Source organism: Panthera uncia, chromosome E1 (assembly GCF_023721935.1).
Source record: "Panthera uncia isolate 11264 chromosome E1, Puncia_PCG_1.0, whole genome shotgun sequence".
Classification (NCBI taxonomy): Eukaryota; Metazoa; Chordata; class Mammalia; order Carnivora; family Felidae; genus Panthera; species Panthera uncia.
This window is the reverse complement of record NC_064814.1, coordinates 45704342-45765289: the sequence shown is the minus strand read 5'-3', so window position 1 is coordinate 45765289 and position 60948 is coordinate 45704342. Positions and strand designations below refer to the sequence as shown.

The 60948-nt window shown below is 41.1% G+C and overlaps 3 protein-coding genes and 2 long non-coding RNA genes across 5 annotated transcripts; 3 read left to right on the top strand and 2 right to left on the bottom strand.

Annotated features, from left to right (window-relative positions):
- Positions 1 to 391: 391 nt before the first annotated feature.
- LOC125926910 (uncharacterized) lies at positions 392 to 10076 on the bottom strand. Its single transcript, XR_007459194.1, has 3 exons — positions 9974 to 10076; positions 693 to 776; positions 392 to 576 (listed from the first exon to the last, which is right to left on the bottom strand). It is a non-coding gene; the product is annotated as an uncharacterized LOC125926910 (long non-coding RNA).
- On the top strand, positions 2479 to 3600 carry LOC125926909 (olfactory receptor-like protein DTMT). The gene has a single exon (XM_049636812.1). It carries the CDS (start codon positions 2577 to 2579, stop codon positions 3519 to 3521), a length of 945 nt encoding a protein of 314 aa, XP_049492769.1. The 5' UTR covers positions 2479 to 2576; the 3' UTR covers positions 3522 to 3600.
- An 8785-nt stretch (positions 10077 to 18861) lies between the features above and the next one.
- On the top strand, positions 18862 to 19900 carry LOC125927664 (olfactory receptor-like protein DTMT). Its single transcript, XM_049638158.1, is given in 1 exon segment — positions 18862 to 19900. A coding segment is annotated over 1 exon segment (957 nt). The 5' UTR covers positions 18862 to 18867; the 3' UTR covers positions 19825 to 19900.
- A 5208-nt stretch (positions 19901 to 25108) lies between these two features.
- LOC125926907 (olfactory receptor 1L6) lies at positions 25109 to 26186 on the bottom strand. Its single transcript, XM_049636811.1, has one exon. It carries the CDS (start codon positions 26184 to 26186, stop codon positions 25242 to 25244), a length of 945 nt encoding a protein of 314 aa, XP_049492768.1. The 3' UTR covers positions 25109 to 25241.
- A 7288-nt stretch (positions 26187 to 33474) lies between these two features.
- Positions 33475 to 43824, top strand: LOC125926908 (uncharacterized). The gene is made up of 2 exons (XR_007459193.1): positions 33475 to 33694; positions 43255 to 43824. It is a non-coding gene; the product is annotated as an uncharacterized LOC125926908 (long non-coding RNA).
- The last annotated feature ends 17124 nt before the right edge of the window (positions 43825 to 60948 follow it).

The window sequence follows — 60948 nt, the reverse complement described above, 5'->3', positions numbered from 1 at the left end:
ATTATATTTATCTGAGGGCACCCAGTAATGTTCATTTTTAAAAGCATCATAAATATTTGCTATTCAATGTGTAGCCCATGGACCACAGCATAACAGTCACCAGGTGCTAATTAAAAATGTAAAACTGGCCCCCTGAACCAGAATCAGTGTTGTAGCAGAACTCCTGGGTGATTTGCATGAGCATTTAATTTTAGAAGTACTGTGCTAGGTGATTCTCATGTGCAGTCTAGTCTGAGAACTACTGACGATGGGTGAAGATGGTCATTGCATAATCAGTAGTAGCATCTGCAAGTGCTGTCTCTGGGTGGTGACTCCTCATCATACCCTCAACACCAGGGATGGATCCCGCTCATTTACTGGGAAGCAAAATTCTGAGAAAACAGCTGTATGATTTCCCCTAGATGTTTCTTCCCACTGTAATGCCAGTACATAAAATCCATGTGTGAAAGCTATTAAATGTGGTTGGATCAAACAGCACCAGCAGGGTGAAAGTCTTAGCAGGTGGACTCTCCGTTATGTCTTTGATGAAGGAGCTTCCCACATCTCTTGGTGGTTCTCCTCTGCTTTCTTTGTCAGCTTTGAGACACACGGAGGTGTATTAGTCAGGGTTCTCCAGAGAAACAGAACCAATAGGAGATTGTATCTATATCTATTGTTATATATCTATAAACACAGTTGTATATCTCTATTACCTGTATCAGATGTATCAGTGATAAGAGTAGTGTTATCTGAGGTGCTCCAACATTTTCCATGGGTACAGTATTACATTCATAAATCTGTAACAAAGTGACAAATTCAGTGCTAAATGGTGAAGCTAGTGAGTTCTTGTTTTGAGAGCATTTAGTAGGAGTAGATATTCTAACAGGAGTTTTCTGTCTTTAGTTTTCATTATTACTGTTATTTTAGAGAGCGGGGGGAGTGGGAGAGAGGGGCAATGGGAGAGAGAGAGAGAGAGAGAGAATGAGAAAGAGAGAATCTGAAGCAGGCTCCATACTCAGCATGGAGCCCAAAGTGGAGCTCTATCCCACGACCCTGGGATCATGACCTGAATTAAAATCAAGAGTCAAACACTGAACCAACTGAACCACCAGGTGCCCCAGGAGTCTGCTGTCTTTAAAGTTGAAGGAATGCATGTCTCAGCCTGAAGCACAGCCAATGAATATTTATGAAACACTGGCTACATCCAGGCACCGTGCCAGGTGCTGGCACTTCTGCAGTCATGAAGGCAGACATGACCTTTCCTGCATGAAGTTTACAGTCCACTGGGGAGGACAGCTATACACAATCCCCTGGGCATTTAGTGCTTTAGGGACAAGCACAGGATGCTGTGGAAACATAGCAGCAGGTTCTCACTTGGTCTGGAGGGGACAGGAGAGGTATAGCTGAGTAAGTGACATGTAATATGCCTGAAGGATAAGTAGGGCAAACCAGATGAAGAGGGAGCAGGGGGAGGAAGATGCTAGGCAGGGGGGACAGCAAGTGCAAAAGTCTGGAGGCAAGAAATTGTGACTTTCAAGTGCAGCATTTTTGGAGAGGTGAGTGTGAGTGCCACACTGGGGCCAGGTGAAGCTGGTGGAAGTAGGCCAGGGTCAGGTCATGAAGCACCTTTCGTGCCTTTGAAAGGAATTTTGCCTTTATCTTAAGAGCAATGAGAATCTATGAAGACTTTAGGGAGAATGATGATCAGATTTTCATCTTATAATGCCACAGTGCAAACAAAGGATATTAAAGGAGATTATTCAAGCATGGATGCAGGGAGATGAGTGAAGAGGCTGTTCCAATATTGCAGACATGATGTTAGCCCAGCCAGGGTAGTGATGGTGGAGATAAGGAGTGGATGAATGAGAAAGAGATTTACATGGCAGCATCTTAAGGATGTGTTGACAGATTGGATACTGATAATGAGAGAAAGGAGGGAATGAAAGAGAACTCAGGTGTACGACTGGTATACCTGGATTCCTTTTTGGTGAGCTATGGGGACCTACAGGGGGAGGGAATTGGGACTGGGAGATGGCCAGGGTAACATCATATGTTTCTTTTGGGATCTGCTGAGCTTTAAATGCATGTGATAAGTCTCAGGGAAGATAATCATTAAGTAACTAGGTTACAAAGTCACCTACACCTGAGGATTAAATGGTTATCAAATCCATTAGAGTAGATGAGTTTTTCTTGGTGGTATATGTAGCATTGTAAGAGAATAGTGTTTAGGAGAAAGCCCTGGAACATCAACATGAAGAGATTGACAAAACAGAAATCAATCAGAGTTACGGAGGATGCCTGGTCAGGTAGATATGAGGAAAACGAATATATGTGTCTCAGAAGGTAATGGATAAGATTGTTTTATAAAAGTTGAGATATTGTTACATGTTAAAGAGAAGTGAAGAAAAGTCATTTCCAATCATAGACATTCTGACTGTAGAGATTTGGAGTATAGGAATGGTAATTATTGTGATGAGAGTGATGTAAAGTATCTTTGCAGAGCACCCAGCAGGCCATGTATCATAGAAATATGTTCATTTTTAAATTCAGGTTTTAATGGACACTATAATTTCTTCCTAAAATGCTGAAGACAGAGCATGACAGGAAAGAATCAAACTGTTGTCTTAGAATTCCTCCTCCTGGGCCTGCCCATCAAGTCAGAGCTGCGAGACCAGTTCTATGCCCTGTTCCTGCTCATGTATGTTACCACCATCCTGGGGAACCTACTCATCATCGTCCTCATTCGCCTGGACTCCCGCCTCCACACGCCCATGTATTTGTTTCTCAGTAACTTGTCCTTCTCTGACCTCTGCTTCTCCTCTGTCACAATGCCCAATCTGCTGCAGAACATGCAGAGCCAGGTCCCGTCCATCCCCTATGCCGGCTGCCTGACCCAGATGTACTTCTTCCTATTTTTTGGAGACCTGGAGAGCTTCCTCCTGGTGGCCATGGCCTATGACCGCTATATGGCCATCTGTTTCCCCCTGCACTACACCACCATCATGAGCCCCAAGCTCTGTCTCTCCTTGGTGGTGCTGTCCTGGGTGCTGACTGCTGCCCATGCCATGTTGCACACCCTGCTCATGGCCAAGTTGTCCTTCTGTGCCGACAACATAATCCCCCACTTTTTCTGTGACATGTCTGCTCTGCTGAAGCTGGCCTGCTCTGACACTCGAGTCAATGAGTTGGTGATATTTATCATGGGAGGGCTCATTCTCATCATCCCATTCCTACTCATTGTCATGTCTTATGCACGGATTGTGTCCTCCATCCTCAGGGTCCCTTCTGCCAGGGGCATCCGCAAGGCCTTCTCCACCTGTGGCTCCCACCTCTCTGTGCTGTCTCTTTTCTATGGGACAGTTATCGGCCTCTACTTGTGCCCTTCAGCTAATAATTCTGCTGTTAAGGAGACTGTGATGGCCGTGATGTACACTGTGGTCACCCCTATGCTGAATCCCTTCATCTACAGCCTGAGGAACAGAGACATGAAGGGAGCCCTGGGAAGAGTCTTTTGTGGAAAGAAAATTCCCTTCTCTGTATGATGGTAACATTTGGTATTTTTACATATTTCTATCTAGTAGATATAATAATATTGGAATATTATCCCAGATTTTTTTCCCTTACCATGGAAACTTTCTGCTAAAATCACATACTAAATTCAATATGTAAAAGAGATGAAGTGGAGGTGTATAGTTGAAGGAGGGAAGAGAGGTCTTGGTGACCTGCTGGCTAAGCCTTCTCTTTGTGTTTCCTCAGTGATCCTGAAAAAGTGTACTTTAAAAACTCCTGTTTTAAATGATCTTCATGCCTTATAGTCTTTAACTAATTTATCATAGGAGACTATGTTTTTTTTAAGCCCGAACTCTGCTTTGATTATGGTATAATTTAAAAATAATTCTCTATATTCTTAGGTCAAGACTAAATAAGCTCCACCATATCCACCTCCCAGCTTCCCTCTAAACATCTACTACTTACCTCTCTCTGCACAAGATTCACATCACTTTATCTCTCAACCTTTTCCCCCTCTTACTTATTTTCATGTCTACTCTGTTTTCTGATCTGGTCTGACCTGAAATGGAGTTTTCTAGCCCTTTGCTACAGGAGTGTATTTTGTCTTTACCTGGGAATAACTAATACCCAGGGGACCTAAAACTGATTTCCCCAGGAATGGCGAAAGAAGCTGGAAGCTAGTAGACAAATTCAGAGTTTAAGGATACCTCTTTTCTGTTTGATATTTTGGACCTTATAAAAGAACTTTATATCTGTATGTTTACACTACCATCACCCTCATGACAATTCCAAGGATTGGGGTAGATATTATTACTGTTTCACAGACTGAAAAATATAGCATTCAATTACTTGCCAAGTCACACAGTATGTCAACTGTTGAATCTATGGAAGATCCCAGACTAAGTAATTCTATAATTTCTTCTCATATTCTTTCACTTTAGAAAGAAGGGGAGCATCCATTAAAAACAAGACAAAACAAACCTCTCTTAGCTTCATTTATGGTATGGACTAGTTTTCCAACCTTGGTCCATATGTATCTTCAGCTGTCCCCTTAAGTTATGGCATCCAAACCCACCACTTTGATCCTCAGGTATGTTCTGGTGACTTCCACATCTCTATCTGAAGCCAAGACTCTTCTCAAGAGTTCCAGACCATTATTCTCATCTATCCATTGGATGTCTCTACTTGAGGGTTTATGAACACTTCAAGCTCAACATGCACATTATTAAACTCTTTATGTTCCCTCAGGTCTGCTCTTTGTCCTTTATTCTACATCTTGATTTCTGATGTCACCTTCTACCCAGTTACCTTAACAGCCACCTATGTATATGTATATATGTTCATAAAAGTCGATTATCATTTATATAATCTTGCATTATACATTTTCATTTAATATTTCATTTCTTGAAATATTATATTTATGAGGTAGCTAGCTAAGGTAACACTAGTTGCTATACTGGATAAATTCTGAAATCTCATTGCCATCATACAACAAATATATAGTGGCAAGAAAAAGATTAAATTAATGCACTTCCATCTGTAACAAAAATTCCATTAAAAAAGACAATGAAAAATAGATCCTGTTCTCAATAGCAATGGGAATTATGTGCAAGAACATAAGAAGAAAACTTTAAAACTTTACTGAAAGATATAAAAGAATACCACAATAAGTGGACATTTACAGTGACCCAGGATGCCTCATTTTAAACAGCTTTTGAGGAGTAAATTTTATACACTAAAATCAATCCATTTAAAATTGTGCATTTTGATGAGTTTTGAAATGTCAATATTTTAACAATATCAGTTCTCCTCATATACATTCAATACAATCTAAATCAAATTCTCAAAGGAATTATTTTAGTGGAAACTGACAAGTTTATGTTGATGTGTGTTTGACATATTTGACCACATAAAAATAAGAAACTTATCTAGGAGAAAAGATAACACAAACAAACTTGAAAGAGACGTGACAGTTACATGTCTAACAGACACAATATTAAAATTCAGAATATACAAAGAACACCTACAAGTAATATAAGAATAAAATAAACCGAATACCTCAAATAACCAAAGCAATCTTGAAAAAGGAAAATAAAACTGGAGGCATCACAATTCTAGATTTCGAGTTATATTACAAAGCTGTAGTGATCAAAACAGTATAGTATTAGCACAAAAATAGATAGTCAAGTCAATGGAATAGAACAGAAAACCTATAAATAAACCCACAATTATATAGTCAATTAATCTTCAATAAAAGAGGAAATAATATACAGTGGGAAAAATACATACAGTCTTTTCCCACAAATGGTATTGGGAAAACTGGATGGCAACATGCAAAAGAATGAAACTGGACCACTTTCATACATCATGCCCAAAAATAAATCCAACATCAATTAAAGACCTAAATGTGAGACCTGAATCCATAAAAATCCTAGAAGAGAGCGTGGGCAGTAATTTCTCTGACATCTGCCATAGCAACGTTTTTCTGCAGTATGCCTCCTGAGGCTAGGATAATAAAATAAAAAATAAGCTATTGGGACTACTTTAAAATAAAACGCTTCTGCACAGTGAAGGAAACAATCAACAAAACTAAATGGGGGAAGATATTTGCAAGTGACATACCTGATAGAGGGTTAGTATCCAAAATATATAAAGAATTGATACAACTCAACACCCAAGAAACAGATGATCCAAAAAATCCCCAAAACACAAAAATGCAAATAATCCAGTTAAAAAATGGGCAGAAGACGTGAACAGACATTTCTCCAAAGAAGACGTACAGGTGGCTAACAGACACATGCAAAGATGCTCAACATCACTCATCATGAGGGAAATGCAAATTGAAACTACAATGAGATATCACCTCACACCTGTAAGAATGGCTAAAATCAGAAACACAAGAAACAAGAGTTGGTGAGGGTGTGGAGAAAGAGGCACATTTGTGCACTGTTTTGTGTGTTTTTTAAAAAATTTTTTAATGTTTATTTATTTTTGACAGAGAGAGCATGACCTGGGGAGGGAAGAGAGAGAGGGAGACACAGAATCTGAAGCAGGCCCCAGGCTCTGAGCTGTCAGCACAGAGCCTGACATGGGGCTCAAACCCACAAACTGTGAGATCATGACCTGAGCTGAAAGTCGGACACTTAACCGACTGAGCCACCCAGTGCCCCCACGTTTGTGCACTGTTAGTGGGAATGCAAACTGGTACAGCCACTCTGGAAAACAAAATCAGTGTTCCTCAAAAAGATAAAAATAGAAGTATTCTATGATCCAGTAATTGCAGTACTGGGTATTTCCCCCCAAAATACAAAACACTAATTCAAAGGGATACACATGTACCTTTGTTTAAAGCAGCATTATTTACAACAGCCAAGATATGGAGGCAACCCAAGTGTCCATTGATAGATGAATGGTTAAAGAAGATGTGGTGTATAAACACAATGGAATATTATTCAGTCTCTTAACTATAGAGAATAAACTGATGGTGAACAGAGGGATGGGGGAAATAGGTGATGGGGATTAAGGAGTGTACTTGTCATGATGTGCACTGGGTGATGTATGAAATTGTTGAATCATTATATTATATACCTGAAACTAATATGACACTGTATGTTAACTCTACCTACTGGAATTAAAAGAAAAACTTAATAAATAAAAAATATTAACAGAAAATTCATAAAGAACAAACAGTATGAGTATGAAAATATTCAATTATATTGAAAATTATAAAGGATAATACAGTGACCAACTCTGTGCCAACATTATACATTTTCAAATATTTGTCAAGTTTGTTTCAGATCTTGATTTTTCTTTAAAAAGCAAACAAACAAACATACAGGGGAGCCTGGGTGGCTTGGTTGGTTGAGTGGCTGACTCATGGTTTCAGCTCAGGTCATGATCTCACAGTTCATGAGCCCTTGGTCGGGCTCTGCGCTGATGGCCTGGAGACTGCTTGGAATTCTCTTTCGTCCTCTCTCTCTCTGCCCCTCCCCTGCTGTGTGTGCTTTCTCTCTCTCAAAAATAAATGAATAAACATTGAAAAACACACATATATAGTTAGTCTACCATATATACTTGTTCCAAGTCTCAACCTCATCTTGTGTCCTAAAGCATGGTAAAAACACATGTTGTGTTATAATTTTACTAAATAACTGCTGATGCATAATAAAAAGAATAAACATAATTGATAAATTTATAAATGACTGAATTTCTATTTTATTTTTTAAAATTTCTATTTTTATAACAAGATGCAGGGATAGAGATTTTAAAGATGAAATCCTATGTCATTACACCTGTGACATTTAAAACAAAAGCTCCAGGGGCGCCTGGGTGGCGCAGTCAGTTAAGCATCCGACTTCAGCCAGGTCACGATCTCGCGGTCCGTGAGTTCGAGCCCCGCGTCAGGCTCTGGGCTGATGGCTTGGAGCCTGGAGCCTGTTTCCGATTCTGTGTCTCCCTCTCTCTCTGACCCTCCCCTGTTCATGCTCTGTCTCTCTCTGTCCCAAAAATAAATAAAAAACGTTGAAAAAAAAATTTAAAACAAAAGCTCCAGGCTTAATTTCAAATTAGTTTGTTTTTCTTATACTCCATCCATTGCTCAAATCTGTTCATATTTCATTTGTTCATATTTACATCCAATATCAAACTCTCTTTTCCTCACTCCCTCCCCCCCTCTCCCTCTCTTTTTTCTTTTCTGTTGGAAAACAAGAAGCCAGGGGCACCGTAAGAATGTCCTGAAGGAAAAGGACAGAGCAGCAAGGAACTGAAAGCAGTTTCATTCCCAGGTGGAAAGCCACAGGGACTGCTCATCCCCTCCAGGAGGACATCATATGGGCACCAAGCCAGGGATAAGAATGTTTTGTCTGGTGCCAGACATACTCCTGACCCAGTATGGAATACACTGCAGGTGCATGACCTGTCCAGATGCCAAATGCCATGTTGTATGTGCTCACTGTTATCAGACAAATTGCAAAAATATGCTCGAGCCAGGGGACCGGTGCTTCGGCTCCTGGGGAGTCTTAGCCCCCTGCTTTGTAATTCTCTCGTCACTGCACCTTTAGGCCCTGTCTCTCTTCCCTTTTCCTTTCCTTCCTTCTTTTTAAAATGACTGATCTGTGTTGAATCACTATGTTGTGCACCTGAAGCTACTATAACACTGTATGTTAACTAACTGGAATTAAAATAAAAACTTAAAAAATAAATAAAATGACTGATATATTTGAGATAATTTTCAGACATCAAAGCACATAGCCACTATATTCTGCATTCAGGATCTCCTAGAAACAAGAACATTTTCATACATAGTTACATTATCGCACTTAAGAAATTTAACATTAATATACATATATTTAATACAATCTACATACAAATTTCCCAATGAAAAAGACTTGGTTTTTATTAGAGATTTGTTAACATACAATTCACATACTATACCATTCACCCATTTAAAATATACAATTAACTATTTTTTATGTATTCACAGAATTGTGCAACCATCATCATAATTAATTTTAGAACGTTTTCATCACCCGCCCCCCCAAATCCCATTAACAATCACTACCCATTTTTCCCTAGAAATCACCAATCCATTTATGTCTCTATAGATTTGCCTAGTCTTGATATTTCATATAAATAGAATCATATAATATGTGGCTTTTGTGATTGGCTTCTTTTAATTGGCATAATGTTTTCAAGGTTTATCCATATTGTGTATGTATCAGTACTTTATTGCTGAATACTATTCCATTGTATGGATATATCACATTCTCTTTATCCAGTCATCAGATGATGGCAGTTTCCACATTGGGTCTATTGTGAATAGTGCTGCTATGAACATTCATATACAAGTATTTTTTTTTTATAACTTCTGTTTATTTGTTTGTTTTTGGTAAACACGAGGGGTGGAATTGCTGGATCATATGGCAGTTGTACGCTTAACTTTTTTGAGGAATCACCAGACTGTACCACTCGCCTTCCTCCTTCCCAATGACCCCCATCGTCTACCCTCCTCCCAGAGCATGCACTATACCTCAGCCACACTGAACTTCCTTTATTTTTAAAAAGCTCCAGGCTCTCTCACATGAGTTTTTCCATATACTATTTCCTCTCTAGATACTTTTATTTTCTTTTTCTGGAAAACTCCTCAGATTCGCTTGAATTTCCTTAAAATACAAAACAAAACAAAATAAAACATGTCTCCTCTGACCTAACAGATAAAGGTGTCCTTGATATGTGCTCTTATCACATCTTTTATTGCCCCTGTGAGGACATTTGTAATGCTTGGTAGGAGCTTGTTTAGTTGCATGTCTGCCGGCTAGACTATAAGCACTTTGAGGGCAGGCAAAGAGAAATACGTGGCTCAGAGCGTTGCACATGGTAGTTACCCAGTAAATATCTTTAGAAGGAATGCATTAATGATGTAATAGATTAAGTATTTCCTGGGTGGGTCAACACAATGCTTGCTATCATGGAGTTTAAAGCCCACCTGAGAAGAGAAGGTTGGTATAAATGGAAGCGGTCATTGGACAACATCTAATAGCGGTGGCCAGCTGCCACAGTATTTGACTCTGATAACTATTGTAGAAGGCCAGATCCTGCAAAAGATAGAGAAGGGAGATATTAGTGTGGGCTTTAATGGTTGGGGAAAACTTTCCTGAGAAGATCAGACTTAGAGTGAACCCAGAGTTCTGTCTCAGGGTTTAGAAAAATGCAGACGCAAGGGTGGGGGCAAGCACTGGGTTTGATACTAATAAGTTTCTTTGGGACCCAGGGATCCCAGGAGTCAGGCCATTATAGAAGAGAGTCAGGAGACAATGGCAGAGACTCCAGCCTAACATGTATGATGGAGAAGTAACAAACAGGAAGCAGGTTCTGGAGCCACACTCAGAGAAGCTGGGTAAGCTGGGAGGGAGTTCAGAAGAGGTAGTTACTTTAAAATCCCGTGCAACAGATGTTAAGATTCCATAATTCTGTAGTGCAGTTCTTGCAGGATGATTTAGAAGTCGTCAGCTTCATTGTTTTCCTCTCTCAACAGTGATTCCCGTCTCCAAATGTAACTGGGAATCACCAGAGCTGTTGTTAGTGGGAAAAAATAAATTGTATGTTTGTGGAGTCCTTTATCCTTTGCAAGTGCCAGTCATTCCAAACCCACAGTTCTGTAAGGTGTGTAAGATTCACTGATGATGGAGTGTAAGGTTGCAAAAGTTCAGCAGTTTGCCAAGGTTACTAGCCTGTAATGATGGAGTCTGACTTCTGTTGGTTCCTAAATATCTTGCTTGGGACTGAGGTAAACAGGGTATAAGAGACCATTTGGGGAACGCCTCTCCATGAAGCTGGCTTTCCTTACTCTCCACAGAGTTATCCTAATATTAATATCTTTAGCTAGGGATAGATTCAACTCATAACTTGAGAGGAAATCCTCACTATTGGGTTCCAAATATTTGTCCCTTCTGGGCCAGTAGCTTCTTCTATCCCACAGTGCTCCTTTACCTTTTCTCTACCTGTACCAACATGCTGGGCTCATGGGTGAAAGGGAGATGAGGGCAGGGGTACTTGGGAAAACACTGCATCCTCATCACAGAACTTGATGATGACAGTGGTCTTACTAATACCACACTTCGTCTCAACTTACCTTGGCATGATAAATTAGGTACTGCTGTGTTTCTATTAAGCTGATTAGGGAATTCAGACTAAGGGAGATTAAGCTTCTTGGCCAAGGTCACAAAGCAGGTATGGGGGTAGTAAGGTGACCCCATGCTGCCTGGCTCCAGGGCCCACCACTTAAATACTGTAAACACACACTGGGGTCCTCCCAGCCTCAGCCACGTCAGCTGCTGTCCCCAGAATGTCCATTTCGTTCTTACTCTCTTCTAACTCTTGCTTCCCTGACTAATGTCTCCTGAGTCAATCAAGTCTTAAAAGGGAAAAGAGACAAGCTTTTCACGTGGGTTGGGGTAGCCATTTTTCCAGTAGTTCCAGTGTTAGGAACTACAGTGTTGGGGTCTAGCGCCTGCAGATGATGAGAGAACATCTATTGACTTCTAATCTGAAGCAACTCAGACCTTCGTGTCATTCTGCAGTTTGGGCAGACCCCTGGTTCTAAACAGCCCCCAGGCTGAGACGGGTATGCAACACAGGCTCAGATCAGTCTGGGCTCATCATTTCTTTCCCTACACCCACTGAGGTGGGTGGCTGAGAGGGTGTGTAAGCCGGGTAGGCGGACAAACAAATGGGTTTTCCTTTGGAGTAGGAGTGCTGGGTGCAGACCAGCGAGAAGGATGCGGCTGCTGACGGGTAGGTGGGGGTAGAGCCGCCACTTGGTTTTGTACACGCCTTCTTCCAAGTAAAGCTCGTGGAGGGGAAGCTCAGGAGAACAGCTGAGTGCTCAGGGTTCTGGTGGCCCTTTGATCTGTTTACGTCTCAACTGCTCCCTGGCTACAATCTTCTTCAGCCTCAATGGTGGACTCACAAGGGGCACAGACCCCATGAAGGTGAAGGAGAAAGCATTGTGGGGAGGCTCAGATTAGGGGACTTCACTGCTGTGCTTGCTGTGGTGACCAGACCTTTGCTAGAGTTTTATCTCCCCCTGTGTCTGGCCCCATTGGCTTCATTAGGAGACTGCCTCAGCAAAGTCTCCCAGTTACTTAATAGGCCAGCATGCCTGGGATGATGTCTAGGTTTGGGTTGTGATCAAGTGTTTCATGTCTTTTTTTAATTTTTTTTAAATGTTTATTTATTTTGAGAGAGAGAGAGAGAGAGAGAGAGAGAGAATGAGTGAGAATGAGTGGGGGAGGGGCAGAAAGAGAGGGAGACACAGAATCCGAAGCAGGCTCCAGGCTCTGAGCTGTCAGCACAGAGCCCGACACGGGGCTCGAACTCGAGAACTGTGAGATCATGACCTGAGCTGAAGTCAGATGCTTAACTGACTGAGCCACCCAGGCACCCCTAAGTGCTTCATATCTTAATATCCGGGACCCATCTGTGTTCCTCAGAATTTGTTGTTTACACTCCCTTCCACCCTCCCAATGTCCATGTGATCTAATTTTTTCTTCTACGAATTTGAGAGTTTTCTAGTGCTTCTGGGAGAAATGGACCATTTATTTTCTAGGCGGGTCTCTCCATAGCTTGTGTTACATGAGAGTCAGTTACTCTGATGAACTTTTCCTCAGTCTGATTCCCACTGATTCATATGATCCAGTTCTCAAAACTTCTGGCATGCCAAGGCACCATTTTCCAGCACTCCTACTCACTTTTTTTTTGTTTTGTTTTGTTTTGTTTTTTACATTTTGTTGTAATTGGCTACAGAGTATGCCATAGAGAAGCTATACTTTAGATCTGTATTGTTCAATCTGGTAACCACTAGCCACATGTTGCTATTGAGCAGTTAAGTGTGGCTAGTTCCAATTGAGATGTGCTGTATGTACAAAATCCACACTGGATTTCGAAGAAAATAGATGTGTGAGTTTTTAGCGTACAGGTATTGATTATGTGTTGAAATGATGGTATCTTGGATATCTTGACGTTAATAAAATATGTAACAAAGATTAACTTCACCTGTTTCTTTTTGCCTTTTTATTTTCTTTTATTTTTTTACATATAATTTTTTAAATGTTTTATTTAGCTTTGAGAGACAGAGAGAGGCAGAGCATGAGCAGGGGTGGGACAGAGAGAGAGGGAGACACAGAATCTGAAGCAGGCTCCAGGCTCTGAATTGTCAGCACAGAGTCCGAGTCAGGGCCCGAACCCATGAATCATGAGATCATGACTCGAGCTGAAGTCAGACGCTTAACCAACTGAGCCACCCAGGCACCCTGCTTTTTGCCTTTTAAATTGTGTTTATTGAGGGGCGCCAGGGTGGCTCAGTCAGTTGAGTGTCCAACTTTGGCTCAGGTCATGATCTCACGGTTTGTGGGTTCGAACCCCACATCAAGCTCTGCACTGACAGCTCAGAGCCAGAGCTTCAGGTTCTGTGTCTCCCTCTCTGCCCCTCCTCTGCTCCCATTCTCTCTCTCTCTCTCAAAAATAAATAAATGTTAAAAAAATTAAAAATAAATAAAAATAAAACGTGTTTATTGAAAATTTAAAATTGCCATTTTATTTTTATTTTTTTAAATTTATTTTTAATTTACATCCAAGTTAGTTAGCATATAGTGCAACAATGATTTCAGGAGTAGATTCCTTAATGCCCCTTACCCATTTAGCCCATCCCACCTCCCACAACCCCTCCAGCAACCCTCTGTTTGTTCTCTTTATTTAAGAGTCTCTTATGTTTTGTTCCCCTCCCCATTTTTATATTATTTTTGCTTCCCTTCCCTTATGTTGATCTGTTCTGTGTCTTAAAGTCCTCAAATGATAGAAGTCATATGATATTTGTCTTTCTCTAATTTCGCTTAGCATAATACCTTCTAGTTCCGTCCACATAGTTGCAAATGGCAAGATTTCATTCTTTTTTTTTAATGTTTACTTATTTTTGAGAGAGAGAGAGAGAGAGAGAGAGAGAGAGAGAAACAGAGCATGACCAGGGGAGGGGCAGAGAGAAAGAGGGAGACACAGAATCTGAAGCAGGCCCCAAGCTCCGAGCTGTCAGCACAGAGCCCCATATGAGGCTTGAACCCACAAACCATGAGATCATGACCTGAGCGGAAGTCGGAGGCTCAACTGACTGAGCCACCCAGGCTCCCCTTGATTTCATTCTTTTTGATTGCCGAGTAATACTCCATTATCTTCTTTATCCATTCATCCGTTGATGGACATTTGGGCTCTTTCCATACTTCGGCTATTGTTGATAGCACTGCTATAAATTGGGGTGCATGTGCCCCTTCGAAATAGCATACCTGTATTTCTTGGATAGATACCTCTTAGTGCAATTGCTGGGTCATAGGGTAGTTCTGTTTTTAATTAAAATTGCCACTTTAAATGTGTTTATTGAAAAGTTAAATGTGTTTATTGAAAATTTAAAATTATATTGAAAATATAAAATTTAAAATGCTCACATTTGTGGCATATATTTTATTGCCAGTGGACAGTGCTGCTTTAGATTAACCACCATGCTTCATTCTGATTGCCTCCAGAGTCTTGAGGATTTAAAATTTCTACCATTATGTATGATGTTGACTCTCGATAAGTTAGATCTTTTTATTATGTATTTTTGGGAATTCTCAGAAAAATGCCCTATGTGTGTCCTGAGACACCCTACTTAATGGTTGTGTTTCTTCTTAAATTAGTCAAAACTGACCAACTATTTTTTCTTAAGCAAGGGCACTGGTGTCTTTAAGTGTCCTACAAAAAAAAAAAACAGGCTTCATATTTGCAATGAAGTAGGAGAATATGCAGAGATTGTAAATCTGTTCAGAGTCCCTTTGGTTTAAAAATAATACAGTACTTGCTTCCTATATTGTCCCATCAGTGTCTGGAACAGGGCAAGATGAGAGTGTGTTTGATGTCCTCATGGTCTGCTCCGAGTAAAGCTGTTGAAGGTATGAGAACAGTCTGTGCCGATGCCAGCAGTCACCCAGTGTTGCTAGCAGAACTTGATGGTAAACGTAGGGCAAGCAACCCACTGTTGAGTTCCGAGGCCCTGAAAGTATTTGAACAGTTGAAGAAGCCTTGCTGGGAGCAGTGTGGTTGAGACCTGGCATTACAGTTAATGGGGAATTAAAGGAGAACAAAATCTTTTGATAGGATTAAATCTCTTGATGGAGTCCTATGATTTCCATTTCACTGTGATCTAGAGAATGAAAGTATGCTCACATCTGGAGAGGGGACACAATCCAATTTTGGCAGATCCTAGCACATTATATTAAGGAAGTAATCTCTTATTTTATTCTGAGCTTTGATCAGGAATTGGTATTGATATTTTTCAATTGCCTTTTGGCTGTGGTTCATTAATACTAATTTTTTTAATTAAACATTAGCTTTTTTTCAAATATGAAAATTTGGAATTATTAGTGTTTTAGGCTTTTCATATCCATTTCTATAGGTGGAATTGTTCTATAATTCTATTTTCATGTCTTTCCCCCCCCTCTGTTTCAGTAAATTATGTAGCTTTCTATTTAATTTTAGGCTCTGGAATGCTTTATGTAGAGCCTGGGGATTATCGTTCCTTGAGAGTTTGAAAAATCCAAAAAGCTTCCTGGCCCAATGATTTTTTTTAATTGCAATATAATTTACATGTAGTGCACAAATCTCTGTGTACAGCTCGCTGAATTTTACACCCATGTAACCACTGCACTGATCTAGATACAGAACATTTCTATTATCCCAGAAGTTTTCCTATGCCCTCTCCTAGTTAGTACCCATGCATGTCCAGAGGTAACCACTATTCTTATTTCTATCATCATAGATTAGATTTGCTAGCTCATGAACTTCGTATGAATGGAATCAACCCACGTTTTTTTGAGTCTGGATTTTTTAATTCAACGTAATGTTTTTGATATTTATCCATTCTGTTGTTTGAATCATTATAGTTCATTCTTTTTCATTGCTATATAGTACACCATTAAAATGAATATGCTACAGTTTTTTTTATCTATTCTCCTGGACACTGGGTTTCTCAGTTTTAGCTCTTATGACTTGAGCTTCTTTGGAAAATTCTATTAAACATGCTTTTGAGGACATTTGTTTTCATTTATTTGGGATATTTCAGGAATGAATTTTCTGGACTATAGGGTGAGTGAATGTTAACCTTTAAGAACTGCAAACAGTTTGCTAAGTGGTTTTACTATTTTATATCCTTATCTGGGATATATGAGAATATTAATCACTAAAATTTGATATTGTCAATTTTTTCATTTTAGCCATTCTAGTGGGTGTACAGTACTATCTTATGATCTTAATTTGAATAATAATGTTGGGCATCTTTTTATATGCTTATTGTTGGCTTAAAGTAATTTATTATAGATACTTATTTTTTTCAGTTTGTTTCGTATTTGTTGGTCTTTGATTTTTTCGACTTCTTGACTGTTTATTTTAATGGTCTCTTCAGATATCATGTATATTTATTATTGAGCCAATTTTTCAATTTGTTTTTGTTTAGCAAATGTCTCATCCAGATTTTCACATTTATTTCAGACATTTTAGGAAAACTTAAAAATTTGTCTCTGTAACTGTATCCTTTTTTTTATTCCTAATCTTCTATACTTATTTTTTAATTGGCCAGTTTTGTCTATTGTGTTGACCTTTTGAAAACAAAGCTCTCAAATTATTTTATCATTTTACTGCTTTTATGTTTTCCATTTTGCTAATATACACTTTTAAGTTTATAAATTTCTTAATCCTTTTTATTTGAATTTTTGCCATTCTTTTTTCTATCCTTTTCAGTTTAATACTTTATTTTTTCCTAGCTTATTAGTAAAAATGAGGCATAGATTTTTCTTTTTCCACGATGATTCTGTGTGTAGTATGTTCCTTCTCAATAGAGCAGTGTTACTTTGTTCTTTGATGTAAAAATCATTTAGTAGAGGCTTAATATCCAAGTATATCACATGTTTGTTATTAATTTGTCATTTTACTGCACTACCTTCAAATAATGTGGTCTCTACAACTTCTCTTTTTGGACCATAAGTTCTACAAGAATTTGTGGTACTTTATTGTCCTTCATGCAGTTGCTAGAATCAACAAATGTGGTGATACCATCAACTACCATCAAATCTACAAGTAGAAAACTTGATCTCACAGTGATCAAGGTAGACACAGTCCTGGCCCTCACGGTGGGTCGGCTCTGGAGGCTACATCCTGTTAAGCAGCCCTGGTGATATTTGAGCTCATAACTCCTTATTTAGAAGACCGGGGCTCTAATTGCCTGGCTAGGGGGGGAAAAATGAATGCCAGCCCATTGGCTTTGAGGGATCCACAGAGACAAGAGGGGAAGCCCGCATTGGTCATCTCTCATTTCTTGGGTAAATATTGGTCATATACTTGTTTTTTCCTCTCCGAAGTTAATTATTATTTAAAACTTTTTAATGTTTATTTATTTTTGAGAGAGAGAGAGACAGCAGAGTGAGGTAGGGGGTGGGGGCAGAGAGAGAGGGAGATGCAGAATCCAAGCTGTCAGCACAGAGCTTGAACTCGCGAACTTGAACGCGGGGCTTGAACTCGTGAACTGCGAGATCATGACCTGAGCCAAAGTCAGATGTCCAACGAGCTGGGCCACCCAGGTATCCCTGAAGTTAACCATTTCATTTAAATCATCAGATCTATTGGCAAAAAATTACATACGGTACTTTTTTAAAGTTCTCTCTCCTCTGAATCAGTGATTACATCTGACCTTCCTGCCTTCCTGGTGGCATTGCCAGGTCTGCCATCTCTGTTCTTGTGACCCACTGATCATTCTCCCACCCTTCCTCTGCCTGCACCCCCCACCCCCAGCTCAAGGAGATCTCTTTCTGGTTTGCTGGGAGGAAGCTTCACTTCACCTCCCAATTCTAGTCCAGACATTTTTTTTTCTTTACCGGTAAATTCTGGCTTCACTCTGGAGCTCAGGCTTTTGGAAATAAAAGCCAGGAAAACTTGTGAACCATTTCTGCTTTCCTGCCACGTCTGTATCCTGAGGCAAGGAGCATAGAGCTAACTATCTATTGAATGGGAAGAAGTGAAAGTGAAGAGCGAGGAAACAAAACCTTCTAAGAGTAATATGTCAAAAATTATTCTATCCATGTTTTTTGAGGTATTCACAAATTGAGAGAGTTCAAGGACCCTTTAATTTCCCACTCCTTGAACTGGTTGATTTGCACCACAAGTTTTGTGGTTCCCGGTGCTTTTGTGCACCTCTACCACAGAGAGGACCTGACCCTCTTGCTGTGTCCTCTGACCAAGAGAAAATGGTTGTATTTATGGATATTCTGAAGCTGACTGTAGGCATCTCTCTTTAATTATCAGATGTGTGAATAAAAAACATTTCCTCCCCCATAATGCTTTACTCTCAGAACTCATTCTGTCTGTGCTGCCGTCTGTAGGACTTTGTCTCAGTAATACCTGCTAACCTGCAAAGTGTAACCAGTTCTGGAAGCACTCCCCACTAAAAGTCAAGCTCCAAAGTTAGACTGTTGGCTGCAGTCCCAGATCTGTTGCTCAACAGGTGTGGGACCTTGGACAAGTTACCTACTGAGTATAAATATCAACTTTTTAAATGTAAAAACTGAAGAAAATAGTACCTATCTCATAGGGTTGCTGTGAAGAATGAATGAGTTAATACATATTATACTTTCATCCTAGTGGAAGAAGTACTGAACTTAACCCTTATGACTTGTGGGTATTTAATTAAAAAAATTAAGATTTCTTTTTGAAAATTCTGAAGTGTGTATATATGTGTGTATATACACATACGTATTCACGCTGTCATGCAAATTATTTTTAATTTTACAAAGGTAGGACAAAATCAACATGAAAATGGGAAACTAAAGTGTCATCTCAGAGTTCCTCCTCCTGGGTCTGCCTATTGAGCCAGGGCTGCGGGACCAGTTCTATGCCCTGTTCCTGCTCATGTATGTTACCACCGTCGTGGGGAACCTGCTCATCATCATCCTCATTCTCCTGGACTCCCGCCTCCACACACCCATGTATTTGTTTCTCAGTAACTTGTCCTTCTCTGACCTCTGCTTCTCCTCTGTCACAATGCCCAAACTGCTGCAGAACATGCAGAGCCAGGTCCCGTCCGTCCCCTATGCCAGCTGCCTGGCCCAGATGTACTTCTTCTTGCTTTTTGCAGACTTGGAGAGCTTCCTCCTGGTGGCCATGGCCTATGACCGCTATGTGGCCCTTTGCTTTCCCCTGCACTACACCACCATCATGAGCCCCAAGCTCTGTCTCTCCCTGGTGGTGCTGTCCTGGGTGCTAACCACTTTTATCTCTTTATTGCACACGCTACTCATGGCTCGGCTGTCCTTCTGTGCTGATAATGTGATTCCTCACTTTTTCTGTGACATGTCAGCTCTGCTAAAGTTGGCCTGCTCTGACATTCAAATAAATGAAATGGTGATATTTATTTTGGGAGGGCTTGTCATTATTGTTCCATTCCTGTTGATCTTTTTATCCTATGCACGGATTGTGTCCTCCATCCTCAGGGTCCCTTCTGCCGGGGGCATCCGCAAGGCCTTCTCCACCTGTGGCTCCCACCTCTCCGTGGTGTCTCTCTTCTACGGGACAATCATTGGCCTCTACTTGTGCCCTTCAGACAACAATTCTACTGTTAAGGAGACTGTCATGGCCGTGATGTACACTGTGGTCACCCCTATGCTGAATCCCTTCATCTACAGCCTGAGGAATCGGGACATAAAGGGAGCCTTAGGAAGAGTATTTTCCAAATGGACGATTCAGCTTTCTCTGGGACAGGGACTCTAAAGACTAATGTATGTTTTCAAACAGTAGGCATAATATTGACAATGAGTAGTATTCCGTAAAGTCTAGTAAGCACCAAGCTAATGCAGCCCAGGGGGTTTTCTCATTGTCACTAGGGGTGGGTCCATCTCACATCCTGGGTTTACCACAGAATCTGGGGGGTGATGTAGCACAAGGACTGACATGTAGTGGACACTTGGCAATTATTATTCAAATTTGAATAAATATCACTCTAACGCTAGTGTTTACTGCACTCAGAGAAAGTACAGTAGTTTCTAATTCTCTAATAAATAAATCCAAATTTCTCAGCCCCTTCAGTGCTTTGCTTCTGCCAAACATGTTTATTTCATGAAGAATGTCTTCCAGTTTATTATGTACTGCTTTTGTAATTTTTTACTCTCCAAGGATCATCATTTATTCCATTGCTTACCTATTTATTTAGTTTTTAATCTTCATTTCAGGTGTTGGTTGATTCACCACTTTAATGATCATACCCGAAATTGTTTTTTCCTTTGATTTATCAATCACTTGTCAGTTAATGACAGACTGCTTCTTTTGATAATATCTATATTTTGGATGAAAATTTCTCTTTTGAATTAAAATCATATTATATGGAATGAGCCATATGATTCTCTTATGAATTGTTTAATTTATAGACAGTAAAATGGTGGCCCATACATAGCCTAAAGTAGCACAAATAGTGACAGAGGGTTAGAATCTATTTATGACCCCCAGGTAGATTTTTTTCCTCTGAAATATTACACTGAAATTATGTGATGCTTTCTTTGTTTACTTCTTTTCAAGTATATTTTCAGTGTCTTGAAGACAGGTGCTCTCTTATCTCTTCAATGACTACTTCAGTGCCTTGTACTTGCTAGATGGACAATAATAACTGATTTGATTTGAATACATTTTCATATGTTTCTTGAAATTAAAGTGTGCCTTAAAAAAAAATCTCACCTTTTAAAAGAAGTCTTCCTAATAATGCCAACTTTGACTTCCTTTCTTCTTCAAAAATTTTTATTGACTACAAAAAGAATACATTCTCACTGGAAAATTATCCAAACAACAAAGAAATAAATAATAAACTGTAATGGAAGGTTCCCCCAAATTCTGCCCTCCCCCATAAAAGCAGTTAGAAGTTGGGGAATATTCTATGTACATAGATAATTTCTGTGTAGACTAACATTACATATAATAGCATTAAATTATACACACCATTTTCTCAGGTTGTTATATAAAATATATTTTGAATTCATCATTTCATATAAAGACATATAATGATCTTAGAATCTATACAGTGCTTGTTGAATGGATGTATTTACTATAATTTATTTAAATAATCTTCTTGGTAAACACTTGGGTTGTTTTCAGTTTTTTATGATTTTGAAAAATACTTCAATTTTATTTCCTCATCCATACGTTTCCTTGTGGACTTATGCTGTATTTCTAAGGACACGTTCTTAGAAATGGGTGTACTAGATCAAAGGATATGAACAGGTTATAAGTGGGTAGAAGTTGTCAAATTGCCTCCCAGGAATTCTGCTAAGGTAAATTCCTTCCAAAAGTGAATGAAAGTGGCTGGTTCTTTACATGTTCCCAACTCTGGATTTTTTGTTCTCAAAATATTCATCAAAATATGATATTTTACTATTTTTAAATTGAATCTTTGTATGTATCAGTGAGCTCAAACATCTCTTTATATTGATTAGTTACTTTTCCTTGTGCATGTCCTTAGCCTTGAGTCGATTTTCTTTTTTCTTATGATCACATGATCTATCTTGTAGGCAACATTTCCCTCAGTCTGTTATTCATCTTTTGAACTTGGTAGTGATGTGTTTTTCCCTTACTAAGATCATAAACTTCAAAGTAGACAAATAAGTTGATTTTTACTTCATGATTTTTTTCTTCCACATGCTTGGAAATGGCTTTTCTATCCCCAAATTATTATTATTATCTCATTCTTTTTTCTAGCTCTTGTACAGTGTTAGTTTCCACATCTCTATGCTTGATCCACCCAAAATTTTGTTTAAGGCCAACTGTCCTTTTTCTTTTTTCCCCTTCCTCAGCAAGTGAGTTGTCTCCACCTTCACAGGTATAAAAAAAACTACCTTTACAATGTCTTAAGTGCTCACATATACTTCCTGGGCTTATATTATTATTATTATTATTATTATTATTATTATTAATTTCTGGACTTATTATATTGAGGCCATACTATGTATAACGGTACATTTTAAGTACCTTGTGTGACAAGCCCTCTTCTATATTCTTCTCTTCCAATACTTTCCTGACACATTTATCCTTTCAGATATACTTTAGATCTATTTTATTAAATTACAATTTAAAAAATCTGTTGGGAAATTAACTTGAGTTGCACTGAATTATTACATTGATTTGTGAATTAGAGTTGGCTATTTGTACAGTTGTCTTACAAACTATAAATAATGAATACCTTTCTATTTATTCCAGGTTTTCATTTCTTAGTTGAATTTTGTAGGTGTCTTAACCTAGTATATTATTACATATTACTTTCTACATTTAGTCCTAGGTATTTTACATTGAAAAAAAAAATGTTGGATGGGGTCACTATTATGTTTTTAGACAAGTAAGTTTTTTGTACATAAAAGAGTTACTGATTGTTTTGTATATCATTTTAAAAATATTACACCTTACTAAATTCTCTTATTGTTTTCTAATAAGGATTTCAGTTACCTGTCTTGGGTACTGAAGATACACAAAGTTAACATCAGGATTGGTAAGTATACATATTTCTTTCAAATACTTAGTTCTGTTATTTCTTTTTTCTAATGTATAAAGAAGATGTGTGTGTGTGTATGTGTGTGTGTGTGTGTGTGTGTGTGTGTATACATGTATGTATGTATATATACCATGGAATACTACTTGGCAATCAAAAAAGAATGAAATCTTGCCATTTGCAACAACATGTATGGAACTAGAGTGTATTATGCTAAGTGAAATAAGTCAGTCAGAGAAAGACAAATATATGATTTTACTCATATGTGGAATTTAAGAAACACAACAGATGAACATAGGGGAAGGGAAGGAAAACTAAGATAAAAACAGAGAGGGAGGCAAACCATAAGAGACTCTTAAATACAGAGAACAAGCTGAGGGTTGCTGGAGGGGAAGTTGGTGGGGGGATGGGCTAAATGGGTGATGGGCATTAAGGAGGGCACTAGTTGGGATGAGCACTGGGTGTTGTACGAAAGTGATGAATCACCGGGTTCTACTCCTGAAACCAATACTACACAGTATGTTAACTAACTTGAATTTAAATAAATAAATTTTAAAAGAAGGGGGAAAAAAAGAATAATGTGAAATAATAGTGATTCTAAGGAGAGCCCAGATATTAGTGTGAGGCCCTGCTCTTTGTCCTTCAATAACCAAATGGGGGTATAGTAAAATCTTCAAATAGTTTTGGATATTGGAGGCCACAGTGAACTTTCCCTCCTTGTCTGGTGGTACTCTGGGAGAAGCCACTTTGCAGAAAAGCCCACCACTACACGGCCATATCATGACAGCTCTGGTCTACGGAAGAGTGTCTGAAATCCCACACAACATGCGCATGCACATAAACATGAATTTTTGCAACCATGTTGGGCCATGAAGATCTGAAAAGTTCTTACGTACCCTGTTGGAGCCCTGCTGGAGTTGAGAGCTAGTGTGTCTCCAGAGGCTATCAGGATAATGAGTAAGGGGACCGTGTAGCGGCAGCTAAAGTCAGAGCCCAGAACCAGATGGAAGACGTTGCTGCGTCTAACAGAATCAGTCAGCGGAAACAGTAAGCCCTAAGAAGGGCATCAACTCCCTTCTCAAAAGAAAAGACATGTATTATCCATGCTGAGTGTAGTCGAGGTCCAGCAACAGTGGACCTTAGCAGAGACACCCCTCCCGAAGTCGAGAGGATACACAAGCCTCAAGAATCTGGAAAAGGTTTAACAAAATCAACACAGAGAAACCAGGAGGAAGGAATTCATCAGTATGAAAGTAAAAGCTTGATGGAGTTGAAAACCAAGAAGCAAAAGAATGATAATAACTAAATGTTGGTTCTTTGGTAATATGAATAATAACAGATAAAATGGCACGTAAAATAAGGCAACAAAATAGAAAAGATACAAATAAGGAACTCTGGGAGTGAAAAAGAAGCAAAATTAACAGTTAAAGAGGCAATCTTAAAATCACAAGAATACTACTGAAATAAAATAAATTGAAAATACAGGCACAGTTATATTTTAGGAACTTATATATTACTAAAATATGCTCAATATTATGAAAAGAGTCAACTACAAATTATTGAAGTAGATAAACTGCTTAGTCTTAACAGCTTTGGGAAGCCCGCTTGGTTTCTCTAGGCCTGTTTCCTCTCTTGTGCAATGAGAATAATATCTTCCTCCTGGAATCTTGTGAGATTTAAGGCAGACATACATGTAGAGTACTTAGGACAGCGTCTGGCACATAAGTCCTCACTAAAAGTTATCTTTTATTATTTTTATGACAAGGATATCATTACATCATTGTGATAGTGAAACATTGGGAAAGTATAACCATCAATAAGAGAATGGTTAAACTCTGGAATATCACAGTATAGGGTTCTATACCATGAAGTTAAAAGTGAAAAAGTTCCATCTATTGTGATAAGAAAAGATCTCCTAGACTATTGTTGCATGACAAGGGAAATTACAGAATAATATGTAGAGAGTGAGAAGATCTATGTGTCAAAAGCAGGGAGAGGAAGGCAAGGGAGGTATTGAACTGGTAACTGGGATGGGGGTGGAGGTTGGATTGAGTGATAGTCAAGGAGAATTGTATCTTCATCTGTATTTTTGAACTCCTGCCATGAAAATGATGGACATATTGTCTAGGGAATAGAACTTAAAAATAATTTTTTGAATACTTAAAATAAAAACTAGGTCTTTCCTGAAGTTTCCAGAAAAGGAGTCTGAAAAGAATGTGGTCTACACTGCAGTGCCCTCTCCCCCCACCCCACCCCCTGCCAAAAAAAACCTCCTTAAAAACTCTTGCATCTGCACTGCTTCTCGGCTTTCCTCTCCATCCACTAGACTGCTGCCATATCACACTCTTCCCCCTTTCTCTACAGAAGCTACAAGGCTCTTTCCTTGGTCCCCTGCTTGTTCCCTTTCATTTTTCCAAAATTTACAAGTAGCTTCTATTTCAAACATTCAGTCAAGGCAGAAATGAATTTAGCTTATTGCTATGTGCCCATCTCTGTAAAATAAACACATTGTCACCTTTGTTTCGGGTCTGATTTTTAATTTAACCAGAAATAAGATGCTACAGGACCAATATTGCTAGTGCTTTGGGAAGCTAGAAAAAGAGGGGCGTGTTCTTTTGTAATCTTTCTTATCATTGAAATGCCAGTGAACCAGGACGTTCCCTCACACCTCTTGGGGTGCAGCCCTCCATCTGAGCCCCCTTTTCAGGGCGCCCTTGACCTCCTTGTTGCGAAGGCTGTAGATGAAAGGGTTCAAGGTCGGTGTGAGCACAGCATAGACCACGCTGGCCAGGCGGTCATAGAGGGCTGAGTAGGCGGAGGACGGCCGGAAATAGACGGAGAGGACAGAGCCGAAGAAAAGCGACACCACCACCAGGTGGGCCCCGCAGGTGGCGAAGGCGCGGCGCCGGCCCCCGGCCGCCCGTACTCCCAGCACCGCGACGAGGATGCGCGTGTAGGACAGCGACACGAGGAGCAGCGGGGTGAGCACCACGGCCAGGCCCTCAGAGAAGATGGCAGCCTCCGCGGTCGCCGTGTCCGAGGTCGCCAAGCTCAGCATCACCGTCATGTCACAGAAGAAGTGGCGCACAGGGGCGGGGCACGGGTAGGAAAGCGCCGAGATGAGCAGCGTGTGCAGCAGCGAGTGCAGGTGGGCCACCGCCCAGGACGTGGTCACCAGCGCCGCGCAGCGCCCGGGCGTCATGACCGCGCAGTAGTGCAGGGGGCGGCAGATGGCCACCGCGCGGTCGTAGGACATGGCTGCCAGCAGGTAGCTCTCGGTGATGCCCAGAGCCACGAAGAAGTACATCTGGGAAAAGCATCCCTGGAAGGACACGGCCTGGCGCGGGTGGAGCAAGCCGGCCAGCAGTCTGGGGACCGTGACAGTGGTAAAGCAGACGTCCACGAGGCTCAGGTGACCCAGGAAATAGTACATGGGGGAGCGGAGGGCCCCATCCGACCTCACCACCACCACCATGGCCAGGTTGCCCAGGGCATTGAGCAGGTAGACGCCGAGGAAGAGCAGGAAGAGCAGCGGGTGGATGTCTGTTCCATCCACCAGGCCGAGGAGGAGGAATTCTGGGGCCGTCGTGAGGTTGGCCAGGGCCATGGAGCGGCCAGAGAGGCGGGGGCGCTGAGGGGGCAGATGAGGAGCAGGCCTAAGTTCTGGCACCTTTCGGTAGGCTTCTGCATGTGCGGGTTCCGTATCCTGTTTTTAAATTTACGCTTGCTAAAAAGGCTTGGAAACCACACTGCCCACCCAGTAATCCTCATTTCATGAAGAAACTCAGTATCTGAATCTCAGTAGGGTGTCCTAAGGTAGCGGGTAGTTTCAAGCTTGGAGTAGAACAGACCTGAGTTTGAGATCTGGCTCTACCACTCAGGTGCTATGACCGCTCTAAACCTCCATTTCTTCTTCTTTCATTGAAGAAAATACTAATAGCTACCCATGGAGTTGTTGTGAAGATAAAGTGGGTAATAAGTGTAAAATACTTAGCGCAGCACCCAGCACCCAAAACTCTTGCCTATCTACCCACCTCCCTGCCACCCGTCTATTTATCTACCATCATTTGCATAGTCAAACAAGCAGTTGAGGCAGAATTGGGACCCAGGCCATCCGAACACCAGTTGAAGTTTCTTCATAAAACCCCTTATGGCATTTGCCATTTGTTTATTCACCACGTATTATGTGCTAACTCAGGAATCATTAAACTTTTCTGTCAAGGATCATAGAGTATTTTAGGCCTGTGGACCATAGGGTCTCTTACAAGTATTCAGCTCTGCCATTGAAGTGTGAAAACAGCCATTGATAGTATGTAAATGAACGGCCTTGGCTTTGTTCCAATAAAACTTTATTATAAACAGGCAGAAGGGCAGATTTGGCCCGTAAGACATAGTTGGCTGACTCCTGTGCTGGGGCCTGTGGGGAACAGGGTGAAGCTTAGCTTTTGCCCACAGTTTGACCTAGAGCAGCTTGCAGTGTTTCCTCCTTTACTAATTTTATGAACCACGTGGGAGTAAATTATTCTACTGGAGGAGTTTGGCAAGAATATAAAGAAGAGATGGGATTTGAACTGGGTCTTAGAGAATGAATACAGTTTTATCCAGCAGACGTGTTATGGTGTCGGAGGGGGAGGCATCCAGACAGGGGGAAGAGATTGTGTGGGATTGTTGGCAGAGGGCGCATGGAATGAAGAAGGTAACATCCACTATGATACTGGGGCAAGTCTTGTCTTTGCTCTGACCTCAGCTGACTGAAAACTTCAAAGTTTCTCAGTAAACCAAGTGATTTCAATTATCTCTGAAACAAAGCACTCATTTTGTCACCCACTCAATCTCTTCCTTAAAACACATTTTTTCCCACTGATGCAAAGTTTCTGTAAATGTTCTATTCCTAGCCTAGCCTATCCCTGCTTTGTCAGGAAAGAGGGCCAGGCTTTGGTGAGATCCCAGAGAGTGGACTGAGTCAGTTCTTAGCTCAGATGCCCCTTGCAAGAAGGAGCTGTGCTTATTCCCTGTCTTGCCAAGTGATCTATACACAAAACTCACTCAATCGGTATTTGTTGAATGAAGCTTTTTAAAGAGCAATGAGAGAAAAAAGAGGCAAGGGAAGGTGGAAGAGAGGAGATGATGTGCAAACTGCAGTGTCTGCTCTTGTCGCGTTTCAGGAGAAGTCCCAGATGTAGCCTATTTTTTCATTTTTCTGCTTTTCTTTCACTGTCACTCATTGGCTATCGCAGGGAGTCATCTGCTTATGCCAACTCCACCCCTATCCCCAGAATAGAGCTGAAGTGTTGAACAGCCAGGACCTTGATACCTCTCTGATTTGTCCTCTTTTGAGGTACAGGATTCTCCCCTGCAGAGCCCCTGACCTTCCCCCCCCCACCCACCTCCAGGTGGGCAGTGCATGATATAGAGGAAAAGCCACTGGCTTTGCAGTCAGAGCCACCTGGGTTTTAATTCTGACTGACTTTGTAAACATAGACCCATATTCGTTCCATCTCTACTCTTCTCATCTATAGAATGGAAATACTGATGATTCCTCTCTGCGTGGTTGATGCCATGATTAAATGGCTAATGTATATATAAGCACGTAGCAGGGAATGGTTGCTTAGTAGACGTTGGTTCCCTTTCCCTCAGCTTCTGATGCCTTCTCCCTGTTCCCCAAGGCTACTAGAGGCAATCCAGTCCACTGCTGGAAGCCTGTAGTTATTTAAAGATGTTTTTCTTAATCTCAGCTGAAACCTGCTTCCCTGTAACTTCTACAAGTGGTCGAAGTTTTGGCCACTGAAGGTTAAACACCTAATCTCCCTTCTCTGCAGCTTTTCACACAGTGTTAAAAAAAGTCTATGAGGTGTTCTTCTCTCCAATCCAAACACACCTGGTGCCTTAGATTCTTTCCTAGAGGACCTAATTTCCAGGTCCTTTTCCATTACGGTCAACCTCTGTTTTGCCAATGTGTTTTTTAGCTGGAATTGGACTCAGTGGTCTTTCTGGGGTTGGGTTGTGTGGGGTTCTCTGGGAGCAGTGTAACAGCTCAGCTGTCCACTTCACACCTATCTGTTGAGCGCCTGCTTTGGATCAGGCTTTATGTTGGTCTCTAGGATTATAAAGGCAGGTCAGCTACGGTCCATGACCTCCAGCCATGCACAACAATAAGCACTACACTAACTGTATGAACAAAGTAGTAGGAGTAATTTCCTGTGCTTGTCTGATTCGGGGAAGATTCCAAAGAAGAGGTGAAGTTTGAACTGGGGTTGGAAGAATCAGTAGGAGCTCACCAGATAGAGACCTGGAAGTGGGAAGGGCGTTTCAGGCAGGCAGAGAGAATGTGAAGGCAGAGAAAGGTATTTGGGGGGGGGGTGGGGGGAAGAGCTGACACATGGCTTTGTCCTCCCTACTCCTGTGAGGCACAGTGGAGTGGGGTGGGGTGGAAGATAGGACCCAAGGCAGGGAGGCAGCAGAGGAATGTTGGGTTCTCTCACCTGAAGGGCAGCATGCCAGGCCTCAACACTGTCTGCACCGTCTGTGGGCTGGTCTCCCTCCTGGCCAGAGGTCCCCGATCTTGAGGACAGATGCATTCTCATCCATCTTCACCCAGAGACTTCAGCGTGTTTCCTGTGGGCTAGGACAGCAGCCTTAAAGAGAGAGAAAGCCAGGACTAAAAGGGGCCTGGAGATTCTTGAGCCATGCTCTCTCTACTCAGTTTACTGCCCTGCTGGTCTCCCATTGCCCATCGGGTACAGTGCAAATGGCTCAGCCTGGCAGCCAGAACTTCTCAACTTGGTTCTCCGGTGGTCTCAGCTCCAACCGCTTCCACATGCTTCCCTGTCCCCCCACCCTAGCCAGGCTGGCCTCCTCACCATCTCTTGTTCACACGTTTCTCACAGGCTCTTCCTGTACACTGCTCCTTACCTGAAATGCTCTTCCTACCCTTTCCCAATACCCAACTCTGGCTCTACCCCCTCCAGGAAGCCCCACCTTCTTTCCTGACTCCTCCAGCCCTCGCTTGAATGCCTCTCTCCTCTCTGTCTTGTAACCCTCCTTTGGAACTTAGCCCTTATTTGCTGGTGTTGTGACTTCTGCTGTAATGCTCATCTTCTCCACAAGATGATGGACTTTCTGAGGGCAAATATTTACTCATCTGTTCCTATCTGGCCTCAGACCTGGCACAGAGCTTTGTCTTTTTTTTTTTTTTTTAATCTTTTAAAGAGAGAGACACACAGAATGTGAGGATGAAGAGGAACAGAGGGAGGAACACAGAATCGGAAGCAGGCTCCAATCTCTGAGCTGTCAGCACAGAGCCCGACGTGGGGCTCAAACTGACAAGCCATGAGATCATGACCTGAGACAAAGTCGGACACTTAACTGACTGAGCCACCCAGGCGCCCCATCACACAGGGCTTTGTCTTAACTCTCCTGGCAGTCAGGGAAGGCTCCACAGAGGAGGCGGCATTTGAACAGGGCCAGCTTGAAGGACAAGACATTCACTGGACAGACAAGAGCAGAAAGGAGTTCTAGAAAGAGGGAATAGCATGTACAATGGAAATTACAAGAGAAACCTCAGAGATGTTACTTAACCTCTTTGAGGCATATATATTCACTTAGCAAATAGTAGGTACTTTAAAAATGTCAATTTCCTCCCCATCTCCCCCAGCCTCGAAACACTTTTGGTGATGGGAGGTAAACTGACTGAATTTATGTTGGCTCCCCCGGAAATCCAGGCACAGGACCGGTTTCCCCGGATGCTGAGCTGCAGGTTTTGACTCCGAACCCCTTCCTAAGGCCCAGGCATGGCAGGTGTCTCTTTGAAATGGATAGGAGTGGCTTATTTAAGGTCACAAAATGAGGCAGAGAATCTTAGGATCTAGAACCAGAAACCCCGTCCCCCAGGCAGCTTACGGAAAAGGTCACCTTTGCAGCAAACACTCAGATGCCCCAAGACATAGAAGTACACAGGGATACGAGCCTGCACAAAGATGCAGACATATCCTGATAAATCGAGTCACACGGACATGCCAGAGTCACACTCACACCCACCAGGACAGCAATAGACACACATGGGCACACATGGACACCCACTAACAGTCATTTACACAGAGGTGTAGATGCATACACAGATCCATCCAAAGACATACCTGCCATATACACACAAAGACCCAGACCCAGACCCTTACACTCAAAAATGCGAGAGACGTAGAGACCTCCATGGATTCTTCCAGCCACACAGGAGTCAACACACAAATGCCAACAACTTCCTCCTTCCTCTCACTCTTGCTGAAAGTCTCCATGTGCCTTATCAGATGGGGACACGGGCAGTGGGAAAAAGGGGAAACCGTCGCTGGCCCCCCAGCACTCCCAGTCCTGGGAATGTCTATCCAACTCCTTGACTTTGGTCCCTTGCTAGTCAGCTCAGATTCTTCTCCTGAATAGCCTTCTCTTCAACCAGTTTTAGCCAAAGATGAGGCCTTTCTATTCCAAGGGCTTCCTTCTATCCTCTCCTTTCCTCTGCCAACTTCTCATTCATTTCTCTTTAATAATTTATATAGCAATCTTGCCTGTTGTATCTACTCTATGCTGGGCAGGTAGTTGAGCACCAGGCAGGGAGGGCATTCAGAGCTTTATGAACAAGACACGATCAAAGAGTTCATCTTCTTATCTTGGCATCAGCAATTGGCAACGATTTTAACATATCACCTAACCCAACAACCATGACACAAATGGGAAACAAGGCCCAGAGAACACGGTCTGAAGTCATTCAGCAATTTGGGGATAGAGCCGGGAACTGAATCCAGGAGTCTGAACTACGTATGGTTTTGTGCTCTTCCTCATCCTTCTGTCACGCATTGGCAGGTACTTCTCGTTTATCTCTCTCCCTCCCCTTCTCTCTTTCTCCCCCTGATTTAGCCCTTGCCTTTCTGCCATTGTTTATTCTGCTCTGTGCCAGCAAGTCTCCTGCCTGACCACTTACCTGTGAGTACAGATGGGCTCTGCCCTCCACACCACACACCCAGAGGCTGATCTGCTACCAGCAGGGGGAGTTAAGGCAGGCACACCTGGGGAAGAAGATTGACCTCAACAGCCAAAGGTGAGAGGGGTGGCATGTTGGCTGGGAGCACAGAGGGTCACTCACTAATTAATTAACCAGGAAACTTCATAAAGGATGGGCTTTGCACCCCCCGGCCCCACGAGGAGCCCTCAGCCAGCATGACTTCTCTCCTACCCTTCTAGAGAGACTGAGTAGGAGAGGGGGAACAAAGGAGTCTGGGAATCCAGAATTGGGAGAGACACCCCTCTGTGGTGACCACCTGTGCTCAGAGGATGCTATCACTCCTCTGCCTCCTTCTAAGAAAGTGCTAATGGCCTGAGAAGGACGGGGCTTGTTGACAATCATAGAGCAAGGGACCCTGGTCTATTCTATCTGGCTGTACTCACGCTGTGCCACAACTGTCACCCCTCAAAGCTGTGACCTCACTGTGATTCCTCTGTTAGGGAAGAGCCCTTTCTCTGACCTCCCTGTGAGGAAAGCAGTAAGGTGGAGCTGGGGACTTAGATGCCCAGTCTGCCAGCCTGGGCTCCCGGAGCCCTACTCTGAGCCCACCTCGCCCCAGAGTTCCCACCTGACCTAGAAGTGGAGGGAGGGAGGAGGGGCTGGAGCTGCCGGCAGATTCACCCCAGGACAGCAGGCTCGGGAGATGTCTGTGGAGCTGTGCTTGATGGACTTCAGGAGTGCTGCCCTCTGTCACCCCACAGCCCCGGTCCGAGATGCCAGGAGCTCAGCCCTGCCCAGCTGGAGCCAGGGCAAGAGGACTTCTGCTCCTTGTTCCAAAGCCTTTTGACTGTCCTGTCCTCATTGGCCTGACACAGCAGCCTTCCTGCATCTGCGGGGCGACCTAATTCCCAGGCTGATTAATTTCTTCTGACGCATTAAATGTGTGGAACTAACTGGTAGCCACATCCCAGGGGATAACCTCTCCAACTTGACTATTCACTCAGTTTGAAAACATTGTTCAGCGTCCATGGGGTGCTGGCCCCGTTGCGCTCTGAGGAGTGTCAGAGAAGTCTTGGAATGAGTGAGGCGTTCAAGTCCTGACCAGCTGTGGGAGTCTGGGCAAGTGTCTTCCCCACTCTGGGCCTCGGTTTCCCCATCAGTAAATGGAGATGGGTGAACTGACAGAGTCTGAGGATCCCTTCATGTTAGAGAATGGAACATATGGATGGGCCCTGGATAGTTAACATTCAGGTCTGGGGAGGGAGGCTTGGGCACAGGCAGTACAATGCTGGGCAGTGTGTGCCCGTGGGGCTCAGAGTAGAAGTTGTGCCAATGGCTTGGGTGTTCAGAGAGTATACCTGGGAGAAAGTGGGATTTAAATGGAGCAGAAGAATGGGAGGATATGGGTGTGTGGGAGGGCAGTGTGGGAAAACCCAGGGATCTAGGGAGCATGGTACATGCAGAGGGGCCCCGGGAAATACAATGGAAGGGAAAGGCTACCTGTACAAGTTTCCAATAGGGGAGAAGGTCCATGCATCCATGTCCCAGGGTCTCCGGCATGATCCTGCCCTTCTTGCTGTGAGACCTTGAGGAAGTTAGTCAAATTTTCTGTACTTCAGTATCTCACCTTTAAAATGGGAAAATAATAGAAACTACTTGAGGGTGCCTGGGTGGCTCAGTTGGTTAAGCCTTTGACTTTTGATTTTGGCTTAGGTCATGATCTCACGGTTCTGAGATCGAGCCCCATGTCAGGCCCAGTGCTGGTGTAGAGCCTGCTTGGGATTCTCTCTCTCCCTCTTCCTCTGCACCTCCTCGACTTGCGCTCCCTCCCTCCCACCCTTCCTCTCTCTCTCAAATAATAATAATAGTAATAATAATAATAATAGAACCTATTTTATAAGGATGCTACAAGGAACATAAAGCCCTTGGAACAGTGCCCAGCACACAGCAACCACAGGCTACATGTTGGCTGTGACAGTTATTACCCCTTGGCCATTCTTACTATGTGCTAAGTGTCTTAGGGTTTGTTCTTGCACCCTCCTGACCTGGATTTTCTTTTAAGGAAGGCACCTTGAATTTTTCCATTTTGCTGATACACATGAAATGACTGTTGCTCACTAAAAAAGGTACTGTCTTCATGTTCCTAGTAGCTGTTTCAAATAGATCCTGGGATAATGACTAATGTCCTAAGAATAGCATGTTGTTACAGCATGTGATAATATGTTGTTCTATTCACTGTGCTCCTATTGTTTAACAATTGTTTAACATTCCATACTGCACAATGGAAACATGGCTGCCAAGGAAAAATGGCAACAACTAAATCAAAGGGATTCTTCAGAGACTTGCTGGCTCTAAATTCCTATGGCATGATTTTCTTTTCTTTTTTCCAAAAAGTTTTTATTGTGGTAAAATACATATAAAATTTACCATGTTAACCATTTTTTAAAGGTTTATTTATTTACTTAGAGAGAGAGAGAGAGAGAGAGAGAGAGAGAGCCTGAGCAGGGGAAGAGCAGAGAGAGAGGGAGACAGAGAATTCCAAGCAGGTTCCACATTGTCAGCACAGAGCCTGACTCGGGGCTCAAAACTCACAAAACTGTGAGACTATGACCTGAGCCAAAAACAAGAGTTGGACACTTAACCAACTGAGCCACCCAGGCTTCCCCATCTTAATCATTTTTAATTACTTTTAAGAATCCAAGTATAATTAACACAGTATTAGTTTCAGGTGTACAATGTAACGATTCAATAATTTTCTACATTTCTCAGTACTCGTCAAGATAAGTGTGCTCAATCTTATTTTCTCCTTTTCACCCATCCCTCCACTCACCTCCCCTCTGGCAACCACCAGTTTGTCCTCTGTATTTAATAGTTTGTTTTTTTGCTTATCTCTTTTTTCTTTGTTCATTTATTTTGTTTCTTAAGTTCCACATATGAGGGGTGCCTGGGTGGCTCCGTTGGTTGAGTGTCCAACTCTTGATTTCAGCTCAGGTCACGGTCATGAGATTGAGCCCCACATCAGGCTCTGTGCCGGGTGTGGAGCCTGCTTGGGATTCTCTCTCTCCCTCTTCCTCTGCTTCTCTCTCTCTCTCAGAAACAAAAAATTCTACATCTGAAGGAAACCATATGGTATTTGTCTTTCTCTGACTTATTTCACTTAGTTTTATACCCTCTAGGTCCATCCATGTTGTTGCAAATGGCAAGATTTTGTTCTTTTTTATGGCTAGTAATATTCTATTGTACATATATAACGCATCTTACTTTTCCATTCATCTAATGATGGATACTTGGGTTGTTTCCTGTTGTAAATAATGTTGCAATAAACAGAGGGGTTCACAGCAAAGGAAATTATCAACAAAACAAGAGACAACCTAGTGAATGGGAGAAGGTGTTTGCAAATAATATGTCTAATATAGGGGTTCATCCAAAATATATAAAGAACTTATAGAGCTCAGCACCAAAAATAAAAACAAACAAAATACAACCAAAACCCACAATAACCCAAAACAAATAATCCACTTAAAAAATGGGCAGGGAACCCGAATGAACATTTTTCCAAAGAGGACATACAGATAGGCAACATACACATGCAAAGATGCTCAAGATCACCAATCATCAGAGAAATGCAAATTAAAATCACAGTGAGATATCAACTTTACACAGTCAGAATGGCTAATAGAAAAAGCATAAGAAACAATTAAGTGTCAGTGAAGATGTGGAGAAAAAGGAACGCTTGAGCCCTGTTGATGAGAATGCAACGTGGTGCAGCTACTGTGGAAAATAGTATGGAGGTTCCTCAAAAGGTTAAAAATAGAACTATCATATATCTAGTAATCCCACTCCTGGGTATTTGCCCCAAAGAAAATCAAAACACTGGTTCCAAAGGATATATGCATTCCTATGTTTACCGCATCTTAACTGTGTTTACGTGTATGGTTCAGTGCTATTAAGTACCACTTTTCTTTTCAAATTTGTTTTTTCTTAAAAATGAAAAATGTTCTTGTTTATTCTCCTCCTCACCTTTAAATTTTCTTTATTTGATTTTTCCCCTACTCTAAGGGTAACATTTACCTGTTATAAAAAATTAAAAAATATAGAGATGTATAAAGAAAAAACTAATCTCTCCCGACCTCTTCCCACCGCTATGAGGTAGTCAGTTTTGACAGTCAGGTTCCATGCTGTTGTCTCAGCTCATACAAACCCATATCCATCCATCCATCCATCCATCATCCACCATCTATCCATCCACACACATAAATACAAATAAAGTTTTTTTAATGTGTTTTTTAGTACAAAGAGAATATAAGTATAAAGGAAATATGTAGAGATATTGGCAAAGGATTTTATCTTCTAGTGAAGCAAGTATTTTCGTTGTATTTATCCCTCCAACACATACACAAGGCTGAGCATTTTTTCCTTTTCAACCACAGACCTTAAGTTAAAAAAATAAACCACATGATATTCATGTTAATAACTACACATCCCATAAAATGAACATGCCACAGGTTATTTAATTATCGTCCTAACTTTGAACAAATTATTAAGGAAGGTATGTCAACTCAGGCCTTTTTTCCTCCTTGCTGCTTTCCTAAGACCCCACAGAGAAAATCCAGGGTCAAAGAGGTGAACATTTCTCTAACTCCTGATAAATGTAGGGAAGGAATTCATCAAGCAAGCCTTTTTACTAACTACACAGCCACCAGCAGTGGTGAATGTGCTTTCTCTATTTCATAATAGTGAAATACTATTATGATTTTTAGTGTTAACTTTTTTATTCTTCATTTTTGTCTCTGGGGAAGATAGAACCTGTTCACTTCCTTTGACTGTTGAGTGCATTTCTCTACAATCACATGAGGTATAGCCGTGCTCACCTACGTTTACCTGCCTTGTTCCAGCCCAATATAGGCAACTCCAAGTCAGGGTTTTGTTCTGACTTGGCCCTTGCACCTGACAAGCACTAAGCTGTAAAATGAGGCATTTGAAGTTTGTACTTTTTCTTCAGTGTAAACCACTGAAAACAAGTTTTCTTTTTATATTAGCATAGTTATAATTCTCTGACAAATGAATAAATATAGGATAAATATCATCAGGTTTCACATCGGTTTGAACTGACTTGTGGAGGAATTTCCAAAGATACACTGTGCCAAGTGAACGCAAAAAGGCGTATATGTTACATTTGAAAATGTATTATAATATTTACGTTATTATGATTTAATAACGTAATTTTGTGTTTAAACATTCATGTAATACTTATATTATGTATTGTGACTTAATAATATAATATTTATTTTATATTTAAATATATGTAAATTAACGTGTAAATTAAATATATGCAAATTGATATGTAGATATATGTAAAATACCAAGTTTTTATACTTCAAGTTTTATACTTCACCAAAGTGAAGTCTAAAAATTTGCATAATTGTGATACTCATATTTTTTCTAAAGTAGAGTGAGAAGTTATACTGTGCAATTATTAGCATTGTTATTATTTTTAAAAGAGAATTATCACATTACTTTGTGTTAATTCTTATTTAGGGGAATATAAAGATGCTAAAATTATAAATTATCTTTATGAAGGATTAAAGGCCTATTTTGACTTATTGTGGTTTTTTTTAATTAAATGCTAGTTAGCTAACATACAGTACAACATTGGTTTCAGAAGTGGAATTCAATGATTCATCGCTTACATACAACACCCAGTGCTCATCCCAATACGTGCCCTCCTTAATACCCTTCACCTGTCTAGCCTGTCTCCCACCCACCTCCCTCCATCAATTTAATTGTATTTCGAAAGAGTGTAAATCCTGAGTCTAGAGGAGGGACCTCAGATGCCAGGTCAACTTTCCACACAACTGGACACTTGATTGCCATTTTAGAAATATGTGAAAGTCAGCATCTCCAGGAGTCTTGGACTGTGCTTGTTGAATTTCCACTGTGGATTCTTTTAAGTACCTTCCTGTTCTGAAGAGTTTATGTACAGCTGGAAATGTTATAGGGTGAGAATTTATACTGAGTAAGTTCTTATGTTAGAATATACTTTATCTTATTTTATGTTAAAAATAAAATTAGGAGTGTTGGCTTGGTATTTTAATATTGTTAAATTAAGAACACATTTAGTTTGTTATGAATAAACATAAAGAGTTTCTTAAGATACTGTAGTATGCATTATGGCTCTGGCCATGAGAATGCTAGAATTTGTAAACGTGGGCCAAATATTTTGCGTGAATATTGCACTGTCTTCTTAAAGATTTTTAACACTTATTTACTGTTGAGAGATAGAGATAGAGCACAAGCAGGGGAGGGGTAGAGAGAGAGGAGGACACAAAATCTGAAGCAGGCTGCAGTCTCTGAGCTGTCAGCACAGAGCCTGACATGGGGCCCGAACTCACAAACCGCAAGATCGTGACCTGAGGCAAAGTCGGACACTTAACTGAGCCACCCAGGCGCCCCACACTCTCTTCTTAAGGCAATCTTTATATCTTCTAGCCCAGAAGATTCCAAATAAGTCCAACATTTTAGACTATGTATACCTGCTTCCTGAACTGCTACTTAAATAAAGAGTCCCCTGTAATCATAGAGTAAGGAACCTGTATTAGTATCTCTGAAAGTCATAGCACAAAGCATACTATTAGGGGTAGAAAACGCGGAATATAGAAATCAAAGTTTCTTGGAGAACAGATCAAAGAAATACTATCAAGTGGTCAGAAATCATGAGGGTCTTCCTCATGGAAACAAGGAAATAAAGGTATGTTTTAAGAACTCATACCACTTAGAAACTTAAAATTGTAAAGAGCTGGAAATATGTGAACTGGCATAAAATGGATGTCATGTTTCCGAACAATGTCAGGTCCTCATAAGCAGGCACAGGACAGGGGCTCCCCTGCATGCCATTTTATTTAGCATTGGAAGAAAAAGTGCATGTTTGAAATCACCAACACCACAGGCGTAAAGTGGGGAGAAAACATGCTGCTTCAGAAAGAACATACGTAACACAGTGAAATTGTAACCCAAAGGAGCTGACAAGATGTGACAGACGTGAAGAACTAGATCTCAATGCAGATGACTTAAGTAGGTAAGTACAATGAGAAAGTTCACTACGTGATTAAGGACACCCCGAGACAAAGAAGTTGGGCTAAATTCTGTCTCTGGCAATCGTCTGGGAAACCAAGCCAATCTGACGGGATAGATCATGTATTCATTCATTCATTCATTCAACCAACAAATATTTATTGAGCTACCTTGTGCTAGGAACAAGGGTAAGGGTGTTGGAGATACAGCAGGAAAAAGACCAAAATCTCTTCTCCCAGAGAGCTTACATTATTATCACCATGAGAATTTATTTCTTTTTGAAGAAGAAAAAGTAGAGGGATATCATCAATGTATTAGACACAGGCTGAGCTGATGGATCTCTCCGTGAACTTTGAAGTAAGTTTGCCCTTTGAGAGTTAAATAAGTAAAATCCGCACACAAATTATGTAATCAGCCACATGCTTAAGTATATCAAGAGATTAGTTGTAAAACTGTCTTTGAAGAATTTTGGAAACCTTCCAACCAAATTAAGGTGACCTGGGGGGAATCTTAGGGAGGTAGGATTGTACGTGGCTTTAAGTTAGTAAGTGAAAGCTAATTGGTTGTGGTAAACCCTGTTTGGAGAAACAGAACAGAAAGGAGTAGGTCGACCAGGCAAATCCAGGGGAAAACTGGGTCTTCCAAGAGCAGTGCTAGCAGTGCCTTTGGAAGCATTGACTGGAAGAGAGAATAATAACTTGTCAGGCTTGGCACGACCCTTTCCTTCACCAAGTTCTCCTTATAGTAAACAGAGGGCTCCAATGAAACAGTACAATCTGACTGTGTTCATCAAGCAACACTCTGATATAGCTTGTCTAGAGGCAGAGGATCTAGTGCCAGCAGAATCTCTCTTCTACCTTTAAGTTCTGTTTATCAGGCGTGGGGAATGGGGTTCTTCTGGTTTCTATCTGTCCCTACCTGAAGCTTGGTTAGTGGGATCTGCCCTTGACACAGGTTTCTGAGGCTACAGGGTTGAGAACTGAACCAAATGTGCCTTCTGAAGTACTCTTGGCCAGTCGATTTTCCCCAGGTATGTCAATTTTTGTTTTATTGCCATTCTTCTCTGCAACAGTTTGGCCAAAGCATCCAAGTGTTTCCTACTCAGTGAATCAGGGAAAGAGAAGAAACTATAGCAGAATACCTTCAGGTTAGAAAGAAGGGAGAAGTTTCTGGTACAGGACTGTGTCTACATTCCTGGCAGTGTCAACACAGAGCCTTGCAGAGAGATGATGCTCAGTAAATAAACTCATTTGTTGACCTTATCAGAGGAGGCATAACCGGTAAGAAGTTGCTATGGTTGAGGTCAAAGACGTTACCGCCTGTGTTCTCTTCTAGGATTTTAATTGTTTCATGCCTCACATTTAGGTCTTTAATCCATTTGAATTTATTTTTGTGTACAGTGTAAGAAAGGGGTCCAGTTTCGTTCTTCTGCATGTGGCTGTCAAGTTTTCCTGACACCATTTGTTGAGGAGACTGCTTTTTTCCCATTGGATATTCTTTCCTGCGTTTTTGAAGTATAGTCGAAATGGGTTCATTTCTTGGTTTTCTGTCCTTCTCCCTTTGAAATGTGTGTCTATTCTTGTTCCCGTACCATATTGTTTTGATTACTACAGCTTTGTAATATGACTTGAAGTCAGGAATTGAGATGCCTCCAGCTTTGCTTTCCTTTTTCAAGGTTGCTTTGGCTATTCGAGGTCTTTTGTGGTTCCATACGAAGTTTGGGATTGTTCTAGCTCTGTGAAAAATGCTGTTGGTATTTTGTTAGGGATTGCATTAAATGTGTAGATTTCTTTTGGTAGTATGGGCATTTTAACAATATTTGTTCTTCTACTCCGTGAGCATGGAATGTCTTTCTATATCTTTGTGTCTTCTTCAGCTTCTTGCATCAGTGTTTCATAGTTTTCAGAGTACAGGTCTTTCACCTCTTTGGTTAGGTTTATTCCTAGGGATCTTATGGTTTTTGGTGCAATTGTAAATGGGATTGATTTCTTAATTTCTTTTTCTGCTGCTTCATTATTTGTGTATAGAAATGCAACAGATTTCTGTACATTGATTTTGTATCCTGTGACTTTACTGAATTTTTGTATCAGTTCTAGCAATTTTTTGGGAAAATCTTTTGGGTTTTCTATATGGAGTATCAAGTTATCTGGAAATAGTGAAAGTTTGACTTCTTCCTTGCCAATTGGGTGCCTTTTATTTCTTTTTGTTGTCTGGTTGCTGTGGGTAGGACTTCAGTACTATGTTAACTTTTTTATGTTTATTTTTGAGAGAGAGAGAGAGAGAGAGAGGGAGACAGAGGCAGAGGCAGAGGCAGAGGCAGAGCATGAGCAGGGAAGGGGAAGGAGAGGGAGACACAGAACTGGCAGTAGACTCCAGGCTCTGAGCTGTCAGCACAGAGCCCAATGCGGGGCTGAAACTCACAAACTGTGAGATCATGACCTGATCCAAATTCAGAGGCTTAACTCACTGAGCCACCCAGGCCCCTCCAGTACTACGTTAAATAGCAATGGTGAGAGTGGATCTTCCTGTATTGTTCCTGACCTTAGGGAAAAAGCTCTGTTTTCCCCCATTTAGGATGATATTTGCTGTGGGTTTTTTGTATATGACCTTTATTAAACTTACTTCATTGGAGGTTTTTGTAATGAATGGATGTTGTGCCTTGTCAAATGCCTTTTTTGTACCTACTGAAATGATAATACTGCTCTCTTATTAATGTGGTGTATCATGTTGATTGATTTGTGAATATTGAACCACCTTTGAAACCTAGGAATAAATCCCACTTGATCGTGATGAATGGTTCTTTTAATGTACTGTTGGATTGGGTTTGCTAGTATTTCATTGAGAACTTTTGCATCCATGTTCATCAAGGATATTGGCTTGTAGTTCTCTTTTTTAAGTGAGACTTTAGTGAGACTCATAGAATGAATTTGGAAGATTTCCTTCCTCTTCTATTTTTTGGAATAGTTTTAGGAGAGTAGCTGTTAATTCTTCCTTACATGTTTGGTAGAATTCACCTGTGAAGCCATCTGGCCCTGGACTTTTGTTTGTTGGGGTATTTTTGTTACTGATTCAATTTCTTTGCTGGTCATCAGTCTGTTCAAGTTTTCTATTTCTTTCTGTTACAGTTTTGACATTTTATTTGTTTCTAGGAATGTATCCATTTCTTGAAGTTGTCCAATTTGTTGGACTTCATCAAAATAAAATGCTTCTGCACAGAAAAGGAAACAATCAACAAAACTAAAATGAACCTACAGAATGGGAGAAGATATTTGCAAATGATATATCTGATAAAGGGTTAGTATCCAAAATATATCAAGAACTTGTATAACTCAACCCCAAAAACACATAATCCAATTTAAAAATGGCAGAAGACCTGGGTAGCTCAGTAAGTTGAGTGTCTGAGTTTTGATTTTGGCTCAGATCATGATCTCATGGTCGTGAGTTTGAGCCTCATGTCAGGTTCTGTGCCGGGCATGGAGCCTGCTTAAGATTCTCTCTCTCTCTCTCTCTCTCTCTCTCAAACCCCCCGTCTCTCTCCCTCTGCCCTTCCCCTGCTCAAGTTCTCTCTATCTCTTTCTCTCTCTCTCTGTCTCAAAAAAAATAAAAAATAAAATAAAAAAATAAATAAATAAATAGAAAATGGAAGAACACATGAACAGACATTGCTCCAAAGAAAACATACAGATAGCCAATAGCCAACATACAGAACAGATGTTCATCATCACCTACCATCAGGGAAATACAAATCAAAACTACACTGAGATATTACCTCACACCTGTGAGAATGGCTAAAATCAATACAAGAAACAATAGGTGTTGGCGAGGATGTGGAGAAACAGGAACACTCTTGCAGTGTTGGTGGGAATGCAAACTGGTGCAGCCGCTCTGGAAAACAGTATGGAGGTTCATCAAAAAGTTAAAAATAGAACTATCCTATGATCTCGCCACTACTAGATATTTACCCAAAGAATACAAAAAATACTAACTTAAAGGGATACATGCACCCAGATTTTATAGCAGCATTGTCTACAGTAGCTAAATTATGGAAAGAGCCTGTCCATCAGCCATTGAATGTCCATCCGCCGTCGAATGGATAAAGAAGAAGTGGTATATGTGTACAATGGAATATTACCCAGCCATCAAGAAAATTGAAACCTTGCCATTTGCAATGACATGGGTGGAGCTAGGAGTATTATTCTAAGCAAAATAAGTCAGTCAGAGAAAGACAATTATCATATGATTTTACTCATATGTAGAATTTGAGAAACAAAATAACCAACCAGATTGCGGGGGGCAGGGGGAGGAGAGAGGCAAACTAAGAAACAGAATCTTAACTAGAGAGAACAAATTGATGATTATCAAATGATAGGCGTGGCTGGGGGATGGGTTAAATAGGTGATGGGTATTGAGGGTGAGCACCAAGTGTTGTATATAAGTGTTGAATCACTAAATTGTACACTTGAAACTAATATTACACTGTATATTAAGTAACTGGGATTTAAATAAGGAGTTCAAAAAATTATTTTCCTTTAACCTGAATTGCAGGGATGTTGCTAATATATACGGAAATATGCTTAGAGTTTTCGTGGGTCTCAGTGGAGATCTCTTTCTCTAGCTTCTGGGCTCATGGCAGGAGGGAACCAGACCAGCATCTTGGAGTTCCTCCTCTGGGGACTCTCAGGGCGGCCAGAACAGCAGTGCATCCTGTTCCTGCTGTTCCTGCAGATGTATGTGGTCACCGTGGCCGGGAACCTTCATTCTGGTCATTGGCACTGACGCACGTCTTCACACACCCATGTACTTCTTCCTCGCCAGCCTGTCCTGTGCTGACATCCTTTTCACCTCCACCACCGTGCCCAAGGCCCTGGTGAATATCCAGACCCAGAGCAGGTCCATTTCCTATGCGGGATGCTTGGTCCAGCTGTACTTCTTCTTGACTTTCGGGGACATGGACATCTTTCTCCTGGCCACAATGGCCTATGACCGCTACGTGGCCATCTGCCACCCTCTCCACTGTACGATGGTCACCGCTGCCCTCCAGTGCTACACCTTCATGGGGACTGCCTGCTCATGACCAGCCTTGTTGCCATGACCTACACCTTCCTCATACTCTTTTTCTTTCTGCTGTACATCGTCCCTGACTGTTTTATGATCTGGGACCACGATGAAAGCATTTTTTCTCTGATATGCATTTGATGACTCTGTTCCCTTGCTCTTGGTGGAGTAATTGTTTTAGCCCTGATACTTACTGGTTTACTTTACTGAGATATAATTTATATACAGTAAACTGCATAGGTCAGTACGTTTAGTAAATTTTGACAAAATGTATTAACATGTTACATATTATCATATTATGATCATTGTAGTCAAGATACTGCATATTTTCATTATCCTAGAAAGGGCCTCATACTCTTTTCTAGTAATCCCCCACCTTGAGGCAACTACTGATCTGATTTCTATCACCATAGGTTAGATTTACCTGTTCATGAGTTTCATATAAATGGAATCATACAGTATGTACATAGTATATACTCTTTGTGGTTTGGTTCCTTCTGCCCAGCATGATGTTTTCAAATTCATCTACAATGATGCATGTGTCAGTAGCTTGTGCTTTTTTATTGCTGAGTCGTGTTCAGTTGTATGGATTTATAGTGATAAATTTTTCTTACTCATTCTTCTATTGATTAATATTTAGGTCATGTCCAGTTTTCAGCAACTGTAAATAAAGCTGCTATGCACAATATTTTTTCCTTTCTTTTCCTCTTTCTTTCTTTCTTTCTTTCCCCTTTTCTTTCTTTCTTTCACTGCTATGCACATTTTATACAAGGCTACTTGTGGATATGTTTTCATTTCTCCTTGATGTATACCTAGGAGGAGAACTGCTGGGCCAAAAGGTAGATGTATGTTTCACTTTCTTAGACCCTGCCTAATAGTTTTCCAAAATGGTTCTATCAGTTTATGCTCCCATTGGTAATGTTTGAGAGTTCCAGGTGCTCCACATCCTCATTAACACCTGACATTGTCAGTCTTTTAATTTTAGCCATTCTACCAGCCCTCTTATATCTTGACATCTTTTTCTTTACCTGTATTGTCTCAGCTATCTTCAGAATCTTTTTTTTTTTTTTTTCCTAAGAGAAACACCAGTGGCTCCCACCTTGCTGTCAGCTCCCTGGTCTATGGGACAGCTCACTAGAGGAGATCCAGTAGCCACTGTTTTGTACACAGTGAAAATATCCATGCTAAACATTTTCATCTAAAGCCCCAGGAACAGGGCTCCTGGGTGGCTCAGTTGGTTAACTCGTAGTTCATGAGTTCAAGCCCTGTGTTAGGCTCTGTGTCAACAGCTCAGAGCCTGGAGTCTGCTTCGGATTCTTTGTTTCCCTCTCTCTCTGCCTCTCCCCTGCTCACATTCTGTCCTCTGTCTCTCTGTCTCTCAAACATAAATAAACAAAAAAAAAAAAAATTAAATCCCCAGGAACAAAGGCGCAAAGGACTCTCTGGGGATAACTCTCAAAAGCCAAAATTTCCTTTTCGTGGGTTAATTGAGGTGAACAAAGAATGCAAGCTCAGGAAAGAAGAGAGAAAATAAAACTAATAAAATGAGTAATTAATAATAATAATAACACCTACCCCATTTAGAATACCTACCGGGCCTCACACTTACTGTTTATATATATTGTCATTGAATAATCCCAATAGTTCCATAAATTGGGCATTGTTATATTTGCTTTATAGATGATAAAACTGGGGTTCAGACATAAATTGCCCTATGTCACACAGCTTGTATATTGAAGATCCAGGATTTGTACCCGGTCTTTTGACTCTGAGGGTGTAGCCCTGTCACCATTGTTTCCCAGAGACTTTCTTCTGAGAATTAGCATTCAAATTTCCTGGGGCCTCCTCTGGCCATCTGGCTAGTGAGAGAAATACATGACCCACTAATGTCCTGGACATGAAGTGGGCTTCTTCACCTGACCTATTTAAATCTCACCAGTTCCACCTAAGCTAAAATAATTCTCAGAGAAGACCTTCTCCAGTTCAGCTTTCTCGCTTTAAACAAGGTGATCAGTCCTCATAGCAGGGTCCCTGAGGTTCTGGACTTAGCTAGGGTGGGAGAAGTAAGTGGAAACACCAGGATAAAGATGAAAGTGAGAATATCAACAGAGTGCTCACCCTATGTCTATTCACCATTCATAACAGGGCTATGATTTACCGTTGGGGAAATTCCTTCGTCCCATGGATGTGATCTTGGTTTGGGGCAGTAACCCAGATGTGCTGACTTTGCACTATATTAAACTGAAGGGATAACTGGAGGCTACTTCCAAGTGACCGTTTCTTTTCCCACTTAGTCCCTGGGATTTTGACGCTTCTACAAGAATCGAAGAGAATTGAAAAAAGACTAGGGCCATTCTAGTAGTGGTTCCCAGAAGAGATACTCAAAGGCTTCTTGTTATCAAGAACCCCTGAGGCTCCTTGAGTCCTATCTGTGCAAAGATGGCCCTTCCATCTTCTCTTTGGTACTGTGTTCTCCCCCCATATCTTTCCAACAGATATATATTTTTCCCTGAATAAGTAAGCTCGTTGATTTATGTTGCTTGTAATGAAAGAATCTGTGGCAGGGACAGTAGGGCTCATCATGTGTTCCCTTACATTTCCCAGTGTCTGCCACACTCAGGTTCAGGTTGTGAGCAGAAGCGTGGTGTCCCTTCTGGTCTAAGTTAAAAGCCCATGTACCTCCTCTATTCCGCTCTTCCCTGCTGTGGTGACCTCAGAGGTGTTGGGTTCTCAGTTCAAGATGATAAAGCCTCTGCCAACTTAGGTCCTTCATCACAGCTCCACATATGTACATCTGGAATGATTGAGAAATTAACTTTGTTGTGTTAATCCCTGAGATTTTGAAGCCAATGGTTACCTCAGCATAGCCAACCGTATCCTTACTAAAATGAACACAAGTTGATAGGAACAAAATGTGACAAATTCATTGCTGTGGCTTCTGACAAACATTCACCAAAGAACATTTGTCTTTGTCTCAATTTCTTCCACTTCCCCAGCAAAAATTATTGCTTCCTCTAGAAAGGTCTGTATCATCAGATCCAATATTATGTTTTTTTCGGTATACTTCTGAGTTTTATGTTTACTTTTTGTGATAAGCTCTGTGTAGTAAGATACATCCATCTTATTTTCTGTGGTATCACAGCATACTTCATGTAGAGCATGGAACAATAAATATTTATAGAATAAATGCAGTTTCCCAGATTTCTCCAGGAGTTATAGCACTGTTTTTCAGTGATCTGATGAACTGTATTAATACTATCTGGAGTTTGTTGTGGTCAAAGTAGCACTTGTTTCCATGACGTGGATTATGGGAGAGAGTCTTACCAGCTTAGGGTTTGGTCTGGGCTTGGCTAGACGCTTTCGTAGTTGTCATTTTTGCTGCTAATTTAAAAAAGTGTATTCTCTAGGTATAATAATGGAATTTCAACACAATAGTTATTTTCATTGTTAAACTAATTTATTTATTCTACCTTAACAGTGACATGTTCTGCATACTGATAAAAATGTTTTTAAAGCACTTCAGATCATCTGCTCTGTTCCAATTATCTTAGGGCCATAGCTTTTAAAAATTGATTCTGAAAAGAGAGGAACGTAGGAAGGTGACAGAGTAGGAGGACCTGAGTTCACACCATCCCATGTTTGCAACTGGGTATCATCCACATCTAAGTCAGTAAGCCCAGAGAGCAACCCAAAGACCGGCAGAACAAAGTCCACCACTAAATATAGAGGAGAAGCTGCATCTGAAAGATGAGGAAGGTCAGAAAGTCAGAGGGAGGCTGCTGGCGGGAGGGAGGCAGATTTGTGCAGGGAAAGGGCAGAGAAACAGCCCCTCACACCCGGGAGCTCACGGGGAAGACTAATCCCCATGCCATTTGGCTTTAAAAACCAGAGGGGCTGAATTCCATACGTTTGCAAAACTAGTGGAACTTGGAGCCTGGAACTTTAAAAGTCAGCTGACTCAGCCCTGGGTGAGCTGGGGCGGGGGGTGGGGAATGGTAACTGTGTCACGACCCTTACAGAGACAGCAGCCGGCCCGGAGAGGCAACATGAAAACAGCAGTTTACAGAATGCCGGGGCAAACGGGAGACAGATCTGTTCATACTGATTTCGGATCATGTTGGGGAACTTCTCTGGAAATGAGAGAGCTGTCAGGAGCCGGTTAACCTCCCACTCCCCCCAGCGCAAACGCAGAACCACCTGCAGGAGGTGGGGCCGCACAGACACTTCTAGCCTCAGCCCAGGGATCAGGACAAATTTTGTTAAAGGCGCTGCCGTGTCTCATGGCCACGAGCTTCCTGTGGATGGTGGCCGGCGCCCACTCGTGCCGAGGGACACCTGGCCTGTTGACCAGGTTGCGGACGGCGCCTGGGCCGCCTGGGAGGAGTCTCCCCGCGTTCCCCGCGCTGAGGCTGCCACCTGGCGGCCGGGGCGTAGGTGGTGCTTTGCCCAGACGGGTTCCCGAGAGAAGGGGATGGGGCTCCCGGTGATGGCCAGTGACCTGGCCTTGGCGTCCTCACTCTAGCTTGTGGAGTTGGCCTGCCTGCGTGTGAGGCTTTGATGAATGCCCGCCTGCGTGAGCGTTTCCCTGGTTACCGAAGCTGCGCTTTCATAATAGGTTCATTGACCACTTGGATGTCTTCTTGTGTGATATCCAAGTCCCGTGTCCACCTTTTTGTTGAGTTAATTTGTAGAAATTCCTTAGTTAGTTAGTTGTTTATATATATGTTGCCGTGATCTTCTCTCAGTCTGTGGCTTTCTTTTTATTCTCTTATCTGTATCTTCTAATGAACAGAAGTCCTTCATTTTAATGCAATCAGGTGGCTCAGTGTTTCCCCTTTATGATTGATGCTTTTGTCTTATTTAAGACAATGTTCTCTATCCTGAGCCCTAAAGATATTCTGCTTTATTATCCACTTGAAGCTTTATTGTTTCCCAGCTACATCTAGATCTACGATCTACCGGAACTGGCATTTGTGTGTAGTCTGAGATATGGGTCAAATTTCATAGCTTCCTGTTTAGATATTCATTTGTGCCATACAATGTGTTGACAAGACCCTCCTTTCCCCAATGCTTTGAAGTGCCACCTTTTGTTGTCAATCAAGTGTTTATTTGTGTGAAGACACTTCCGGACTCTGTTTTATTTTAGACTGGTTTATCTGCCTGTCTTTGTATCAATACTACACATCTTAATCGCTATAGAAAATGAGTCTCACTGTCCAGAAGGTCCACCAGCTTGTTCTTCAAGCTATTTGGGGGCCTTTGCATTTTCCACAAAAATCTTAGCATCAGCTTCTCCAGTCCCTCTGCTTCCCTCCTCCCCACAACACACACCTGTTGAGGTTTGGTTTGGGACTGAATTAAACATATAGATCAAGCTGGGGAGAATCTACTTCTTCACATGTTATATTTTTCAGTGATGAACACGGATAAGCCTTCATTTATTTTTGTCCTTAAAGATTTCTCCCCATTATGCCGTAGAATTTCCATCTCAGGTTTTGCACATCTTTTATCAACTGTATTTCGGGACATTTGGTATTTTTGATGCTATTGTAAGTGCTATCTTTTCATTTTTATGTTTTAACTGTAAGTTGCTGATGTGAGAAGTGCAGCTGAGTTGGTATCCAGAAATCCTACTAATCTCAATTATTAATCTTAATGGTTTGTCATATGATTTTTAGATTTTCTAAACACACAAAGGTATCATCTACGAAAAGTGATCATGATAGTTCTTCCTTTCCAAGTCTCATTATTTTAAATAATAAAATAATAACTTTGCCTTATCAAACTAGCAAGAACCTCCAGGAAAATGCTGAATAGAAGCGGTGATAGCACTTGCTTTTGGTATCAGAAGGAAAGCTTGCAACATTCTGTCTTAGTTGGGGCCACGATAACAGAATACCATAGATTGAGTGACTTATAAACAACAGAAATTTATTTCTCACGGTTGTGGACTCTGGGAAGTATAAGAACAAAGCACTGGCAGAATTTGTGTCTGGTGGGGACCTGCCTCTTGGCTCATAGATGGCCATTTTCTCACTGTGTTCTTACCTGGCAGAAGATATAGGAGAGCTCCCTGGGATCTCTTTTACAAAAGCACTAATCCCATTCACGATGGTCCATCCTCATGACCTAATCACTGCCCAAAGGCCCCCCTTCCAAATACCATCACATTAGGGATTAGGTTTCAACGTATGAATTTTGGAGGGACACAAACATTCAGTCAACAGCAAGCATGATGTTCGCTGTAGGTTTCGGTAGATAATCTTCATTAAAGATGTTTTCTTCTATTCATAGTTTTATCCATGTTATTATCATGAATGGATATTTAATATTACCGAATGTTTTTTTCTGCATCTAATGACAAGATCAATTGATTTTCCCCCCTTTTTTAGTCTGTTAATTTGGTGAATGGTCCTGGCCTTTGAATGACACGTCAACGCTGCCTATTGGAACAAACCCAGCTTCCCAGCTTGTTGTAGTGAAGCTTCTATGTTATATATCGCTGCCTCATTTTATTTCAGATTTTTCCATAATGCTTATGATGACATTTGCCTGAAGTTTTCCTTCTTTTTCTTTTGTTACTTTATTTTAGAGAGAGAGAGAGAGGAAAGCACAGTAGGGGAGAGGGGCAGAGGCGGGGGGAGTGAGAGAGAGAGAGAGAGAGAGAGAGAGAGAGGGAGAGAGAATCTTAAGCAGTCTCCATGCTCGGTGTGGAGCCAGATGTGGGGCTCGATCCACAACCCTGGGATCATGACCTGAACCAAAATCAAGAGTTGGACGCTCAAACGATAAAATAGAAATAGAAATAAAAGAACAAATAAGAATAGAAAAAGAAAAAAAGATAAAAGAAATAATTTCTTCTACTGACCTTGATAGGTTTTATTATCAAAGCCATTCTATTTTTATAAAACAGTTGGAGGATGAATTCTGCTTTTCTATACTCTAGAAGAGGTTGTGTAAAATTGGCATTATTTATTCCTTAAATATCGGGTGGAGATTCACCTGATGCTTTTTTGTCTGTGTTAAAAGTCTTTCAGCAAAGATTTAATTTCTTTAATAATTATAAAACTGTTCAGATTTCACATTTCTTCTTTTAAAAATTTTAACATTTTTTGGAATAAAGTTTTTCATACATTCTTATAATCCTTTAAATGTTGGCAGCATCTGTGGTTATGTTCTCCTTTTTATGGTGTACGTCATTTTGTGCCTTCTCTCTCTTATCAATTTTACTAGTTACACTTTTCAAAGAACAAATGGTGGCTTTGTCAATCTTCCCTGTGATAATACTTTTTTCTATTTTATTTATTTTAACTCACACCTTCATTTATTACCCTCACTCCTTCTTTGACTTTAACTTGTTCTTTTTCGTTTTAAACTTCTTAAGGTGGGTGTTTAGCTCATTGCTTATGGAAGTTTTTCTTCTTTCCTAATATGCAGTTGAGTGCTTTTGACAATCTTCAAGGTCCTAGAGAAAAAGGATCAGAGTTCAGGGTGTAATGAAACCCCCTTATTTGGGTTGGGATCCAGAAAGGCTATATTTTATTTATTCATTTAAAAAAATTTTTAAAAATGTTTATTTTTGAGAGAGAGAGAGAGAGAGAGAGCATGAGAAGGGGAGGGGCAGAGAGAGAGGGAGACACAGAATTCAAAGCAGGCTCCAGGCTCTGAGCTGTCAGCACAGAGCCCGATGCGGGGCTCAAACCCACAAACCTTGAGATCATGACCTGAGCCGAAGTCGGACAGTTAACTGACTGAGCCACTCAGGCGCCCCTGGAAAGGCTATTTTAATAGCAAAGGGCAAACTAAAAATACAAAGACCTCTGCAGAGACTACAGCACAGCTCCACATTATCTCAGTCCCCAAGGTTGAGTTGGGGTGATGCTGAACTTGTAGCCCCTTAGTCACTTGGCTGTGCCCTCTGAAATCAGTGAAGGGCTCCAGGGAAAAAGCCTGAATGGCCCCATTTCTGTGGGACTTCATCTTTCTCTGGGCTCTGTCCTGGCAGTTCTTCACTGTTTTTATTAGCTCTGATACCTTGAAGAATATATTTTAAATATTTTGTCCAGCTTTTTCAGTTGTCCCGAGAAGGAGGCTTAGTTCGTTACCTCACCTGCCAGAAGTGGAAGATGCATCTAACTCTTTATCCTTCACATGTGAGCTGACAGTTCCTTTCTCTGCCACTCATACTCTGAAAGCTTGTGGACTATTCTCTTAAATTGCAGTGACTTGAAATTTCACAATGATTGCTTTTGGATAGATCTGTTTTCATCCATTGTGCTTTGTATCTGGGCATTTTCTCGAGATATGGAAATTAAAAAAAAAAACACTTTACTTCCCCCACTCCCACCCCATTTCCTTTGTTCTCTCTCTAGGGAACTTTTACTCTTCAGGTATTGAAATTTTGGGCCCTCTTTTAAAATCTCTCGTTTTACTGGAACCTGCTTCTTCATTCTTCATTAGAAAGGTCCTTCTTATTCCCAACCAGAATGATGGGCACATCGGGGTAGAAATGACTGGTCTCTGGGGTCCATTTTACTGGTGTTTTGAAAACTATTAGGGCAAACCACAAAGAAGCAGGTCAGCACCACACTGACATCTGGGTAGGAGAGAGGTCTCAGAAGGTCATAGTCTTCCTGCCCAGCCGTGTCCCACAAAACCAGCCCCACCTCCAAGTGGGCCAAGTAGCTCTCAAACACCCAAGCGTGTAACTGAGAACTGGTCCTTGACTAAGCAGCTCTTGCCACACCCGCTGTCGCCCCTGGCCACAGTAAATGAAAGCAAGAAGAAGCATACTAAAATCTGAGCAGTCTCCAAAGAGAATCATTGGGTAAGGTATACTGAGCCTATTTGGGCCAATAAGTCAAATTCTTAACTGCTTTTCCATTAGATTTTCATCTGAGGAAGTGTGTGCTTGTCTTTCTGGAACCTAAATGTCCAATTGGGATTTGGAGAAAAGAAAGAGGAATGAAGTTAGACAAGGATATCAGAACCCATGTTTGCAGTCTAACCCAGGGTCAGTCTCTACTTGTTCGAGTAATTATCTTCGCAAGATACAGAAGACAGTAACCACTCTTCTAGGAGGAGGTGAGTTGGGGGTTAGGGTAAGAGTGAGAAGAGATGCAGTATTGGTTCATTCAGAGAATATTTACTGATGGCTCCTATGTGCACCAAGTTCTGGGGGAGTTTCTTTTTCTGTTTTAAATTTTTTAATGTTTATTTTTGATAGAAAGACAGAGTGCAAGTGGGGGAGGGGCAGAGAGAGAGGGAGACACAGAATCTGAAGCAGGTTCCAGGCTCTGAGCTGACAGCACAGAGCCCAACGCGGGGCTGGAACTCACGGACTGCAAGATCATGACACGAACCGAAGCTGGACGCTCAACCAATGGCGCCACCCAGGCGCCCCAAGTTCTGGGGGAGTTTCAAGAAATAATACACAAATTCTTGATCTTGTGGAAAACTCTGTCCAGTCTAGAAGGGGGAAGAGTTAAGAGGAATTTCCAGTGTGAGCACAGTCTGGGCTCCCAGACAGTCTAATACTTGATACATTTTCAAATTGATATTCTCTATGTATTTATTCCAGTTTTATTTCTTGTGGAGTATAGAGTGGATTTTTATTGAATAAAAATTGCATGTCTCTCTCCCTTGGGTACCATTAATGGATTTAGCACCTGCATTGAACATACCTTGACTCAGTAAAATAAAATTCTCTCTCTTTTTTTTAGCTTTTTTGTCTTTTATTATGCTGACCAATGCTTATCATAAGATTATTAGAAAATATAGAAATGGATAAAGAAAAAATAAAGGTCATTCAAGATGCTACCAGCAGATAATAAAATTCTCTTTTATTTCATGTTTCTTCCACTGTAGCTGAACACCACTAATTACATTCCTTAAAGACAGAAGAAGTTTATGTGGCTATGGTTTTTAAGTTTTGTCAAAATGTGTATGGAAGTTATTCTTTTCTGATATTTCCATGAATTCTTTGATGCCCCTCCTCTCAAGAAGTAGAACTTAATTTCCAACCCCTAGAGATGGGCTGGACTTGATGACTCACTTCTAACAAAGAATATTGCACAAGTAATGGGAATCCCTTCCAAGGGATGTGGCTTCCATCTTTTGGTGTTCCCTCTCTGTCTCTCTCACTCTCCTTCTCTCATCACTCTCTCTGGCAGAAGCCATGGCAAGAGCATCCTTATGGAGAGGACCACATGGTGATGAATGGAAACTTCCAGTCCCAGTCAAGTCTTCAGAGGCTTGCCATGCCAACCGGTTTGACTACAACCTCATGAAAGACCCTGGGCCAGAACCACCCAGTTAACATACTCCTAAATACTTGACCCTCTGAAACAGTATGAAATAATACTAGTTATTTTAAGCAGCTTTAAATATTATTCTTTTCCTGGCTTGCACATCCCTTCAGAAATGTTTAAAATTTAGATACTCAACAACAAAAAAAAATACACTTATTCTCACTGAAAACCACTATGCTGTGAATTGTTCGGTTTTAGAATTTTAGCCCACTTCACCTGCTATATTCAGTTGACTAATACCTGATTGATGTCAAGACTGGTTACATGTCTTTATTTCCATATGCATGTCACAAAATATTGATCAAAGTTTGATCAGCACTGGCAAGGAGAGTTTAAAATTTTTCTACTGGATGGGGTGGGTGGGTGGCACAGTTGGTTAAGCATCCAGCTTTGGCTCAGGCCATAATCTCACGGTTCGTGAGTTCAAGCCCCACATAGGCTCTGTGCTGACAGCTTGGAACCTGGAGCCTGCCTCAGATTCTGTGTCTCCCTCCCTATCTGCCCTTACCTGGCTCATGCTCTCTTTCTCTCTCTCTCTCTCTCAAAGATAAATAAACATTAATTTTTTTTTAATTTCCACTGGAAATACACCGGAGGGCTTTGCATATTTCAGCAGGATGGGCAGTGTGTTTGCTTTTCACCAGTTGTGAAAGAAGTTGCATGGGGAACTCTGGCCAACTGGCTGATCTGGTCCCTGATCTAATTTAGGAGGTGTGGCAGGAAAGGCAGCATGTTACTGTCTTGAGGGCACTAGTAAGATCAGTTGGGGGGTTGAGAGAAGCCAGGTGATATACCCTTAAACGAACTGAAAAAAAAAAAAAGAAAATGTTACAGAATATTTTTCTGTCAGAATTTTCCCCCTGCGGCTGTCTTCATCTGTAAAATGAAAATTCTAACATTTGTCTCATGGGACAAATTTATTGCAAGGATTAAGTAACAAAATGTATGTATAAGCCTAGTTAGTCTCTGGCTAGTTGTTAAATACATGAAAATAAATAGGGGCTGTTATTAACAATAATAAAAACATACTGAAAAGATATCAAAGAACATTTTAATAGAATCATTTTTAAGCCTCCAAATTATTTTAAAAATATAATTGATGTGGAAATGTGTATACATTAAAGAAGTGACATTTCTACTGTAAAAATTTCCTTTTAGGATCTGGTGTCTTGGTCATAAAAATTGTCTTGAGACTGAAAAAAACACACTGATACTTACATAGAAATAGACAATGGACAGAATGGAAGACACAGACCATAAACACATTTTTGGAGTTTTAATAATTTGATGTGTACATAAATTAAGCAGTAATTATCATGCATAAATTAAGCATAAATTATTGAGGCAATAGAGGACTCAATAAAATATTTAACACTATGTTGAGGCATTGATTGTTCATTTGAAAAAAAAGACCTCTTGGATGCATACAGTACACAATGTGGCCAAACCAATGTAGGAGAGGCTTAGGAGTTAAACACAAAACTCAAAATTGAAAAAATACAGGGGAACAAAGAAGCAAATATTTATCATAACTGTCAACAATGGCAGACATTCTAGGAACACACAGGATGCAACAAGGCTCAAAGGAAAAGGTCAAAAGATGTGACTACTTGAACATTTAAAAAATTTTATGTAAAAAGTCACTCAAATTAAAATTAGGCAAATAATACTTGGAGAAATATTTGCAGAAAATACGAAAAGGCTAATATATTTACTCTTTAAAGATCTATTAGAAATTCATACCAAACAAACTAAAAAAAAAGAAAAAGAAAAAATGAAGTGAAAACACTGACATCTCCTTAGATAAATAAGCCAAGAACTGAAAGGCAATTTATAAAAGAGAAAAATGCAAACATGGTTAACAGAAGAAATTACTCTGTTTTACTAGGAAGCAGAAAAAGCAAAGTAAAATTATCATATATTTTTGCCTCTAAGATTAGAAATGATAAAAAAAGTAATATTTGTGATGGTATGATGAAATAGACATGGATCATGTCCAAATGGATACCCTGTCACTTTCCTGTTGGTAAATAGTTTAACAAGATGTAGTAAGAGTCCTAAACTATTCATATCTTATATTAAAGCATTTACTTCATAATAGTAACAAAACTCTTATTTATTTAGAAATAAACTTAACAGAGGGGCGCCTGGTGGCTCAGTCCGTTAAGTGGCCGACTCGTGGTTTCCGCTCAGTTCATGATCTTGCAATTCATGGGTTCGGCCCTGCATGGGGCTCTGCACTTCACGGAGCCTGCTTGGGATTTTCTCTCTCTCCCTCTCTCTCTGCTTCTCCCCTGCTTGTACGCTCTCTCTTAAAATAAAGAAATAAGCTTAAAAAATGTTTTTAATGTTTATTTATTTTTGAGACACAGATAGAGTGAGTGGGGGAGGGGCAGAGAGAGAGGGAGACACAGAATTCAAAGCAGGCTCCAGGCTCTGAGCTGTCAACAAAGACCCTAATGGAGGGCTCGAACCCACGAACCGTGAGATCATGACCTGAGCCGAAGTCCGACGCTTAACCGACTGAGCCACCCAGTCGCCCCTAAAGAAATAAGCTTTTAAAAAAGAAATATTAGAAAGGTGGAAGTGCTCATTTTTAAAAGACTTCAGAGCTCTTCTTTAGAGGCAATACTTGAATAAATTGATAGACCATATACCATGTCCCTATCTGGAAAGATATATGGTAAAACTGTCAATTCTCCCCAAACCATCTATAAATTTTACACATTCCAATGCAAATTTCCATGGTAGAAGGTTCCAATCAGAAAAATGATTCTATGTTAAACATGCAAGACTAATCAAGTCCACTTGGGAGGAAAGAGATCAACGAGAATGTGACGCGAATATGTGATTTCTAAAATGAGCTATGAATGAATGTGTATTCTAAAGCTATAGTGGTTGAAACATTGTGGTACAGACAGAATGGAGTAACACAGTAGAAATTCCAGAAGCAGGCAACAGTGTACCAAAGCATTTGATGTTTGACAAAAGGAGGTACTTCAAATTATTGGGAACAGTCTTGGGACCTAAGCTATAGAATTAAAAAAATAAAGCTGTATCACTATGTCACATCATGTACGAAAATGAATTTGAGATGTCCAAATGTAAAACATAAAATGTAAAAAATAAAATCCTAAAATAAGCATTAGAAAATATAGATGAATATTTACATAAACTTGAGATGGGGAAAATAATTTCAAGTGTGACAGCAAAGACAGAAATCATAAAGTAAAATATATGCTTGGCTACAGAAAATGTTAAAAGTCAAAAACACCAATAGCATTAATAAGAGACAAATGTAAATAAGGGAAATATTGGCAGCATATATGAAAAACAGCTAACACTTGTGTTAATATAAGAAGAAAGGCTCAGCGTCCTTCACAAAGAAATGCAAAGTAAAACAGTAATGGGAAATAGTGATTCACTTATCATGTTGTAAAAACATTTTTGTAAATGGTAATACCTAGGGTTGGTGAGGACCAGGGAATTAGCCCTGTTGCACTGAATTGGTAGAAAAGCCAAATGGTACAATCTGCCTATTGATAATTTGTCAATATTCATAAAAGTGTTGAATATACATACATACACGCATATGGTCCGTTCAAGGAAACGGCTGTGCAAAGACATATCAAAGCCCTGCCTTTAAGAGTGAAAAACTGGAAGCAACCTGAACAGTCGAGGCAGGAGTTTGATCAAGGAAATCCTGGTGCAGTTATAAAATGATGCACCCTTACAATGAAGCAGGTGTGCTTCTTAATATGGGATTGAAAACAACCAGGCTGTCCTGGGAGGGGAGGGAGAACACAGAGTTCTGGATGTGAGAAGGTGGGAGAACAAAATGCTGAAAATCAGACAGAAAGTGGAGAAATGGGAGGCCGGTGTTTGCAGGGAGGCTGAGATCCCTGACCAGGCATTCTCCGTTTGAACGCATCCTCCCTCTACTCACAGCTTTGCTAATGAGTCTTACTAACGACACTATTGCAACCACCCGTCACTAATTGGCCTCCTCCGCTGTCCTCCCTGAGGTCTAGTTTCTTTCTGACTTAAGGACCAAAAAGAAAGGAAGTCTTCTCTGGGCATCCCTTCCCTCTGGCCTTATTAGCAGAGATGCAGAAGACAATCAGCAAATCCCACCTTCCCTTACCCCCTAGGCTGCGTTATCCTGAACTCTCATTTGGGAGCTAATTAGAAGATTCTGTTTGTGGATCTTGGAAGGACTACATTCCCCAATCCTGACCCTGGCTGTCTCGGCGGGAAACCTTCATTAGAGCAGTTCCTGGGTGGGTGGGACTCCTGAGGTCCTGCGGAGGCTGGGGAAGTTAGCAAAGTTTATCAATTAGCTGCCTCTTGTGAATAGACCAAAAGATACTGAGGTGTCTGGGGGCCCAAGAGATTCATCATGCTCCCTCCCGTGGTGTGGGGGGGAGGGGTGCAGGGCAGCAGCTTCTACAGGACTGAGTCCTTCACCAGCTCATTCAAGGGAGCTGAAGGCCAGTGCAGTACAAAGGGCCTAGCACTGGCTGGGAAAGCCGGCATTTTTGCGGGGAAAATCCCTGCTTTGGTCCATAGTAGAGAGAGGACACAAACACTAGAAATCTGGCAATGCCTTCTACTTGAACCCGATGGAATGTTCACATCACCTTCACGCTGCACTTGTCAACTCAATAATTCTGTATTTCAATTCATTGAATGCTCCGAATAATCATTTGAAGCGCATGTTATGATGCCCTATGCATAGATGAGAAAAGTGGGGCCCGCAGAGAGGAAGTGGCCTGCCCATTGTCACACAGCTAGCTCGTAGCAGTGTTAGCCCGGAAGCCAGGTCTCCTAACTTGACCACAGCGTATTTAATTTAACTAGGAGCATGGGCTTCTCACCTTGCTGCCTGGCACATAGAAGATGCTTGCTTTATTTTCTCTTCCCCGAATGTTACCCTGGACAGCTACCTGTCCATACCAAATATAAGGTCGGAATTCTTTTAGGCCCTGAGAGCATCATCTAACCAGGTCGCTCAAACATAAAAAACTCTGAAAACAGGTGACATATTATCTGGCTCATGTTCCAAGATTCCTTTCCAGGCTCTCTTCTTCCTGTTTCAATCATTATTAGCTCTCAGGCCTTCGTGCCTCTGCCTGGCCCACTGCTACTACCTCTCCAGTTGCTGAAGACCAAGAACCGATTTTACACACCACAGGTCCACTGCCCATCAATTAATTGTTCCTGGGCTTGTACCCTGTTTTCAACCTTATCCTTGTCCATTTAATTGCCCATGGTCCCTTATTTTCCCTCAGCCTTTGGCAACCTATGTGGGTCTGAGTATTTATCATATGGTAGGTGAGTGAAAAAAGCCAAGATATTTGGAAGGGACTAATTACAGATGAAAGGAATTGATGCTCCTAAAATTCATGTAGCCTAAAGTAAAAGAGGCTGGATTCGAACCCAGGTCTCCACATGTCCTGTCTAAAGCTCTCTCCACTCAACTACGCTGCCTTTCCCATTTCTGAGACTCGCTGCACCTAGAGTCATTATCACCGTTTAGTTTTGAATTCTTTGGTGATTTATTAGAAGCAGGTTGGGAGGGAGGCAAAAATACTGCATCAGGAGTTGGCAGTTGGAGGCTGCCCTACCTACTAAGTCTGTCTACGGCCTCTGGAAAATCACTTAGCACATCTGTACCTTTGTTTTTTTTTAATCTGCAAAGTGAGGATAATAGACGCTGGCCTTCTTACTCTGCAATCCTGGCCCTGGTTGTGGGTGACACTCAACTATGCAGTTACAATATTCAAATGAGAATAGATTTCAAAGTGTTCCGTAAATACTGTTGTGTGCTAATAGAATAAAAGAGAAAACCTACTACTTTTATAATTTTCTTGAGTCCTAAGAGTGCCTCTCTCTGTGATGGACAAATGGTTAAGCCTCTTGATGGAGAAGGAGGCATGATTGGGATGCATATGAGAGCATCTTCCACTACTCATATGTAGATGCCCAATATGTATAAAATGACATCTGCTGAGCTTGACAGATGGGTCCCGGACGTCCTCAAAAGTTTACAAGGTAACCGATGACATCTGTAACATATTTCTTTGGATACGGGCTCTCTGAAGTCAGGGTGGTGATATGGTTAGAAGTTGTCTTTCGGTGCCAGGGGAACCTTTGTCTGCAGCACAGGGAACTAGGAAAGGTCAAAATGGGTCCCCACCAAGATTAGTCACTACTTCTGAGTAGAATTACATTGGTGTGGAATGGAGGGTACAGTTCAAATGGTCAGGGCCAGGAAGGGCATGGAGGAGGGAGGAAGGGCCCACCGAGAGTATTCTCCTAGGATAGGGATCGTTTGGCTTATGTCTCTCCCAGGCATCCAAATCTTGACCAGGTGAACCCAATGGCCTTCTGTTGGATGGACAAGCCAACTTACTATTTTTCTCAAAGATGAGGATGACAGAGGACACTTTGAAGGCCGGAGATAAAACACTACAGTCCATTCACCCTACCCTCCCAACTCCGCATTGTCACCATTAGCATTTCTTACAATTTATTTTTTGTCGTCGTTGTTTAAATTACAGAACCCAGTGAAAAATTCAAATAAAAATACGCAAAATAAAAGCTGAAGTGCTTCTCCACTCCCCACAGCCCTACCCTCCTCCACAGAGGGAAGCACTGTCTAAGCTCGGGGGTTGTTGTCCGGGATTTTTTGCCTACTCACCCCCTCTGCCCCCGCACACATATCACATTATCGTCACTTTCCAAATTTAGCAATAGATGCTATACACCTTGTCATGTCAATACATTCACATTTCTTTTTAAACAAAAAGAGGCTTTTTATTAAAATGATTTACATGAAACATGAATTGCTCATATTTGCATAGCAGAGTTAAAAACTATACAGTTCAGATTTCCCTGGGGAAGAAATGGCTTTGTGAAACATGATCACACCTAGTTAGGCT

Excerpts from the sequence above, each read along its gene's own strand:
- LOC125926909 (XM_049636812.1), top strand. The coding sequence starts at position 2,577 with ATGACAGGAAAGAATCAAACTGTTGTCTTAGAATTCCTCCTCCTGGGC.
- LOC125926907 (XM_049636811.1), bottom strand. The coding sequence starts at position 26,186 with ATGGCCCTGGCCAACCTCACGACGGCCCCAGAATTCCTCCTCCTCGGC.